The following is a 71,219-nucleotide window of genomic DNA, read 5'->3' on the forward strand; positions in this document are numbered from 1 at the left end:
AAAACAGTAGCTGTCAAAACGCACCGAATGATTCTTTATGTTAGTTAATGCTGTGAATAAACCGGAATCTTGAAAGGGTTAAATGCCTGCATGTTAAACACTTGCTTTATTTCTGCAGCCTACACAGAGACATGGGCAATGGAGGGGAACTAACATGTTTGCATCTTCAGCACAAAGCCTGAATTTTCCAAACAACTCAACCCCCACACTGAGGCCGGGGTTTTCCAGCACCCTTTGGAGGACCAAAATGGTCAGTTTTCCCTGAGTTTTCAAGAGCTGAGAGCTGAAAATGCAAGGACATGTGCCTTGGCAGTGGCTGCTGGGTCCTGAGTTCGTGGGGAGACCTTGCCCTGGGTCCCTGCCCAGGAGTGGAGCATAGTCCCTCTGTTCTTGATAAGACAGGAGCTGCCTTTGGGATACAGCAGGTCACTGACTCCCAGCCCGGGAGGTGAAACAGAGCTGCTGCAGCCTCAGTCCGTCCTCATGATCACACTCGTGAGATCACTTCTGGAGGCCAGAAATTAGGATACACACCATGAGGACGTTCATGATGATACATTGTGGAGGCTGGATGGGGCTTTCTGCATCCCGTGTTCCTTTTTGCCTGGGAATCAACCCACATTTCCAGAAGAGACATATGGATATCTCTGGGAGGTGACTTTGCTCCCCCTGGGCTCTGGCAAGGGGACAGCGTGACAGGAAGCTCTGCACAGCACGCTGGGGAAGAGGGGCTCCCATTCCCCCACCCACTCCGACACCACTGCAGATATGAAGGAGACTGGTCCCTTGCAAGATGTCACCATCATCTTCCATGAGTGTTCCTGGCAGTGTGCAGGCACAGGAAGAGGTCACACCTTCTCCAAGTCCCTCTGGATCTCCCATCATCCCAGTCTGCCCCACCGACGGCAGTGGTTTTGGCTGGTGTCCTCCAGCCCTGCAGCTATGCTAATCAACCACTCATCTCACCTGCATTTCCCTAGCCACAAGGAAGCCTTTTGCCCCGAGATCTCGGATGCCTTTGTGGCAGAAAAAGAGGTGAGCCAGGCAATCCCTGCCCCCTTGAAGGGCCAGCATCCATTTATCGCCCAAAACAGGGGTTTCTAAATCACATTAGCTGCACACGTCATTGCTCCCAGGCGGTGCCAAGTGACCCATTAGAGCAGGGGTAATAACAGCAGATTTCCAGAGCAAGGAGGTTTGACCCTACACCAAAGGTGATGTGCTTCCTCTTCAGTAATTAACCCGTCCTGCTCCCACCCCTCGCAAATGCTGTGTCATTATTTTGCAATCTGGATCCTTCAAACGAGTATCTCTGCTCTCAAAGGCATCATTTATCCCTGGAGGACAGCGCTGGAGTTCATTGTATTTGCATTCACAGCTTTCACAGAGAATGGCTTTCCCGGAGGAGCTGAGGGGGGCAGGCAGTCAGCCTGCTTCCCCCTGCCCCGGGGGGAGAGCTGGGCAGGAAAAGCCGTGCTGCCCCTGTGCTGGGACCTGCTGGGCTGATCTCAGCAGGGAATTACAGGCTTTCCCTGCTCCTCTGTCCGGAGGTGCTGGATGCTGGCTGCACATTCTGCCAGTGGTGATGAGGGACCGGAGGCCACCTACATTCTTGTCTGAAGCAGAAATGGGGCAAAGCCTTAGCTCTGGATGGAGCGATCCAAAGCTGCGGCTGGTGGAAGTGAGAAACATTTCCCTTGCCAGCCTCAGCCCAGCTCTCCGAGAGCCTCACATGAGAAAGAAGCCAAGGCCACTGAGCCCTCGTTGTCCTCCCATCACCGTCCTCGGCTCAGATCTGTTGCACATACCAAACCCCACTGCTGAGGTTGCACAACTATTTCCATTAGAAGCCATAATTAAGGTCAAAAACTATTTCTATTATAACCCTGCTTTACTCACTCAGAGCTTCTTGAAAAATTCTCCTTTTGCTCTAATTTTTTCCATGCCCTGAGCCCAGAGGCAAATTGGGAGTTAATGTTTAAATTAAGCCTATTGAGGAGCATCTGAGAGATGTGAGAAGCACACTGTCCTGCTCCGGAAACAGCCTGCATCCCCAAACCAGCTCCATACCTGGGTCTGGAGGGGAGGCTTTGCTAGATCTGAGTGGAGGAGAAAGCTGATTAATATTAAGCTTGATTAATATGGGTCCACTGTTTAGACATACCCCATGGAGCATTTATATTAATTCCACACTAGCACTGCGCTGTGACCCCGTGCACCGTGCCCATGCACCGTGTGAATATTTGTGTAACCTGAATATTAAAATCATTTCAAAATAAGGAAGTCTTGGCCACAGCCAAGATCAGAGTGGCTGTGGACAGCGGCCTGAGTCCCCTGCCCATGTGTCGAGCTGACACCTCTGCTCAGTCCCGGGTCCCATTCACAGACAAAAGATGAACCAGCACAGGAACAATTTAGCCTCAAAGCAGCCGTAAGTGTTTGGGTCTGGCAGATCACCTGCCGCGGGTCCTGCAGTGCTGTAGGGTGGGAGAAGGGCTGTTAGGAAGGTTACAGGCTTCAGGAGCAGATATTTGGGGAGATCCTATCGCTTCTGCTTGCTGCAGGCACATGGGGGTTGTTGCAATTAGTGTAATTTCCTCTAGGAATCTAAGAAAACACCAGTTCTCCAAATCTGCTGAAATTCCTACCCTTCCAGAAAGGCAGGTTAGCAGCAGCCAGCCGGCACCTCCAAACCACCTCTGCTCATAGACAGAATTTGTGACTCATTAAGGCAACAAATAAGAACAAGATCAATATCACCATCTTGAACAACTCCAGGTACGATTGGCATGAAAAAAAATCATCTGATCCGAGCTGTGGGAGAGAAGAAACACTCTGGGGCAAGACCCTGCAGGTATTCTGCTGGTGTCAGGCAGAGAGGTGGAGATGAGCTGGTGTAAAGGTGTAAAGGTGTTTTTTGGAGGCGGTCTCCATTTCAAGGATAGTTTCTCCTCCCAGAGAGGCTGCTCAGAGGTCTCGGCTTGTGTGCAGGGGCCGGGAGCCGGGCAGACTGTTCTTGTGTGCATTAATCCCCTCCGTCTGCTCGCCATACGGGCTGCTGCGGCCGGCCCCGGCGGGGAGAGGAATGCTTTTGTTAGCCCAGCGCACTTGGCAGCCGGGAGGGATCGCTGGAAAGCAAAGCGGGCACTTAACGAGCCGCGTCCTTCCATTATAATTAAAGTGAGACCCAGAAATCAAAGCTGTTATCTGCCTGCCTGCCTGCCTGCCAGGCGAGACGCTGCCCTCAGCTGCTGCCAAGCCGGGGTCCAAGCCGAACCCACAGGCTTTCTGCCCTAAGGAATGGCTGTGGACATGGGCCAGGGCTGCCAGCGAGCCCCTGGCACCAGCTGGTTTAATTTACAGGTAACCCGTCTCCAGCGCCGGGGAGCGGCCGCAGGGTGGAGAGACACCTCCGGCTTTCAGGGATCAACAGGGACAAGCTCCCCCTATGTTCCTCCCAAGATTTCAGATGCTGGGTCACCTTCAGAAGGGAGGAGAGCCATGGTTTTTGGCAGTGGTTCCCAGAATAGAGGCGCAAGCCTGACTGTTCACATGCTGTTTTGTCATTCCCCCTGGCAGGGTGGTGGGGTGAGCACGGGGGATGCAGCTGAGCTTTACTCTGCTCAGCTCTGTCAGGGGAAGCCTGAAAGCAAGTTTTCACCCCACCTGCCCTAGAAGTTATGTGCATAGGATGAGGAAAGGGGGGTTTTGGCAAGGAGGACCTTCCCTGCCTAGAATCCCAGGGCATCCCATGGGTGTCAGCACAGCATCCCACTCCCCACCAGGCCAGGATCACTCTTTGCGCTGGGCTGGCGTCTCTGTGGCCACTGCAGAGACCAGACTTGGCGGGACCCTTCTGGTTAGATCAACATCTAATGGCCACAGCTGGGGGGAACAGCCGAGCTGGGGACGGAGGGGTGAAAGGGCAACGACTGATTCTCAAACCACCCAGTCACCAGAACAAAATTCCCCTTCTAACAAGGCATGGAGCAAACAAATTATCTTTGTTGTTAGGAAATCTGTAAGCACTTATGGTTATAATTACCATCTGTGGTTTTGCCATTCAGGTAAAGTAGCAGCAGCAGCGCTGATACGGGTTAGGCTCAACCCCGCGAGCTGCTAATCAAAACCAACCCCTTTGCCTTCAGGTTGAAGATGATGTCAAACTTGATTGAACGTCCACCTTTGATGGCTTTACCTGAGACCTAACAACATCTGTGTCCTACTCACAGTAGCTCTGAAAGGTAATATTTGTGGAAGAGTGAAGCCGCCTGCCATCCAAGCAGTGAGCTCCGACTGAAACATCACAGCTTCAGGAATCAATAAAACACATTTCAAAAAAAAAAAAAAAAAAAAAAAAAAAAAAAAAAAAAAGGGTAAACAACAGAGACCAAAGCCCAGAGAACTGGTCAGAAGATTTATATGCAGCTTAGTTCAAATTTCTGTAATCTATTTAAATTAATAGCCACGTCCCATGCTAAATTGCTTCCAGAGGCCAACAGCTTCCAGGTTATTTCATTCTTTGCAAGGGAAGCGCAGAGGGGGACCTCACTGTGGGCTTAACGTGGTGCAGCTCATCCTTTGAGGGCCGAAGTCTGGATGTGGAAGGAGGTGAACATGGCAGTGAGGTGGAGAGGTCCTGCTTAGGTGCTGCCCAGCACCTCCCTGCAGAGAAAGGCAGTGGGAAGAAGGTTTGGAGTTGCTGTACCCTGGTATTTGCTGGTACCCTGGTATTGCTCATTTGGAGTGGGGACAGGAGCATCCTCCCACACTCAGAGCCCATCCGTGCTGAGCACAGCAGTCAGCAGCACAAGGGATCCAGTCCCCACTGAGGAGGTTCCCCTCACCGTGCTGCATGCTCCAAAACTATGCAGGCTTACCCAACATTTTTCCATTTTAAGACCTTCCCTCAATTCCTTATAACCGTGCCAGCATTTAGTTTTCAAAAATAAGAAAAGCCCGTGGAGCTGGGGGCATAACCCAGGCCAGGAAGATTTCAGCCAATGTGCCGAATGAGATTCTGAAAAACAAAGATGGCCAAATTGAGAAATTCTTTCAGCCGCTTCAAGGAGAAGCTTGAATTCCTCTGCATTTGTGGTGGAGCTCTGAATTTCCCTGGAGTGCTACAGCAGTTTTCCCAGTGATAATTCTTCCAAGTTGTGCAATATTTTAAGCTTCTGAAACTCCTGGGTCACCCGTGCCGAATGAAGAGCTTGCCTTTGCTGACTGACAACTCAGAGGATTTATTCAACCCCCAAACTGTGAATGCTGGGAAAGCAGAGCTCTCTCTGCTCTTGCACCTTGCAGAGGCTGAGCTAACTCCCATTTCATGGTGCAAACTCTCCACATCCCAGGCAGGGAGAGAAGGGAGAGAAAAACTGCACACCTGCTGAGGGAAAGGAAGGAATGTGCCTGAACCTGGTCGAGGAGGGCTGGGACTTGGCAAGGGCAAGAGGAGTGCCACAGAAGTGCCATGGAAATGCTCAGGCTGGATCACGGGATCCTCAGCCTCCTGCAGTAGGAAGGCAAGGCCATTTGTCAAATACCACCTCTTATTTGTGCTAGGAAGAAATATTTAATTCCCTGTGGGCAAAATTCCTGAAGTCAGGACAGACAATTTTCATGAAATGGAGTAGCATCAGGCCACCAAGACTGGAAGCTGCACCCAGCTTTCACCCAATATCTGTAAGCTCTTGAGAAGGGAGAAAAAGCAATTCAGAAAGGTCTCCTCCCTCTCTCCATCACGCACTTGGTATCTCAACACAAAACCCCACCTAATCAGAGTTTGATTTTAACTCATTCTCTCTACCACAACCCACCTCTGGCAGAAACTAAGCCCTGGGAATGAGAGCTCCAAAAACTGGAAGCAGGAAAATCTCCTGGAAACCATTACACAACCCAGCACTGTTGCGACACGTCTGAGGTACAATAAACAAGGTGCTTGACATACCAGCAATACCATTGCTCTGCCCTTCGTCACTGCCACCCACTTGCAGGAGACTTTTGTCTGTCCCCAAACCTCTTCCGAGCCTCAAGAGCCAGGCTGAGATCCTGCTCCAGTGTTATCCTGGTCACCCAGCCCCAAGCAGCCACCATCCTGGAGGGAGGTAACAGTCCTGGGAAAATGGTGTTGCATGGATTTGATGTTGGTGTTTTTCTGGGTGGGACTTCTGCTGAGGTTTCACTGATACCATTTCTATTTGTCAGCACAGTTACCACTCTTACTGTGAATGGTAAAGGACCCTTCCCTGCACCTTGCCTGCTTTGGGGTGTGGTATGATGACTGCAAACCCCTACATCCAACAGCAATCCCTCTCCCTACACCTGGATCCAGCACCATGTGTACAAAAACTTCTCACCAAGGATGGAGAGGTTACCCCTGCTCCCAGTGCAGCTGTTCTGTATAAACCACGTCCCACAGATTATCATCTGAGGGCAATATTTTAACCACAAACTATTATTGTTTATCTGTTATAGAGGCAGGCAGGTGCAGGAGGAACTTTACACTGAATCATGACCATGTAAGTTATGGCCAGGGGGATCAAGGCTCTCAGTGGCACCGAGAACTGCCATTACTCTTCAGTGTTACCTGGAGATCTCCTGCAGGCAACTCCCCCTGTTTGTCTGGATTCCTCCCAGCTTTTTAACAAGCCCTTTCCCTAGGCACAGCTTCTCCTCCTTTTTCTCACTGGCAGCGCCCTGGAAGGAGCCCTCCAGCCCCAGCCGTTCCCCCGATTCAGCGACAATCAGCGCGGTGCTGATCACAGGCATCCCCCAGGAAGGCTCAGCTCTCCATGTCCCCAAGGAACAGGCAGCTCACAGGCAGCAGCCTGGCAGCTTTGCAGTCCTCATTTAGGCACCACTGCTCCTGAGGATGGGGGATGCTGTAAATGCCCCAAATTGAACGTGCACTGAGGCAGGTGGCCACTGGCCTCCCGTGCCAGGCTGGAGGGGGAAAGCAAGGGCACACAGAGGCTTTGGCACCCTGGCTCACTGCTGTTACCAATTCACTGGGGGAAAGGAGGTTTTGGGGACCGACTGATGGATGGATAAAGAGCACAGTCTGGCAGCCAGCCTCATGCTGGTCATCAGGACATCCCCTCTTCCGCAGCCCCAGACACTGGCAAATTTCTTCCTGGAAATATTTGTAAAATGTAGTGTCTAGGTTTGAAAGACAGGTGTCTGCTAAGGAAGGCAGAAGCCTCCCTTGGAGTGGCAGATGTAACCCCTTTCCCTCTGAGTTATTATAATTTTGAAATCAAGGGTCTTTAGGCAAAGATGTGGGAAAATAGGAATAACAGTTCTTTACTATATATATATATATATAACTAGTCAAACAAAACAACAACAACTATGGCAGTAACAGCAAACACAAACCCAGTCCCAGCCTTCTCGGCTGTCAGGCTATTTCCCCTCGGGTGCAGTTCCGCTTGCAGCCGACAGGGATCGCTGGCGGCTCCCGGTGAGCAGGGCAGGTGCGATGGTTCCCCCGCGGCTGCAGGGGGCGCTCCGGAGCGAGCTCGGGGAACACGCGGCTGCTCTGGCGCCCTGGGATCCCGGGGAAGGATGGAACAAAGGAGCTTCAGAAACCGGTGGGCAGCTGGTCCCGGAGTCTCGGAAACAGCAGGCTGGACTGGTAGGCTGGAGCGGCAGGCACAAACACAAATCCCGGGTGGCAGACGAGATGTATCCAAAAGGGGAACCCCCCGGGGCTCCAGGCAGGCAGGGCAAGCACGGCTACAGCGTAGCGAAGGCTCGAAGCAGCAGCGGGGCGGGCGGCCACAGCCCAGCCTCCAGCAGGGCAGGGAAAAGCAGCTTTGGGATCCCCGGTGTTGTTCCCAGCAGAAAGGAAAGACGCCGAAAACGGGAACCAGCAGCTCTTCTCTCCGCGGCTTCTCTCTCCAGACGCTGAGAGCGAACTGAACTGCCCGCCAGGTGAAAACAAAAGCCTGGACGGGCCCTTTTGTCTTTTCTTAAGTATGGCTATCTCCTCTCAAGTATGGCCATTTATCTCCTAGCAACATGCTATGGGAAAAAATTCCTTTAACAGAAAAAAAACTAGGACTAAACTAAAACCCCAACATTATCCACCCCGAATTTTTTTTCATACTAACATGTTACATGAAACTTAACTTTTTAACCATATAAATACAAGCATCACCTAAGTTATATACATATGTACATGCTGATACTGATACAAGTACAGAGCCATGGGTAGTTCACCCTAAAACAAGGTCCCCTTGAGGTATGCATCGGGTCTCTCCATCCCTTTGCATCACCCACCAGGTACAACCTGGTCCCTGAGCAAAAACAACCCCACGGATGGGTTTGTCTTTGCTCAAGGCAGACTTTACCCAAACAGTTTTTCCAAGCATACCTCTCATGTGCACCACTGGAACCTTATCCCCATCTGTTGTTTGTAGGGGTTCGGATTGGGCAGGGCCGGCTCGGCTGGTGGAGCCTCGGGTGTTAACTAACCAGGTGGCTTTTGCTAAATGCACCTCCCAGTTTTTGAAACTCCCCCCACCCAGTGCCTTCAAGGTGGTTTTAAGCAGTCCATTACACCGCTCAACCTTCCCAGCTGCTGGTGCATGGTAAGGGATATGGTACACCCACTCAATGCCATGTTCTCTAGCCCAGGTGTTTATAAGGCTGTTCTTGAAGTGAGTCCCATTGTCAGATTCAATCCTCTCAGGGGTACCATGCCTCCAAAGGACTTGCTTTTCAAGGCCCAGGATGGTGTTCCGGGCAGTAGCGTGAGGCACAGGGTAGGTCTCCAGCCATCCTGTGGTGGCTTCTACCATTGTGAGCACATGGCGCTTGCCTTGGCGGGTTTGAGGCAGTGTGATGTAATCAACCTGCCAGGCCTCCCCATACTTGTATTTGGACCACCGCCCACCATACCACAGGGGCTTCACCCGCTTGGCCTGCTTGATCGCAGCGCATGTCTCACAGTCATGGATGACCTGGGAGATACTGTCCATGGTCAGATCCACCCCTCGGTCTCGTGCCCACTTATAGGTGGCATCTCTGCCCTGATGGCCTGAGGCATCATGGGCCCATCGAGCTAGGAACAGCTCTCCTTTATGTTGCCAATCCAGGTCTATCTGGGACACCTCTATTTTCGCAGCCTGATCTACCTGCTTGTTATTACGATGTTCTTCATTAGCCCGGCTCTTGGGAATGTGAGCATCTACATGACGGACCTTCACAGATAGCTTCTCTACTCGAGCGGCAATGTCTTTCCACTCCTCAGCAGCCCAGATTGGTTTTCCTCTGCGCTGCCAGTTTGCCTTATTCCACCTTTCCAGCCAACCCCACAGAGCATTGGCTACCATCCATGAATCAGTGTAAAGGTAGAGCTTTGGCCACTTCTCTCTTTCAGCAATGTCCAGAGCTAATTGAACGGCTTTGAGTTCAGCAAATTGGCTCGATCCACCTTCTCCTTCCGTAGCCTGTGCAACTTGTCGTGTGGGGCTCCATACAGCGGCTTTCCATTTCCGGCTAGCGCCTACAATTCGGCAGGAACCATCAGTGAAGAGGGCATATTGTTTTTCACTCTCTGGTAGCTCGTTATACGGTGGGGCTTCTTCGGCACGCGTCACCTGCTCCTCTTCTTCTTCAGAAGATAACCCAAAAGTCTCACCTTCTGGCCAGTTCGTAATTATTTCCAAGATCCCAGGGCGACTTGGGTTTCCAATTCGGGCGCGCTGCGTGATGAGGGCGATCCATTTGCTCCAAGTAGCATCGGTGGCGTGATGCGTGGAGGGAACCTTTCCTTTGAACATCCACCCCAGCACCGGTAGTCGGGGTGCCAGGAGGAGTTGTGCCTCAGTTCCAATTACCTCTGAGGCAGCTTGGACTCCTTCATAAGCTGCCAAGATTTCTTTCTCTGTGGGAGTGTAGTTGGCTTCGGACCCTCTGTAGCTTCGGCTCCAGAATCCCAACGGTCGGCCCCGAGTCTCACCAGGCACCTTCTGCCAGAGGCTCCAGGACAGACCATTGTTCCCGGCTGCAGAGTAGAGCACGTTCTTCACCTCTGGTCCTGTCCTGACTGGGCCAAGGGCTACGGCGTGAGCGATTTCCTGCTTGATCTGGGCAAAGGCTTGCTGTTGTTCTGGGCCCCAGTGGAAATCGTTCTTCTTGCGGGTGACCAGGTAGAGAGGGCTCACAATCTGGCTGTACTCAGGAATGTGCATCCTCCAGAAACCTATGGCGCCTAGGAAAGCTTGTGTTTCCTTCTTGTTGGTTGGTGGAGACATCGCAGTGATCTTATTGATGACCTCAGTGGGAATCTGACGCCGTCCATCTTGCCACTTCACTCCCAGGAACTGGATCTCTCGGGCAGGCCCCTTGACTTTGCTCTTCTTGATGGCGAAACCAGCTTTTAGGAGAATTTGGATTATTCTCTCTCCTTTCTCAAACACTTCTGTTGCGGTGTTCCCCCACACAATGATGTCATCAATGTACTGCAGATGTTCTGGGGCCTCACCCTTTTCCAGTGCAGCCTGGATCAGTCCATGGCAGATGGTGGGACTGTGCTTCCACCCCTGGGGCAGTCGGTTCCAGGTGTACTGCACACCCCTCCAGGTGAAAGCAAATTGGGGCCTGCACTCTGCTGCCAGAGGAATGGAGAAAAATGCATTGGCAATGTCAATAGTGGCATACCACTTTGCTGCTTTGGACTCCAGCTCATACTGGAGCTCCAACATGTCCGGCACAGCAGCGCTCAGTGGTGGAGTCACTTCATTCAAGCCACGATAGTCCACAGTCAATCTCCATTCCCCATCAGACTTGCGCACAGGCCAAATGGGGCTGTTGAAGGGTGAGTGGGTCTTGCTGACCACCCCTTGGCTCTCCAGCTCACGAATCATCTTGTGGATGGGAATCACAGCATCTCGATTTGTCCGATACTGCCGGCGGTGCACTGTTGAGGTGGCAATTGGCACTCGTTGCTCTTCCACTTTCAGGAGCCCAACTGCAGAAGGATTCTCAGACAGTCCGGACAGGGTGTTCAACTGCCTAATGCCCTCTGCCTCCACAGCAGCAATCCCAAACGCCCACCTGAGTCCCTTTGGGTCTTTGTAATAACCATTCCGGAGGAAGTCTATGCCCAGAATACATGGGGCCTCTGGACCGGTCACAATTGGATGCTTTTGCCACTCCTTCCCAGTCAGGCTCACCTCAGCTTCCAAAAGGGTCAACTGCTGTGATCCCCCAGTCACCCCAGCAATGGATACAGGTTCTGCCCCCACATGTCCCGATGGCATTAAAGTACACTGTGCCCCAGTATCAACCAATGCATCATATTTTTGTGGCTCTGATGTGCCAGGCCATCGGATCCACACCGTCCAGAAAACCCGGTTCTCCCGTGCCTCTTCCTGGCTAGAGGCAGGGCCCCTCTAGCCCTGGTTATCATTCTTTCCCTGGGCATACATACTAGAGGTACCTTCGAGGGGATCTGACATATCATCCTCCTGTCTGTAATACCTGGCAGCTCGGTCACGGGAGGCTGAGGCTACTTTCACCTTAGCGGAACCCCCTCGATTAGTGCCTCCCTCCTTGAGTTCACGCACCCGCGCTGCCAGGACAGAAGTGGGTTTCCCATCCCATCTTCTCATGTCTTCCCCATGCTCACACAGGAAAAACCAGAGCTCAGCTCGTGGGGTGTACCCTCTCTCTCTAGCAGGGGGACGACGGGCTCTGACCTGGGGGCCTGTGACTCGCACTGGTGCCACACTGACCTTCCTCATCTCCTCCCTTATCTCCTTTATCTCCTCTTTGAGGTCCTGGACCACAGCAGAGACATGAGTTTTCAGTGGACCATTGACCATGCTATCATAATTCCTGAGCTTGTTGGCAACAGAGCCCACTGTTTCTCGGTTATTGTCAGCATCAATGGTTGCAATGAAGGTGGTGTATTGCGATGGCCCTAGCCTTGCCAGGTTCCACATCATCTGTCCTGTGCACCTGACCTTATCGGGGTCATTACCGTGCTGTCCATCCCTCCCAAAGAGTACCTCTAATACTGCCACTTCTCTTAGCTGTTGGATCCCTTCCTCAAGTGTCTTCCACTGCATTCTATGATGGTACTCCTGCATTCTCTCTTTGTGAATGAACCTTTCTCTCACACTCATTAAGAGCCGGTCCCAGAGAGAAAGGGGTCCTGGCTCCCTCACAAATATCTGGTTCACACCTGGGTCCTGGGTCAACGATCCCAGATACCTTGCCTCACCACTATCCAGTTGCACACTTGTGCCCATGAGGTCCCAAACCCGAAGCAGCCAGGTGGTATAAGGCTCACGCCCCCTTCGCACAATGTCGTCTCGCATACCACGGAGACTGTCGTACGAGAGGGACTCAATGATGATTTCTGGCTCTGGCTCCCCTGCTGGTTGTGAGGGCCCTGGTTCCCCATCATCATTAACTGGTCGTACTGATTTGGTCTTACACTTCCTCCTTTGCACAGGGGCGACTGCTGCTGGCTGTACTTGTCCTTGGGGTTCAGCTGAAACCTGGGCGGTTGTAACATCCGTGGGTTCCACTGCTGCACCGTCGGACTCACCCTCTTTGGGGCAGGGAGAGGTTTTTTCACTAGCTGAGGAGGTGTATTCCCTTAGCAATTGGCATATCTCCTGGCGCACCTGGCCCATCTCCTGGCACATCTCCTTGCGCACCTGGCCCATCTCCTGGCACATCTCCTGCATCCCTTTCGCCAGTACCCCCACCCATTTCGGGTAGTCCATTTCTGAGGTGGGCTGTTGGGCGGTATCAGGTTGTGGGGCAGGGTCTCTAGTGTCTGGGGCTGTGTCAGGCTCTGGGGCTGAATCAGGCTCTGGGGTAGGATCTCTAGTGTCTGGGGCCGTGTCAGGTTCCGGGGCAGGATCAGGCTCTGGGGTAGGAACTCTACTCTCTGGGGCCATGTCAGGTTCTGGGGCAGGGTCAGGCTCTGGGGCAGGATCTCTAGTCTCTGGGGCTGGTGTCTGGGTAGTTATCCAAGCCAATCTCAACTTATCCTTGAATGCTAAATAGAGTAGGCCTACCAGCAGCAGGTGGTTAGTGTTCAGAAGGAATCTAAACCCTTCAAAAATTGATGGGGTGGGTCCAAATAACTGGTTGAGGGGTTGGGGGAAAACTTCCCCTGGTGTCATTTCCTCACAGAAGGTACCATTGTTAACATAACCCCAAAAACATGCGCTCAGTGTGTGATAGCCATTTATCCACGTGCCCACATTCCGGAGGAAGTTAAAAACCCATGAATTCCTCACCTTCTCGACCCACAGCACAAGCTGGATAACAGCAATGGTAGCCTTAGTGAGAGGACCCATATTCAAGTAGGGAGCTGCAAAGGGGAAGAATATAGCCACGGCCACATGCCACCCGAACCAGGGCAAAGCAGACCACATAGTGCTGCCTACCAAGGTTCCTATATCCAACACACCGAATTAAGTTATCCAGGAACTGTTATTCCTTTTTCACCTCTCTCTCTTAATGCCCTCAGGCCCCACGTTGGGCGCCAAGATCTGTCTAGGTTTGAAAGACAGGTGTCTGCTAAGGAAGGCAGAAGCCTCCCTTGGAGTGGCAGATGTAACCCCTTTCCCTCTGAGTTATTATAATTTTGAAATCAAGGGTCTTTAGGCAAAGATGTGGGAAAATAGGAATAACAGTTCTTTACTATATATATGTATATATATATATAACTAGTCAAACAAAACAACAACAACTATGGCAGTAACAGCAAACACAAACCCAGTCCCAGCCTTCTCGGCTGTCAGGCTATTTCCCCTCGGGTGCAGTTCCGCTTGCAGCCGACAGGGATCGCTGGCGGCTCCCGGTGAGCAGGGCAGGTGCGATGGTTCCCCCGCGGCTGCAGGGGGCGCTCCGGAGCGAGCTCGGGGAACACGCGGCTGCTCTGGCGCCCTGGGATCCCGGGGAAGGATGGAACAAAGGAGCTTCAGAAACCGGTGGGCAGCTGGTCCCGGAGTCTCGGAAACAGCAGGCTGGACTGGTAGGCTGGAGCGGCAGGCACAAACACAAATCCCGGGTGGCAGACGAGATGTATCCAAAAGGGGAACCCCCCGGGGCTCCAGGCAGGCAGGGCAAGCACGGCTACAGCGTAGCGAAGGCTCGAAGCAGCAGCGGGGTGGGCGGCCACAGCCCCAGCCTCCAGCAGGGCAGGGAAAGCAGCCCTGGGATCCCCGGTGTTGTTCCCAGCAGAAAGGAAAGACGCCGAAAACGGGAACCAGCAGCTCTTCTCTCCGCGGCTTCTCTCTCCAGACGCTGAGAGCGAACTGAACTGCCCGCCAGGTGAAAACAAAAGCCTGGACGGGCCCTTTTGTCTTTTCTTAAGTATGGCTATCTCCTCTCAAGTATGGCCATTTATCTCCTAGCAACATGCTATGGGAAAAAATTCCTTTAACAGAAAAAAAACTAGGACTAAACTAAAACCCCAACATGTAGGCAGCTCTTTTAATAACTGCCACATGACATGCTTTAAAAAAACCCCAAAACCAAAAACTCCAGTGGAGTGTCAATGTCTCCTTCAAGTTCATGTCATGCTAATGCTGAGCACAGTGAGTGGTGCAAGAAGGTGGATTTACAGCAGAGGCACAAGGTGAAGCACTGAACCCCCTGGGTTTTGGTCCAAGCTCTGCTGCAGCCCTGCCTGTGCTGGAGGAGATGCCTGTGCTCACATTCCTACCTCACTGTGCCTCAGTTTTCCCGATGAACACAGGAGGAATAGAGAGGCTGGGAAGCATGTCCATACACACCAAGATCTTGTGGAGAGATGAGTGAGGAAAATACATGTTACTGATGGACTCAGGGATGCCTGTTCCCCTTCTGGGAGCAAAGAGTCTGGGAGAGACAGGGACTGTGCTCCTTCAGGATCTGGTGCCTGGTGGTGGGGACGGTGGAGGTTGCAGAAAGCCATCTCGAGAGATCATTCCTAGTGTCTGCTCCTGGCCAAGGAATGAGTGAGAAGAGATGCTTCAGTCTCTGTTATCAGACTGGAGAAAGGCACAAGCAGCAGGGTCTCAGTCACAGCTTCCCCAGTCCCATTTCTGCTGCTTCAGCCCCAGGGGGATCAGCTCTGCCTGGCACTCACCCAAACCAAGCAGCATCCCTCCCTGCCCTGAAGGAGGGAGGTGAAGGGGCAGGATGTAACTCTGGCCAGGTTACCTCGAGGGGCTTGGACCATAGAATAGAATAGAATAGAATAGAATAGAATAGAATAGAATAGAATAGAATAGAATAGAATATCCTGAGTTGGAAAGGAACCACAAAGATCATTGGGTACAGCCTCTGGCCCTGCACAGGACAATCCCAAACTCTCTCCACTGAGCAACCCAAGGGAGAAGGTTCAATCCCAAACAAGCCCCTCCAGGGATCAACCAGAAAAAGGCTGATACACTCTGAAAGACCCTTTCCATGCCAGAGAATATCTCTCTGCTCTGCTCAACTTCCAACACCAGGTGTCAAAGATCCCACAGTGCAAACACCTCCGTCCCGTTTTCCCGAAAGCTTTTCACACCGCACGCCTCCCTCCACGTTATCACACCAGGATGAGCCTCTTCATCCCATGTTTGTTAAAAGCATCCAAATGGGAGGTTGGTGCAGCTGACAGCTCTGGGATGGAGCAAACCAGACTCACATCTTCCACACCACTGGTTTCCCCGTTTTCAAACGGTTGTGAGTCCCGGACGGCCAAGCCTCATCCTGCCACAATGGCATTCACTGGCACAGGGAGCATTTCCCGTGGGTAATGCAGTGGCTCTGCTGGGCTTCCAGACCCCAAGATTTGAATGTCTGACAATTCACATTGGGGAATGCTCTCATACATTGATATTTCCAATATTTGGGTACTGTAAAGCAAGCACAGCTGATGTGGAGTCATTAATATGTAATAAATGCAACTTCACCGTGGTGCTTTGACAGCCGCAGTTTTTCATAAGAGAATGACTCTTCTGAACACATTTTAAACCCAAACAAGCTTTTTCCTGGCAGCTGACAGAAACTGGGTTTTTAGGAGGTTTTACTGGTGCACAAGAATACAGGTGTGCCTTTTCTGAGGAGCCATTCACATCTAAATCTCTACAAAGGCACAAGCAAGTCCTGCAGGGCCCTGGGGGGCACAACCAGGGTAGTGGCAGCATGGTGGGGGATGCAGGTGGGTGAGCTGGGTTGGGGAGGGGTCACCCCACAGCCCCCAGGTGGGCTGGTGGTATTGCAAAATGGATCCTACAGCCCTAACCTGTATGGATGGCACTGCCTACTGGCCTGGGATCTGGTGGGATTGTGCTTGGGGTGCTGCTGCAAGGGTGGATTTTTATTCCTTGGTTGTTTTGTCTTTAATTCCAGAGCCCTGGTTTGAGTCTGTGGGCTGACACTGGATTTCAGCGCAGACATCAGGCAGCGCGGCTCTTCCCACATCAGCTCACACCTGCTTCACAAAGCTGCTCTCCATCCAACACAGCCTGTTTGCAAGCTCCGTGTATGTTTGCATAACCTCGGGTTTTTTTGGCCGGAAACCAGGCTTTTGGGAGGATTTCTCAGGCTTTCAGAACCCATCATGGTGCTGGGGCCGTGAGTACGTATGCTCTAACCACACAACGTGACAGGCAGGAGGAAGGAGCAGCGGCTGCGGGAGGGAAAGATGGGTCTGTCCAAGCTGTGAAAGCAGACTTTTTGGGATCACACCTTGCTTTTTTTTCCTCTCCTCAGAGGTATTTTCTTTCAAACATCATAAAAAGGTATTGGATATTCTTTCAAGGATGCCCAGGAGAGAGAGCAGAAGGAAAGCCAGCCTGCAGCGTGGCTCTGTGGATAACTGATTGCTTTGCTCATTTTGGTCTGACCCAGAACAAATATGTTTCATTTTTCCAATGAGCTGGTAAAAAAAATACAGTCCCCTTATTTCTAGTTTACTTAGAGCTGTTCTTTTTTTGCCTTTTTTTTTTTTTTTTTTTATTCTCTTCTTAATGCAGGGCAATTTCAGAACAAAAAGCCAAAATAGAGACTTGAAAAATCACTTTTCAGGGTTTTCTTATTCTGTCAATACGATTTGCCCCGCTCAGCCTGATTTCACAAACCATTTACAGTCACCTTGAAACACCTTTTTTTGGCCCTTTTGCTGCTCACCAGTCACCCTGCCCAGCTGTGGTCCCAGTGCCCCCCAGCCAGGATGCCAGGGCACCCCAGCACCAGCAGCTCCTGTGCAGGACGTGTCTGGCAGTGCTGTGCTCCCCTCCATGCCGGGATCGTGCCGGCGGCTCGGCTCGACACCGTTTCCCCAGCGAAAGACGCTTCAGACTAAAGCTGAGATGTGGTTTGCCAAAATATTTGACAACAGGAAACGCTGCTTGGCGGGGTGCCAGAAACCCCATTTGAAAAGTGAAATTCGGCATGCTCCAGCCCCAGGAGCCGTTCCCAGGCAGCCGGGGAGGACAACAGCAGCACCCGGGCATGGGCATGGAGCAGAGGGCCCATCGCCTCCCATTTTACCCTGCTGGCACACGAGCATCCCCACAGCTCCCGAGCTGTGGGAGGCAGTCTGCACCTCTCCTGCCCAGATGACAAGGTTGAGGCGATGCTAGGCACCCTCTGGCAGCGCAGAGGGAGTTTGCCCGAGATGGGGCATGGCCCTGGGGCAGCCTGGCCTCCTCCAGCACAGCTCCCAGCTGCAAAGCCACCCTGCCACAGCCTCTAGGTCCCACTGGCTCCAGCACAGCCTGCAGCTGAGGTGCCAGCCTGAGTGAATGAGCCCTTGCTGAATGCCAACATTTTCCCCCACTCACAGGTGGCTCAGGGGGACTGTGCCAGGCTGTCAAATGGTCCTGGCACAGCACCATTCCCTGGTCCCTGTTCGGGAGCTGTGTGCCATATGCCCTCCTTGCTGCAGCTTTCACGAGACTCCCACCTGCCAAAAGTGATGGCTTGGGCGAGGAGCAGAGCACAGTGGGCAGCAAGGCTGCCGTGGGGCAGAAAAACCTCCCTCATGTCACTAAAAAACTTAGAAGTGTCTCAAAGCCCCTGTGGCAGCAGGACAGGATGAAGGCCAGGGCACAGACATGCTGCTGCTTTCCTTTGTAACTCAGTCAGGATTTAACACCGGGTAAATCTGTCACATGGACCTCATCTTTTTCCCTGCACCGTAAAGTGCTGAGCACACATCAGGGTGCTGTAAAACTAACTCATAATAAGAAATAAGGTCTTCCAGGATGAAAAACTAATGCGTTATCCTCAGCGCAGGCAGAGGTGTGATAGAGGTAAGTGGTATATTTGGGAAGCATCCCTGTCTTATCTGCACTTTATCCTCCTAACCTTGCTGTGCCGGGTGCTGGGGCACCCACTTCTGCCCAGGCTGTTGCCCCTTCATCACAGCCCTCACAGGACGCCCAGAGCTGCAGTGGCTGCATGGAGAGATGCTGCCCATTGCCCTCCCATTCCCTGCCAGCCTCCCCTCGGAATGGCCAGGGCTGGTTTGTGTGCAAACAAAATGCTCCAGCCTTCATTTGCATCACTTCGCCTCTGTGCCAGAAAGAGAACAACAGTATTAAAGAGCAAAGCACGGCAGTAAATACAAATCTAAAAGCAGTGAGCAGCATCCCCAGCAGCAGTAACACATGTCCAAGAACTCCAAATCCCAGCATAGAAAGATGGCGCTTCTGGAAAGAGGTAGCAGAAAATAGGAAAGTCTTCCCTGAGATCCCTGAAGCATAAATCCCCGATTTGAGCTATGAAGTAGAGCATTAAGATGGAAAAAAAAAGCCCAACCCTTTGCCAGTATGGTGATGTTCATGAAAAGAATAAATATCTGGAAGGAGAGTGGCTGTTATTGCTGGAATAACACAATCACAAAGGAACACACCACGAAGAATTACACTGGAACTAAGAGGGATGGACGCTCGCTCTGTATGCAATTAGGCACAGCTCTGAGGCAGGGAAACACACATTTTTCTAGAAACACTGAGCTTCTCCATAGCACAGAAACCACCTCCTGGATGGCAGGATAAAGTATATATATATAAAAAGAATAAAGGGAACAGAAATCTGCAGTATCATAACAGAAATCACAGATCAATGTGTTTGCCCTAGGAAATGAACAGATACACATCAGGATTTGGCAGCTAAAGGAGTCTCCCAAGCAAAGGAGAAACAGCTCAAAAGGGAAGGAACAAAACTGAGAAGGAAAGAAAGGGAAGAGGGAGCGGGCTCTGGAGCAGACACCATCAATCTGCACATGTGGAGAAGGAGTCAGTGGCAGTACCTGCCTCCTGACCAGCAAAGGCTGTACATGCAAAGAGGGGGGACAAACATCCCTGAGAAAATACAGATGATTTGCTTCCAAGGATTCTTTCTTGCCAAAATTTACAGGCCTGCAGTTCTCAGTTAATAGATGGAGCTCCCCTTAGAGCTTCTAATGGAAGAGGCTGAAATGAAAACCACCCGCTCCCTGAGGGAGAGGGGGGTCAGATCCAACAGCCTGCGCGAATGTGTTCTGCATCATCTCTGCCGGGACAGACCCCTGGACACCTCATCACACGCCCTGAGATAACGAGCTATGTGGAAGTGGGAATGTGGATTTTTAAATTAAAAAAGAAGAATAAACCGCCAAGCACAAAGAGATCATCATCAGAAGGAAATCCCAGTCTCCCGGCGCGCCTCAGACGTGCGGGGTTTTGCCTCTTCCCTCCAGGACACCTCCTGCCTGACGGCTGGTGAATCCCATGGGATTTCTGTGCCTCATCTGCCTTCTGGGTGGAGAGGGTAAATCCATTAAAACCGTGCAGATTTTGCCTTCCAGCTTCGCTCCCCAGCAATGAACAGCTCATGTTTCACTTTGATTCCTGTTGATACAAAGTGGGGAGGGAAGGGCAGATCACTTCCCTCCAGGGCACATTCCCTGAGGTCATGCTGCAGCAGGTGGACAAGGGGACCTGGGGACAGTGGCCAGCGAGTGCTGTGCCTGGTGCAGCTGTTTGGAAGAGGCACCCACTGCCAGCACCCAGCCAGCGGCGACTCCAAACGTGCCGCAATCAATAACTCTGCCCAGACGCAGACGCGCTCGCCGACCTGCACAGGCTGGCAGGCAGCAAATGACACAATGGTAAAAAGAGGGACCCCAACAGCTATTAAACACAATAGGCAGCAAACGCCTCCATCGATATTCTGGACACACAGCCTAACTCTCGCCATAAATCACTCCCGATCACACTGAGAACACAACCTTTGCAGAACTGGCGAGGTGTCGTTCAGCTCCACGGGTAGCGTTAAATGCAAACTGTTTAGTTAACGGGATGACATATTTGCAGTTCTCCTGCATATGCCCTGAGTTGTCAGCCTGTTCCCAAACATACGAGGCAGTTGGAGTTCTGGCACCAAGCAGGGCACTGATGGATCCAAAGGGTTGTGGAAAAGCAAGGTGCCACAGAGGAGCAAGGAGCAGAGCAAAACCCAACTGGCCCATTATCCAGGCTGCAACACCAGCTTAAAAAGTCTGCAAAATGGGTGTGAAGGGATTATCCTGCCCCATGCATGTTCTGAATTTGCAAATTCAGACCCCTCTGTCCCCTACAACCCTCCTAACCCCTGTGGCCAGTTCGCTCCACACAAGCAACCCATGGGTAGCCGAGCAGGAGATGGGAAGGCGGCCAGGACAGAGCAACCCCTACACTCAGCTCCCAAGGAACGAGGTGGCCATAACAGTGAATTGTCAGGCCAAAGGCAGGTGAGTGAGCTCCCACCGAATTGGGACTGAACAGTGAGTTGCCATCAGGAAAGACTGAGCGTAACCCAGGAGCAAAGTCGGCACGTAGGACCCAAGGGCACGTCGTGCAGCAGAAAGGCACATGCAACCTTACATGTAGTATGGAACGTGCATATTTAATATATTTGCTTGGCAGATGGAATAACTTTGTTAACAGACTATTTAAATTCCTGAGGGGGTACCTGTAACTATTAGAAATTGATTTTATGAGCCTGTTATACAAACATTACACTTCAAGGTCTAAAGCATATTGAAATTCTTCCTGTTCTCTCTCAAACAGATGGTGCTAGGAATTTTTCTGAACCTACTCGTATCCATAAATACTACCCGCCAATCCCTCTTGCAAGACAGAAATGATCCTAATTAGAACGGTGAGCCCTCACCATCTTTTCCTCATCACACAGTTACTATAAAAATGCTCCAGAATAGGACAGTTTTGGCAAACCCCTCCCTGGGCAAGCGGCCGTGAATACTCCCCTATGTTTGTCTTGATTAGACAAAATAAAAAGGGTTTCAGTGCCTGGAAACAAGGCAGAGAGAGAGAGTGGGATGGTAACAGGAGTAGACAGTGTCTGTGGGTAACAGAGGCTTAGAGCTGATAAGGATGACGATGCAGTGCCAGCAGCATCACACCTCCAACCCCAGGCTCAGCAACACACTCAGGGCCTCAGAGTACACCAAGAAATTGTAGAGAAATTAATGTGGGGGTGATATTCCCCTACAACAGAAAAAGGGCTCGAGGGATTGGTTTCCAAGGAAAAATTAAAAGAGCTCAATTTGCCAAGCTTGACTAGGCATCAGCCAGGAGCAGGCACTGGGGTTGGGGGAGCCTGATGAGAAGCCACTGGTGCCCAGGGTATTACCATACCACCAGGAGCTGCCTTCCAGGGCATTACAAACAGGAGGGGGTGGGGATCAGAAGCAGGTTAGCACAGTAAATACAGCCCTGAGCTCCTCTGGGAGCCACCCACTTGTATATGTGGTTTCCTCGGTGGGTGTTCAACCAGAAATGAAATTTTGCTCACTGAGATATCTTTCAGGGCCGGCAACAGATTCATTTAATCAAGCAGCCAGATTTGTTGCAGGATGAAATTAATTTTGTTCTGGGTAGGAGTGGAGGTAGTTGAGGGAGACGAGAGCTCCTATTCAGGGGAGAGAAACAATACTTGGTGCGATAAGGTGCCCGACCTTGCAGTGTGAATAGCAAACTGCAGCTCAGACAGGCCACCGGATATTTTTTTTCACTATACTGCCATTCATGAAGAACCCTGAACTCAAATACTGCCATAAAGAGCATTCACTGAATGGAAAAAAATCATTAAAAATTGTGGTCTCTTCCTGGACAACTCAGCAACAGAAAGTGCCAGCTACATTTGTTGAATAAATTGCTTGCAGGGAATAGTTTTTACTAGGTCTAAATGGGATGAAATTAAGCGTAGGGGGATGAATGCCAAGTACCACAAAACTGTTCCTGGGTGTGAGAGGTACAAGGCAGGGAGCAGCTTCTCCAGGCAGACCTTGACAAAAAAGCCCTGTCCAGACCCCTGGTACACCCCTCCACCAGGCACCCTGTAGTTCTGGGGCTGCTTGGTCTGAATTTGGCATTTCTGTGTCCCATCAGAGCGCAGAGGCTGGCCACTGAGTCAGGGACTGGGGCCATCAGGTTGGGCAAGTGGGCATGAGACTCTGGGGGTCCCTGCGTGCCCTGCAACAGCCCAGCAGCAGATTTGTCCAGGTATCTCCCCACCAGTCCCAGCCCATTGTGGAGATTTCAGTGGACTCTTTGGATTTGGGAAGCTGAGAGGGCATCTCATGCACATGGGAGAGGGTCAGAGCTTGCAGGAATTAGTCCACCCTTCCCCTCCTCTGGTTCCCCTGCTCCTCAGCTGCAGCAGCCATCCCCAGGCTCCCATCCTCAGTCCATCCTAAGTGTTTCCAGCCCATTCCCTGCCCTGACTCCCAGGCTCACCCCAAGGAAGCACCATGACTCCAAGAACACAGGCAGGCCTGACACCAGCAACAGGTGAAGCTTTTCAACCAGTTATAGCTTCAGAGAAGGGAAGAGAAGAGGGTTTTATTAAAGAAGAGAAAAAAAAAATCCCCAAATTATTTGCTTATTCCATCTGCTGTTTTGTTTGGTCAACACAAAGCAGGGGCTATCACAGGCTGAGGGCTGGCTGAAGGGTATCTCACAACCTCCATCCTCCACAAAGGAGACAACATTTTCATCCCTTTAACAGCCATTAAGGAACCGAGCAGCCCAGGGCAGGATACTCACAGACCCCCCAGACCCCATGGGCAGGGTCCCCCACGCCCCAGCAGAGGCTCTCCAGCCTGGCCTTGTGCCATTCACACCGCAGCCCCACCAACACCTCCAGGACAGGCACAGGTTGAGTGAAGACCTGCAGGGTTTCCCTGGGCTGTGACCCGTGTGTGAAAGGCATCTGTGCGCTCGCAGCGGGAGCAGGAGCTCCTGCCGTGCCCCGGGGCGATGGCGCGTCGCAAATTGCCACCGACAGGGGACTGCAATGCGAGCCAGCAGCAGCAAAGCCAGCCAGCATCCTTCCGTCCGAACGCACAAACGCACTGAGCCATGGAGCAGGGAGGTGACAAACCCTTGCCAGGTGGAATGGAGAGACCATGGAGGTCCAGGCCTTCCCTGCAGGAAGGGAGGCTCAAGGCGGGATCAGGCTAATCAGCCTCAGGATCTCCTCAAGATGCACAGGGCAGGAGGAATGCAGCAGTGCTGTCCCAGTCCCACCCTGCTCTCCCCTGCCAGTTTACAAACACAGGCACTGGGAGTCCCTTAGAAAGCAGCTGGAGGAGAATGGGTGTGGATGAGGGTCAGAGAACCCTGGAAATTACAGCTCACCTTGAGCCGTGTGGAGCTTTTTGACCCAACACAGGTCCTGGCTGCCTCTTGGTGCCATGAAGTAGCCGAGGGGCCCCAGGGGACGGTGCACGCACAGCCCCACTGGCCAAGGCAGGAACTGGACGGGACAGAGCTTCAAAGAGCATCAAGGATGCCCTTGACCTAAGGACTGTAATGACTTCGCATCCAAGAAGTGCCACACTTTCCAAAAGCAATTCAGCACCAGCCACATCCTGCCCTGCCGCCACAACCAGATAAAAACTGAAACTGGTGTCTCGCTGCCTACCCCCAAATCTTGCTTCTTCCATGGATGGGATGAGATCCTGGAACAGAAGGTTCCTACTCACGTCCTCCTCCAGGTGCCTCCAAACCACTGCTGAGGGACACTGATGGGAGGTGCTGGGCAAACCTGGAGTAACAGCACGGCTCTGGGTCCAAAATATCTTCCCAGGAAGCAGAACCGGTGGCTGGGGATACGCCATGGTCACAGAGCTGAGAAGAGTATCCAGACACTTCCTTGCCAGCCCCATGAGCATTTCCATCACACTGGTACAGCAATTACAGAATCAGCCAAACGGTTAAAGAGGCTGGAGGGTTCGATTTAAATAAATAATAATAATTTAGCTTCCAAATTGCTCCCACATTGAGGTGCTTCAGGCTTTGTGCAATGCAATAAAAACCCTCTCTAAAAACAACAAAACACGCTAAAATGTTATCAGAAAAACACTACTCATTAAAATTAACAATTAAAACAAATTAGAAAGGCTCTACTGACATGGAGGGTGAAGGAGAGCATCCAAATGAGGAAAAATGCCTGGTAATTTTTAGTCACTGATAAGTAAAATAATGGTCTCATTTAGTACTGATTACCTAGAATTATTTAATTTTACTTCAAATTATTCAATTTTTGGTTCAAGTTACCTAGTAATTTTTAATTACCAATACATAATGCAATGACGAATGGCTCTTATTTACCTCTGTCTGCACAGGAGCGTGCAAGAAATCAATAGGCATTTCTGGCAAATTATTAAGCGACTTGATGAAACAACAGGAATGCTTTTCCCATTAGCAGGAGCTGCCGAGCCCCAGCAGAGGATGAGAGCCGGGGCTGGGCTCAGCTGAGGGAGGAGAAGCCAGAGCAGCTCCAAGGCAGGGAGGCCCGGAACACGGAGCAGCTTTCGGGAAGCGATGGGGTCAGAGCTGGGAAAAGGCAAACCCACCCCGCTGCACTCAGGAAAGAGGCATTTGGTCCATTTTTAGCAGAGAGCAGGCTCAGCCACAGGCTCTTGGCTGCCTCATTGATTTTTCCCTCTTAATGGAAACAACCTGCAGGACTGAAAATATTTGCAAACGGCTCAGGACAAAAAAAGGAGCAGCAATAACAACAAAGGCAGAGGGGAGGCTCTGCCAGGGCAGTGTCATGCTGTGCCCCTTTCCCAGCATCTCTAGGATGTTTGCCTCCCCCTGGGTATGCTGCCTCTTTTTTTTTTTAAATCTTCAAGCAAGAGCATTCCCATGGTATTTGCCACACATGGACCAGTCTTGTTAAAGATATGAGGGTGGAAAGGGTCGAAGGAAGAGGAACTGATTGTCCTTAACCATTGTGCATGGACAAAAATCACCTCTTGTCACCTGCTGGAGAACTCGTGCCGCCTGCCAGAGCTAGGAATGCTCAGGCAACTCATCTAGGCAGGATTAGAGCTCAGAACGATCTCCATAAATCAGAGACAGAGCCAGGAAAAACAGGAGGGTGTTCACCAAGACAAGTGCAAGGTTCAACTGAACAAATACAGGGCAGAGGGGAGGAAGCCTAAATAAATACAGGGAGAAGCTGGCAAGGCAGCTGCTCTGCAGAAAAGAGCTGGGGGATGTAATGGATTGCAGGCTGAACACAAGGCAGGAGCCTTGTACTGCGACAAAAAAAGATTAAAAAAGGAGTACTGTTGGGAGATACAAAAAGAACATCTCACCTCCAGCATCCTCCAGCCCTGCCAGAGTCACCCCTGTGAATATGACCTATTTTGGGTGCCACCCTGTAATGGAGTGGGAAATGAACAGTGAAAGCTGGCCAAGGTCAGCGAGGTCTGCAAAGCCTTGGAGTGGTTGCCTGGCTGGGGTCAGCCACCCCCTGGGGAAAGAGATGGGATCTTCTTCAGGTGGAGGGATCCTGCAGGGAGGAAGGGGCTCATCCATAGTGAGGGAGAAACAATGGGTTGAAACTTCAGGGAGGACAAGCTCCTTTTGGCTGTAATAACCATCAGGAGTGAGTATCACCTCCATCCCAGAGGGGCTGAGAAACCTCCCACAAACCCAGCAGGGGCTGAGCTGGTCCTGCCTTGGTGTTGGGCTGTAGCTCTGGCAGCTGCTGCTCCCCCCCCACCATCCCAGTCACATCCAGCCACATCTTGCCCTGCCCAGCGCCACCACAACTGTTTGGCTGCTGAAGTGCTTTCAGCAGTCACTCCTATTATTTTTTTTAAATTAAAGAAATAGCTGTGAAACACATGATAAAAATCTATAGCTCTTCTCGCCAGCTTGCAGATAGAGTCCCACAACTGTTCATATTGGAAATTCAATTCCAATCAGTGTATTGGCAGGAAAGGATTAGGGTCAGTGCCAAACACATTCATCCTGGCCAGCACTTGCATGAGCCTCCGTGTGCTCCACCAGCCACTCCGGTACCTGCAGAGAGCCCATCTCAGGAGCTGGCTGCTGGAATGACTCCCTATGGGGCTCTCATGCCAGCACCCCATGATGTACCCTGTGGAGGGTGTGGGCACATTCCTTGGTGATGCCTCCACATGCCCAGGCTGTGCCTGCTTCCCTTCTTCCCAGCAATGCTCCCATGCAGATCAGAGAGCCCTGAGGCAGCTGCTCTGGTCTCTGCTGCACAATGGTCCTTCCAACACGGTTCCCTCCACCTTCTGTAAGAACCAGCCCCTGTACTGGGATCCATATGGGCCATCTAACACACAGTAACCAGGATTTTGCACACAGTAGGGGCCTCCAGGACCCCCTTCCATCAGCTCTAGGGCTCTGTCCCATCAAGTCTCCCAGTCCAAGCTGCTCAAATAGATCACAACACACAGCTTGGTGTTCATTAGAGACCAGGACACTGAACTGCCTTTGAGCACATGAAGGCAGGGCCAGGGAGAGCTGTCCCAGGCTAGGGCAATACCACAGTGCATGTCACATTGGGTTCAGGTGCCTCACTGTAAAGGAGATATTGGAAATAGAGTCAGCAGTGGAGAATTTGAAGCCATTGGGGTTTTTTAAGAGTGTGGAGATAAATCTGAATAAAAATTACTAAGGTACAGGCATTACCCACAGGGTCTTATCTGATCTGGCATCCAAACCTGCTATTGCCTCCACTTCCCTATCTCGAGGAGCTTTTTAAATGTGCACAGCTACAAATCACACTCTTTCAGTTTAAGTGTCAAATTAAATCAAGACAAACGTTCCCCTGTTCCACATTTCCTTTGGTCCTTGGCTAAGCCCCGCAGCCCTTTCCCAAACCTCCACCTCCCACAAACTGGCACAACCCCAAGCCTTTGCACTGGGAGACATCTTCAGCCTGAACTTCCCATCCCTCTGGCATGCAGAGCTGCTCCAGTCCCAGCCCCTCTTTCCAGCAAAAAAGTTGCTGAAGACTTTTTGCAGGAGGCTCGCTGTCAAACTCTTCCAGTCACCAGCTTTAAGACTTTTACCAGAAAAAGTCAGGGAAAAACAGAGTTCATCTTGGCATCCAGCTCACTCTGCATTGAGTGTCCATCCCTCATGCAACAGTGAAAGCTCTGCTGGGACGCATGGTGAAATCCAAAGAGCGAAAGCTGAAAACTGATAAGAAACTCATTTTTACACCAGCACATGATTTATGTGTGGAACTCATCGCTGTAAGATACAACGAGGCAGAGAGTTTTGTAAGATTTTAAAGAAGATCTGACATTTACGCAGCTAATAGAAGATTCTGTAGCTCCATGAGTCAAGGTAGATAAAAGGAAGATGCCTGGAGGGAAGATAAGGCCATGTGCTTCGGAGCATAAGCTAATGACTAATAGCAAAAGACAAAGAAGAAAGCACCCCTGGGAGGCTGGGTTTTTCCTGTGTACCAGGTGTTTGCTTGTACCTTCTCTGAAGGTCCTGGCACATGTTATTGCAAGATCGGATATGTGACGAGCTGCATCCCAGGCTTGCCCCAGGACAGCAACTCCCCTGCTCCTAAAATGCTAAGTTTTGTTTTGGTTTTAAATTAGACCCAGATCTCAAAGCCCTGAGAAGCCTCTGTCATTAATCCTCCTGACACACAACCTGGCTGCATGCACTGGAAATCATCGCTCAGGGGTTGGCAGCGCTCCAGGCAGAGGGGACTGAGTGCTGACTCACAGGGGCCCCAGGGATGCTGACACCGAGGGCAGGCACCAAGGATGTCATCTTAGCTGTACCTGCACAGAAAGATCTTGTCTGAGCAAGAGCATGGTGCTGCCTGCACTCTGCCAGCAGCTGGAGGGACATGGGTGATGCTGGCAGGACAGATGGGTGCATTGCTGGCTGGGCCCCATCTCCACAGAGGGGACTGCAGACCCCTGTGCACTCAGGTGCTCTCACTGTGGCACTTGCTGCAAAGCGTGAGGCCAGTGTGCCACAGTTCAGGAGGCACAGTGGCAACTCACAAGCCTCTCCTCTGTAGTAGGCTTAGGAAAGATATCACATATCCTGGGCTGGAGCTGAACCACAGGAACAACTGCTCAAACATACTGATGTTGGGTGAGGTGGTGCCGGGGCTTTGTGTTCACTTGCAGCCATGTATTCCCACATCACATCTCCATGTTCTTCCACTGCAGCAACACTGCCACAAGCCCACCTCCCACCCCTGCCAGACGTGCTGCTTCACTGCCTTCTTCTTTGAAGCCCCTTGTGCCTGTGCACTGACATCCGGAGCTGTCACTGGCCGCCTGCCGGCGCGTGCTTCATGCCTTGGTCCAACATCTCTTACCTTCACAGTGTTTACATGATCTCAGCCTCCTCCTCCCCCAGCCTGTCTGCAGGCTCTGTCCTGCCTGTCGGCACACAGAGCTCTCTTTGTACAGCTACTGTCCTCCGAGACATGGATGTTTAGGTCCCAGGACCCATCCCCTTCCCCTACATCCCGGCATCCAACCCCCACTCCATCAGCCAGATCTAGGGCTGTTAACACCACCCAGGGTTCTTACCTTGAGATTTGTGGGCCCAAATGCTCCTTGTCTGCTGACCAGTGCTTCCACACAGACGTGGACCCCATCTCTGGGGCCAGTCTGCTGCTTTCTGCCTGGCCCAGCTCTGCAGGAGGCAGAGCTGCTCTGTCTGCCTGGTGCCTGGGTGTTTATGGCTGTGGGGAAGGTCCCTCAGCTGCAAGACAGAGATGAAGGTCAGAGCACTGGAGGATGATGATTTCAACCCTACTGCTCAGGCTCGCCATGTTCCTTGCCTTCATTGCCACCTTCCCACACCCACTTTTCCATTGGAGGGTTAAACCCCCCTATTCCCCTGCAACCCCATGGCTGAGGCTGGGTATTTTCCCCGTAGGCGCTGCCACTCTCCTCCTACCCAGCTTCATCAGCCCTGCCACTGTCCCCTCCCTTCCCCACTCTGCAGGGCTGCTGCTCCCCCTCACACATCCCCATCCCTGGCAGGGCTGGCCTCTCCTGAGCTTCCCCACTCTGGGCTGGAGACAAACTCAGCTGCAGCACTCCTAGTCTAAACAAAAACACGGGTGCAGCACCCTGACCTCCTCTTCCTCCCGGTGCTCTCCCTATATGCTTGTTTTTGCCTCTCCCAGCCATAGTCTGTCATTTACTGGCAGTGCTTCAGCCTCCCTAATTTGTGACTGGGAGAACTCTGGGGGAAGATTGCTTTTTCTTTTATTTACATATTTCCACAGCACCCAGCAGGCCCAGTCAGGGCACCAGAGCACACACAGCCCCACCAGGAACCAAATGGGTATTGGCTCCATCTCACATTTGCCTTCATACCGTCAGTGGAACAACCACAGACCAGTGATGAGCCTGCTGTCCAAGGGCTACAAGCACAAGGAAAGGAAGAAACCCTAAAATAATTCCCTCGGCCTGAAGCTAGGAGCAGCCAGAGCCATCGGGGAAACCCATCCCACCCTTCATTCCTCGTTAAAAAGGCTCAGCTGCCACTCAGCGGGCAGGACCCAGCTGTGAGGGGCTGATGAGCCTTTTAGCATCCCGGCAGATTGCAGCGAGCGGGTGTGATCTGCTCCATCCTGATGCAGCAGAAAGTTGCAGCTGCGGCAAGCGCTTTGGCATTTGTTACAAAACAGCTCCGCACCCTTTTTTTTTCTTTTCCGTTTTGTTGGTTTTTTTTTCCTTCATCCTCTTCAAAGCAAAAATATTTGCTTCAAACAGCATTTAGCGGAGCGCTGTGGTACCCGCTGGCTGTCCCCGCGTTGTCACAGCCCTGGCTGCGTGGTGCCCATGGCCCTGCTGCCATCTTCAGGGCATCTCCCACCAGCTCCCACTGGCCCGGGGTTGCGGCGGCTCTGCGGGAGGGCGTTCCTGGCCACAGCTCCTCCGAGACCAAAGGCTAGGGGAAAAAAGCCAACAGGCAACTTCTGGAGGACTTTCCACAGCACGATCCAAGAATTAAAAAAGCTAAACAGATTTTACATATTAAGACTACAACCCTTTAGTGCAACATTAAAGACTATTTACTTAAGAGGTTCTGGATGTTACGCTGGGAAGTTTTCCCTTCCACAGATGCTCCGACCAGTGATGGGAGCCGCCTGTAACCAGAAGTTCGTGGTGTTTTATGGCATCGCTGCTGCTGCAGCCAAAAATGCTCGTTATCCTCCCAAAGTGGAGGTTTGCCAGTGGTGTGGTGATGGGCAGCTGGTCCCTGGGTGATGGCTGTGGGTGCTTTTCTACTCCAAAATCACGTGTTGAGGGTACCTGTGGACTGTCACCAGCAAGTCACTGCCCTTATGGTTATTAACAGAGTTGGGGATCTGGAAAAGCATCCACAAATCTTACCCTGTGCCATTTTCCCACCATGGCATTGCCCAACCTTTCCCTCCTCCCCCACCTCCAGCTTCTCTCCTCTGAATGACCCTTGGGAAAGCTGGAGGAATTAGAGATTAACAGAGAAAAATATTTCACCTAATCAAAAAAAAGATAGAATCAGAAGAGCTCGTTGTGAGCCTAGAAACCTGATGGGCTTTAAAGCTTCAAGTTTTCCTCCCAACCACAGGGAGCTGTTCCCATTCCTCTGTTGGAGGTGAAAAGGAAGGTAACGCCTCCTGCTAAATCCAGATAACCCTGTTCATCTTCTGCGGCGGATCTTTAACGTTTTTACTGGAGAGGAGCCAAACACTGGGAAATCCAAGCCTCACCTCCAGCCCGCTCTTGGGCCACCTGTGCTCATGTTGGCACAGCTACAACGGCCCTGTGCCGCCTCCCAAGCCGTCCTGTGGTTTCCTCCCACCCCAGACGGTGCTCCTGGAGCTCTATCTCCAATTCATTATGCTAAATGGGAGGAACCAGAAAGCCAGACTTTGGGTCAGCAGATTTTTGCTGGGGGGAAAAAAAACTAAAAAAGAACAGGTTTGGCTCTTTGTAGACACACTTCCTGCTACAAGAAACTGTGGGAAACCCCAGTGGTGCTAAAGGAGATATTTTGCCCCAATTTTTTGATTGCTCTTCCCTGTCCAGGTCTGTACCTGCCACAGACCCAGTGATGTCTCCATGGTTTTCAAAGTTATGACCACCTGAAATTGTGTTTAGATGAGAAAAGCAGCTTTCATTAATGTCTAACATGTCCCCTGTGTGCCCAAAATGCTCAGAAAGCTGAAGAAAAATTAAAAGACATAATATATTTTTTTATTCTTATTGATTTTTAAGCCTATTTCATTTTGGGGAGCTGGCTTGTAATTTTGGAGCGCTTGTGGGATATTATAAGTACCCGAGGCCTCATGGTAGGATTGTACAGACTTTCACTCATGTTTTATTTTTCAGTAACCTTGATAGCTAAATACAGTCTTGTGGAGAAGAGTTTTTAATATTCAGGCTGCCAAAAATAATTGCTTCTCGGTATTATGTGCTAAACCACCTGATGGGGCCACGGCACAGGAATTCACACGGGCAAGCTGGCCAGGACAGACCTCTAGTGAAATGTGGGGACCAGCCACCCCATCCCAGGGCTTCCCTGCTTTTCCCTGGCTTTTATTGCACAACCCTGGACTTACCACCAGAAAACTGGAAGCCCCAGGATGTGGTGGCATCTCCTGGTGTTGATGGGGAGGCTCGGCTGGCTGTGCAGAGCACACTGCAAGCCCAGCAGCTCCACATGCACATCCTTGCTCAGGAAGCCGTGCTTTAATCAAGGTTCTGGGATCCTTCCTTTGCTCGCCTGGGGCGGGGGGATTTTAACTCTAAACACATTAGTGTGCAAGATTGAAAGGTAACGTGTCCTCCCGGGGCTGCCGAACAACGGGAAGGAGCCTGGATTTCGTTTGCACAGAGGGTGCAGTGGGAATTTCCCTAATCAAATAAAAAGAAAATGAAAAACTCACTCTCTCCAAAAGTTTAATTCTCTTAATTACATTAATTGGAGAATCATAGGAGCCTCCTTTTCAAGCCTTTCTTCTCTGCAGAGGAGAAGGGCTGCAGAAAGGGACATTCTTGCATGAGGGTGCAAGCTGGACCCACATCTGCTGGCATGATGGGATGGGGATGGAGGAGGCACAGCAGGGATGCTCTGTGGTCAACCTCGCCCCAAAAAGAGCCTGGATGACCCCTGCACCGTCAGATGACCCATTCATCCCTGGAAAACGTAAAGGGGATTTTTCTCCAGCCTTTGCCTGCTTCAGATTCCCGTCAGGCATCAGAAGGGACATGGGGAGAAGAGCGACTCGTCTCACCCCTGGCTTCTGCAAGGCATTTCAGCAGCCGGGAGGTGGCACGTAGCCCTGGACGGGGCTGTGCTGTGGGCTGAGGTCCTCTGTCAGCCGCAGCCATGGGCACCCCCTGCCAGGTGCTGCCCACCTGCACGGCCTGGCCCCACCGCCCCATTAGCCCACGGGCTCGTTTAACGCTTCCTTGGGGAGAGCAGGGAGGTGACATCATGGCGAGCAGCAGCAGAGAGGGGGGAGCGGCTTCCGCCCCGCTCTGCACAGCCATGGCCCCCCAACAGCCCCCTGGGATCCACCCTGTCGGCTTTAACCCCTCTGCTACCAGAAAGAAAGAAGGAACTTGCAAAACTGCCATGGCGTTGGATGTGTGCTGCCTGTCCCCACTGATGGCCATCCTGAGCCAAGTGGGGATGTTCACCGCATTCACCGGTGGGGACCATCCCCCAGATCCTCACAACAGAGAGATGACAAGGAGCAACAGCATAAATATGTCAGAAATACCTGCAACTGTGTATTTCCCAGCCCTGCTTGGAAATCAGTGCTTTTGGAAAATCTGGAAGGAAAAGGGGTTTTGAACTTGAACCCACAGAAGGCTCCTGCTGAAAGCAGCCTGGCCCCCTCCCGACCTGCCTCCAGCTTGCTGGAGGAAAACAAACACTAAAATAGGAACATGTATTGCTCTGCTCTTGGGCAAAATGCCTTCTTCAAGGGTCGTAATTCAGGTTTCCCGGGGCACCTGAAGGGCTCTAGGGAGGTTCAGTGTTTGGGTGAGCAGGGGAAAACTGAGCTGGGTTGGACGGCAGGATCCCCCTCCACACGCCAGCTCCCCGGCGGTCGGCCAGAGGCCTGCTCCCCACTGACACCGCGGCAGGAAAGGTGACTCTCTAACTATAATTTTAATATATAATGAGAAAAGTCTGTGTTTACTAAAAAAAAAAAAAAAATAAAAAAAGGACATGGCCAGACCATTTGGCTGAATGCTTTTCCTTGGTTTAAAAAAAAGAAAAAAGAAAAGGAAAGAGCCACCTTTGTAGGGGAGATCATGTCTGGAAAATTCCAGCCCAAATGACATAAGTTATGAGCAATTGAGAATTTGGATTAGAAAGGAACTGAGCACAAAACCTCAAGTATGAGCATCAGCATCCTGCCCCATCTCCTGAGCAGAGGTCAGCAGTGGGATGGCTCCCAGGGCACAGATGCTCCAGGCTGCTTTAGGGCCTGGGGAGGGGAGAAGGGGGGGACCCCTAAGTGATGTCAGGGTGGTGGTAGAGCGGGAAGGATAAGGAGGAGCCAGGTGTAAACCAGAGCCTCCCCCTTGGGCAGTGAGTATCAGCAAAGAGCTGCTCTAAGGCAGCATAAATTACCCACAGCAAAACCCTTCACCCCAAACACCTCCTGTTCTCTCCTGCCATCTCAGGGCAGCATTGAAGCTACAGCCCAAGTCTGGGCTGCACATAAGGCTGAACCTACTGAACTCCTGTTGTTTCACGCTGGTTTAGCTCAGCTGGGGCAGCTTTATGCCAGAAATCTCCTAACTGAATTTACTCCTGGCTTGCTGCAGGTTGGGCTATGCCAAGAAATGCACAGGTGCAAATTAAATCAATATACCTGGTGTGGGGGGGATGCTGGGGGTGTCTTTGTGGAAGGTTTGCATTGCTTTCACCAGATTGGCTTTAAAGCCAAGTGGAGCCGAAGCGCTGTGACTTCCATTTCAGAGCAGTCTTGTGTCTGCAGGGCTTCCCCAGGCCAGCACAGCTGTACTTGCCTCTAATGAGGGCTGGAGATGTGACACCAGCAGTAGCACCCTCAGTGTCCCTGCTCCTGGGGGATGGAGATTACCTGTCTCATTTGGCACAGCTACAGGAGCACTGGCAACTCCATTGCCCCAGGGTGGGACATCAGGAGGGTGTCCTGCCCTGGCTCTCTGGTTCTGCTGACGCCTGTTGCAATACGTGAGGCTGGATGCAGCAGGGACTCCATCTGGACAAGGCCCCTGTTGGGATCAGGGTTATCCAGTACAAAACAGATCCCATGGGGACAGCAAGCTACCCAAATACAGCAGTTCCCACCAAGGTGGATGTCTGTGCTGCCTTCGTGGCTCTGTTAGAGGGATTATCCTGCCTGTGACACCCTAAAGCAGGCAGATACCAACGGTGAGAGCCACCCAGTTCCCAGGCCCCAGCATAACGGGAACTGGAGATGTCCTTTGTCAAGTGAGGGTGCGGAGATCTCATGTGGGAGCTAGGCCTTGGGCCTGGAGTCAATGAACCCAGCCACAGGCTGTCCCCAATTTATTTTATTATCTGCGTTGTTTATGGGCACCCAGACTTGGCCCTGACAGCATGAGGGGCATTGCACCCCTCTGGCAGTGCTGTGCACACCCTGCATCAGCCCCAGAAGCCAGCACTGGACAGGATCCATGGACAGCATCACCCCACTTAGCGAGGGCTGGGAGAAAAGCAAGATCGGTGGTGTTATTTTACTTAATTTATGATTAAATGCCCCCAGAAGAGTTTAGCTCTTATTACTGAGATATAATGGCCTATTAAGGGAGCAGCATTCCCTGGAAAGCAGCCCAGTGTCAGTGACTCCTTATTGCGATAAGAACTTAATAATCACACGTGGGGCGAGGACAGGAGGAAGCCACAGCCTGCCCATGGCGCAGCCTGGGGGCTCCTGCCTGCGGGGGAAGGGCGGTGATGGGAAGCCCCTCTGGGGGCTCTGCTGATTGAGAAGGAAATCCCCACGCTTGTAAATCTGTAATTCCTCACTAAATGCTTTGTAACGACAACAAATGTAAAGTAGTGTCAGAAACCTCTCATTTTCTTTTACGGTAAAGTCATGTCCTGAAGCCAAAGAAAGGAACTAGAGAAAAACTAATTGCTCACTCACTGTTTAAAATGTGCTGGTCTTCAGCATCTTTGCAGCTTCTTTGACCTGTTTTCCATGTTGTCCTACGGGCAGGGTGGAGAGCTTGAGCCCTGAGTGTCTCCTACCCTTGTAATCAATTAATTTCAAATTTAGCTTTCAGGAGAAGGGACCCCCTCTTCCATGCCCATTTCTCAGCACATCACTCCTAAGTGTGATGGTCTTGCTTGCTTCTGGGTTTGTTATTGAACAGGGAACATTTTCTCAGCAAAATGCAAGGCTGGGCGATAAGGACTGGGCAGGAACTGATAGAGACTTTGCAGATCGAATATGATGTTGTTTATTTGACTATGATGTATATTTAAAGGTCTCAGTTACAATTGGCCCCAGGCACTCTCTAATGAGCTGCAGCTGCCTGGACTCTCATTAGCTTTAATGACATCTTCTCAGTACATTTTTCTTGGGGTAAGACCTTGTCCTCTCTATGGCTGTGCACACACTAAAACCAAGAGACATCTCACCCTAAAAGGGCAGCCAACTCAAAACAGTGGAGCAATGATAAATGATGCAAGTGCCCAGAAGAGACAAACCTTTCCTGGAAGAGTCATTGTTTATTTAAGGCAAACTAAATGTAATTTACTTTGGCACGCCTCAGAATTAGACCGGGAGGTATTTGCGCCGAGGCTCAAAAAGTGGGTAACAAAGTCACCGTGTGTGTTCAGCAAAGATCAATTTGCAGTTTCCCTGATTTTTGCCATTTGCCTTACTCAATGGGCAACCATCTGCCTTCCCAAGAGCCACTTTTGGAGGCAGAAAAGCGGCGAGAAAAAAGCCTGGATTAGGAAAGGAGGTGAGAGCAGCAAACACAAGCCCCAGTGTTAGGCAGCACCTCCCCGCTCCCGCTGCAAGCCAGCGAGCTGCTGGCGCTCCGGCAGGCTGCTGCCTATTGATCCTGCCCCTCCATGCGGAGCCCCGGCCTTTTTTTCACTCTGGGTATGTCTTCTGGTGCTCTGCCCCTACCGCCAGCGGAGGCCTTATCCGACTTCCATCTCTTCTTCAGAGAATTGAGGGAGCAGTCATTAATCATCCGAGCTGTCCCCTCCGTGGGAGCACAATGGCCTTCTTTATCCTGCACTTCAACAGCCCTGACATGTACAATAACAATCAGCCTTGACGTATCTATATTGCACCAAAGAGACTTACTCAAAAGGTTCTTTTGCAACATTTCGGGTTGTAGTTAAAATATATTGGTGTATTGTGAGGCGAGTGGTACAGATCATATCACAGATGTATAAGGGTTTCTAGGTAGCGGGGCAGCATCTCGCAAACATTTTTCTGGCCGCGTTGCTAACCCTGGCAGCGGAGCTGGAGATGGCTGGTGCAGGGAAGGTGATACATGCTTTCATGGGGTGGTTTTCCATCCTGGCTGTTTTCTTAGGGAATCGTTCTAATGGGGAAATTTGGCTGCTTCTGACTGAGACGTGCAGAGCTTAGAAAATTCCTGTCCTAAACTGAGGGCTGCTCTCATGACATGATGGATAGTAAAGCACCATCCCAGCAACCCTGGAAAAATCAGATGAAACTTGTGTCTCCCAGCTGATGTCTTCAGACCAGTCCCATATTCAGGGATTTCTTCTCTACAGTGCAATATCGTGAAATTTTGTCCCCAAAATCCCATCAGAGATACAGAAGTCTGCAGTGCTGCTCATAGGATTTGTCTGAGGGAATGTTTGGATCTCACTGCCACCACCACACGTGTGCACCAAATGTCCATGGACATGGGGCAGGAGAAGACAAGCTGGGTACCACAACTCCTGGGCATGAGGGGGACAAGAGAGAGGTCAGGAGAGGGGAAGGGAGACACGAAAGAGAAATGCTAATTGAAAAAGCAGCAAGCTGCCTTCACCCACATTTAGTCAGCTGAAAGTTGCGCTAGGAATTTCTAAGCCCTCCTTAAATTCCTGGGCTCCAAAATGCCACTGAACTAGCAGAGGTATTTCTGGACAAGTTGCAGGAGCTCCCAAACAACCAGGGAACACTAAGAAAATACAGAAAGATGGGGGTGGGGGAAATAAAAACAGGAAACAGGTGGGATTTACTTCTCCCTTTCCCCCCCTCGTTGTTTCACTGCTTTCTGAGGGGGCAAGCTGCACCTCTGAAGTTCAGATTAAATAGTTTGCTACAAAATAAAAATGCATCTGAGTTAACAAGCTCTGAGATTTAGGGAGATGCCACTCTGGGAGATACATGCATAGGTCACCGGGGCATTTCTCAGCTCTCCAGACCCCGTGGGTAACTGCTTTGCCCCTTCCATCCTCAGTGAAACCTAAGCCTGTCGTTTGCTCACAGCCAGGCAAGCTGCACTCGCTCAACTGTCCCAGCAGCCCGGCCTCCATTTGGCTTTACCCCTGCAGATCCAACACCCTGCTCTGCCTGAGAGCAGCTGGGGCTAAAAAGCAGCAGTAACAGAGCAAATATTGGGATTATTACAGTTCAACGGCATTTCGTGACATTACAAATTGCTTTTAGTCCTCTGTACTGGATAAATGGTGGGCAAAGCAGCGCTGGGGGAGTTGCAGGGGGGTGAAGCTGTCCTGGGACCCCTGTGCTCTCTCTGCAGAGCTGCTGATCTTCTCCAGTGCAGGCAGACATGGTGTCCCTGGCACCAAGCAAACCATGCCAAGCAGAGCTCCACATGCTGCCCTTTTGCTCTTATCCAGGAGCCTGTTTTTTTTAAACACATATTTTCTGCCGGCTGCCTCCATGGACTTTTTTTTTTTTTAAATATTTATTTATTTATTTCCTTCTTTCCTTCTTTCTGAAGAAATGCAGGAATGAAAAAGCACACGGCTCACAGCACACAATGACCTGGCCAGCGCTGCTGGATGCAGCACAGCCAGAGCCAGGCTGTGGGCGTGCTCGGAATGGTACCATCCCTTGGCAGCCCCAGCAGCAAAAGCAGCTTTTCCCTCTGACACAAACTACACCCAGATTCAACCTCTCATTCTCACTCCTCTGTTGTCTCCTGACCTCTCCATGAGCACCCATGGAGCTCTTGCTGCCGAGTGCCACAGGTGGATGTGGGTGATGCCACTGACTGAGCCGGAGGCCCAACAGATGCTTCCTATTTGGTCATGTTTTGGTGCAATGGTTTGACGTGTAATTAGAATTATAAATTTATCCCATCCTTCCTCCCACAGCCATGAATTACCCTGAGCTCCTCACTGGGCTTTCATCATTTGCAAATGTTTGCAGGGATGACGGAATATGGGGTTGGGAGGGCTGCTCGCCCCTGGCCACGTGCCCTATCACCCCACCCAGGGAAAGGCATTCCAAACTGGGAATGGCACACTGTGAGCAGCTCACAGAGGGGAGGGAGATGGTTTGGGCAAAGCAATCCAGGAGCACCAGGTGAGGTTGAAAGGACTAATGAGCTCTGTCCTCCTCCTGCTGCAAGCTGTGGACCCTAGCACAGACATTTCAGCTGGTGGAGACTTGCACATCAACGTGTCCATTCCTCCAGGTTTTCCTTTCCAGCCTTTCCCCAAATAAAGGCTCATACTGCTCTGCAGCAGGCTCAGGCCCCAGGCTTTTTATTATTTCCAAGGTCATTTGCTCTGCAGCAGGGCTGGAAAACAGAATTGCCTTTCTTGCGCTGTTTATGTCTACCAGATACACACTACTTGCTTTTTCATTTGGATTCATTTTCTGTGGTGTCCTGAGAGAAAGGAGCAAAGCAATTTTCTATTTACTGCAAAATTCCAACTGAGCAATTTTGTGGATCTGGAGATTGTCAGGAAGAGGTTACTGGACTGTGTACACAGAGGAGGAGGAGAGCAGAAGTGATAGGAGAAGTGCACAGAGCATGAGAGGCGATAGCTAAAGCTGTTTCAATCCCATCCCTGTCTCAAGAAACCTTTGCCTAAACACCCAAGACTGGTAACTATTACTGGATGTGTGAGTAATTCCTAGATAATTTTTTAAGTATTTGGAAAAAAACAATGCATAATGAAAACATTACGTTATTGTCGTGCTGCTGACACTGTTGGCCAGATTCTCAGCTGCTGTGAATCATGATCTCGCCTTTGGCTTGAGCAGCATTATACCTTATTTTTCCCAGCTGAGGATCAAATCCATTGGCCAGCACTCGTGCCACCTTTGCCTCGCAGGTTAGAGCGAAGTTCTGCTTAAAAAGATGGTAAAATTTGGTGATGCCTGCCCATGGCTGGGCTCTGAAATGCAGCCAAGGCTGCGAAGTTCCAGCTACAGCTGGCTGTGGTTGTGTCCAGCCCAAACCCGATGGGGTGAGTTCTGTGCAGATCTGGTACTGGTGAGGGCAGGCAGAGGCTCTGCTGGATCCCAAGAATGGGAGCCCAGTGAGGGCAGGGCCGCAGCCAGGGAGCTGGGAAGCACCCGGGTGGCAGGAGGGAAGGGTAAACAAGAACTGGTTAGCAGTTTGCACATATAGATTAATTCCTATATGTTTTCTAGAACTTAGAATAATTTACTGTAATTACTGTTGACTGAGTTGTGTTTGAAGGAGGCAGCGCTGTTTAAAAGGATTTTTTGAAAGGTATTGAATTGGGAGGCAATTATTTTTTTTTAAGATATGTTTAAGGATTATAGAAGTAATTACTGCCCTCAAGCCAGGATGTCTAATTATGTTAAACTGTGGCTTAAGACAGCACAACTTTCAGTCTCTTCCTTGGGTGGCTCATGCAGGAGCAGAGCACACATGGCATGGCCGGGACAGGGCGTGGCACCACAGCAGTGCTGCAGCCCTGCAGGGACACGGGACAGACACAGGGGATGAACGTGGGACCACAAGAAAGCAGGGGAAAACGGGTGGAAAAGGAAGAAAGGAAAAAATTGTGAGGGCAACGGAAATGAGGGACGGTGGGGACCAAGTTGGCACCGCCATCACCCCAGTCTTTGGGCAGAAGCCAGCCTGATGCCTGCGGGGAAGAGCTTGCCCTTGCTTTGGGGAATGGGCACACTGACCCCTCCGGGGCCCCTTCCTGCCCTGTTTTTCTCTGTTTTCCTCTGGGAGCCCTTCACGAGCAGCAAGAGAGAAGTATGCGTTTATTTTTCAAGCTTGCCTTTTGACTCCAACTCCCCTCTGTTCTTCTGCCAACGTGTGAGAAACAAGTTCAGGTTTAAAAGGCAACCTGAAATGTGCATGCACGCACAAAACAGTTTTATTTTTATAATGCCGTGATTTATGGGCCAGCTTGGGGCAGGAGGGGATTTCACTGGTGATTTCTGAGCATTTGAAGGCTGCCCACAGCCGGCGAGACAGCCAGCATCCTACGTGCCAGGGATGGGGCTGTCACAGGCAGGGGCAGAGGGCAGCAAGGGCAGCAGCGGGAATGGCACCGAGGGTCTCTGCGAGGGCACTGTAGCTGCACAGGGGCAGGGCTGGGTGGAATGTGGGGAGGCAGAAGGGGGAGTGAGAGGTGGAGCTGCAGGAGGGATAGGCAAAGCTATGCCTTAGGGATGTCTAAAGAGCTGCTGGGATTTGGGCTCAGCTCGGAGGTGGGGGACCCAGGGGAGGCGATCGCTCTCGCAGCCGAGCAGGATGGAAGGTGGCATGCCGAAGTCGGGAGCCCTCCCTCGCCATCGCTCCCAGCACTCGGCTTTGGAGGTGTGCTCACATGGCTGATCACACACATCAATTCTGAGTACGTATCACCCGGCTGATCCCTCTCACCCCACACCTCTTCTCCCCCAGGCAGCAGCCAGCCAGGAGGCCATGGGCTGGTGGGGACACACACACACTCCTCTTCCAGCGAGCTCAAAACAAATTCACCCCGTTTAACCCAAACTGTCAAGCGGCGTTGACCCAGAAAATGCTGTTCCCGGGGGGCAGCAGCACAGCAGGCTGGGGCAGGAGGGAGGGCTGTGTCCCACTCGGTGCTGCTGAGCGGGCTGGGTGCTCAGCCCCGGGCTCGGGTGCAGGAAGGGAGTGGTGACAGCATCCTTGGCCATGGCACCGCAGCCCCAGGCACTTCGTGGTGCAGAGCTGCTGTCTCACAGGCACTGGGGAGATACTGCAAGGAGGAGATGCAGCGAGAGGCGACGGATAATATCTGCTTTATGGGAAGAGCAAGCACTGTGCTGCTACGGGAAGCAGCAGCTAGAAAGCAAACCAGGAGCTGCCAGCGCTAGGAGAGGAACAGCAGAGCAGCTTCCAGCATCCCACGAATCTGTCAAGTGTCAGCGCTGGGTTTATCTCTGGCTTCACTGCGTGAGATAGACTGGGGAAAATGCAGTCCTGACATAAGGTTTTTTTCAAATACAGAAAATAGTTTTTTATTATTATTATCGTTGCTGTTGTTATTATTACTAGTGTTATTATTATTTCTCAGCCTGGGTCCCCAGTGTCTTTGGGTGATTTTCACCCTTGGAGCCTGCCAGCTGAAATAGTGTGTTTTTTTTCCCCAAAGCCACACGTGGAAGCAGTTTTTGGTGGTTTGGGTCCTTTGTATTCTGCAGATTATAAAAGGTCTCTCCTGTAAGTAGCCTGGAAAAGGAGAAGTACTAATTATTATTAACTCTGCCAAAGCCAATAATATCCTTGGGTAATTATCAGTTTACCCAATTTTCCTGTGAGCCTACTGTGTAAATACACCATTGTAAGAGGCTATTATTTCCTCCATGCTCCACCTCACCATAGCACTGATAGTTTCAGGCTAGTCATGAGCCTGTTGTGTTCAGGGCTGTTAATTTTGGTGGACAATCACCACCGATAATCAAATACAAGACAGAGAATGGCATGAGTTTATGCACTTCTGCCACCCTCCCAGTCCAGCCCCTTCTCTCCACTGCAGCCCCACCAAAAGCTGCTGAGCCCTCTTGCCCCACCTGGGGCCATTTGCCACCTTCATGCAAAATCCAGCAGGATGCTCCCCAGGGAGCATGGCCACCTCTCCAGCCCCTGGGCAAGTGGCATGGCATGGCAGGGACCATCCCATTGACCAGCTACCTCCATGCTCGATCCTTATCCCGAGCATGACTTTCCCTGCCACGCTGAGGTGAAGCCGGGCAGGGAGCCGGCGGGGAGGAAGCGTGTCTCACGGCAGGAGACCCAAGCCGCTTTCCCTTTCATCGCCACTCATTTATTTGGATTAGAGTCAGCTCTCTCCTGAATCCTTTGTTCGCTGTTTGTTATTCCACATGCGCCCAGTGCTGCGTGTTCATCTTTATTAGCTTTAATTGCTTCCCCGTTCTAATGGGATCTCGCTATTCGCATACAATTGAAAGGAAATGTATTCATTAAAATAATTCTCCTCCTAACTGTTGTTTAGAGCTGGTGCTGTCACTGGCGCTTACCGTGATTTTCTCCCTGCCCACCGTCCAGTGCTGGACAGGACCAGGACCAGGCAGAGCTTCACTGGTGATTTTCTGTTGACGTGTACCGCAGGCTGCAGGCTCAGGTCAGTTTGGGTGATGTTTGCCGACAGAGGAAAGGTCACATAAAGCCACCTGGCTGCTCTTCCTGTGAAGCCCGAGGCACATGTGAAGGGGCAAACACGTGTGTGCTCCCATCCCTGGGCACCCTTCCACTCCCCCAGCTGCACTGGGCCCCACTCGCTGTCCCAAGCACCAGAGCTCCTGGCCTTCACCTCCGAGGGGAAGGAATTAAATGAGAAAGTGGAAGAGAGACGAAAAAGCCAGGAATGCTTGAGGGCTGAAGACCGTGCTACAGAAAAGTCTCCAGCTGAAATTAGTGACAAGAGGCAGTTTCAGGCAGCAGACAAGCCATCTCCTGAACAGCTTGGCTTCCTCCCTGGCACTCAGACCAACTTTTCCTCCTTATTTATTTCCTCCAGCCAGCACTAGTTAGGGGTCTTTAGGGAACAGTTTAATGACCCTTCTTCCTCCTGGCTGTTTATGCTGGGCTCTCCCTCCCCTACCTGGGGCTGCTGAGGTACCACTGCCACTGTAGCTAAGCAACCTCCCCATTAGCACACTGGTGGCTCAGACCAAGGCATCTCCTCACCAGCTTTACACAATTAGCCCCTTGGTTTTTGGCAGCAGTACCCCTCTCCTCCCCTCCCAACACCTCTGAACAGTTTGTTTCTGCAGCACTGTCCATTCAAATGAGTAATCTCCCTTTCGATGAAAAAAACATCCCCTGTTTTATGACATTCCCAATCCTCTGTGAAAGCTGCCTTCCTTTGCCTGGCATATTTATGCCATAGTTTGTTAAGACCATCATGTAAGGGTAGGGATTGGAAACTGGCAGTTTCAGGGCTTGCAGAGCTGTTTCAGTGGAGATGGGCAACATGTTCTGCTTGTAAGTGATGCAGACGTGCAGGAGTTGTCCCTGCAAATGCAGCTGGCAGGGTCCTTCCCTGCTGGCCACCCCATGGGCTACATTCAATTCACTAATGGGCCGTGAGGGAGTATCAACTTAGACCAACATCACCATCCTTGAAAAGACCCTGGCAGAGATGAGCCCTGCCAGCATCTCCCATGCTCTTGTTCATGTCCTGTGTCATCTCTGTGGGGTGGCTTTGCAGTCAGCACAAAAGCTGAGCCCATGCAATGTTTGTTTTCATTGGCAGGGTATTCCTGGACACCCCAAGGCTCCTCTGGTGCAGACACAGTCTTGCAGGTTTCCTGGAGCTAATCCTGGACTGGAGCTGATCTGGGAGCTTTGTTTAAAATGTAAAAGACTCGGCGTTGCCTAACAGCAATGGCATTAATGGGATGCGAGTTTGTGCCCGCTAATAGCATCCTGCAGGACTTCTGAAGGGAGCGTCTGCTTTGTCTCTGCATTTGTCTGTCACAGACGAACATTGCCCAGGCCCCGGCTCCCAATCTATTAATATATTTGCTTAATTACACTGTACAGAGCGAGTGCCAGGCTGGCAGACAGACTGCAGAAGCTCTGCTATCACTGGAAGTGCTCTTCTGAAGAAGACAGCGGTGACATCACAGGCAGGTGACATCAGCCCCATGATACTCTTCTGCTTTTCCATCCGGCTTTGCAAACCCTTCTGACCTTGCCCTGCCAGCCTCAGGATGGATACAGATGGGGGCTATCAAGTTGGCCCCCCAATAACAGACACGTGCCATGCTCCCCAACAACCTGCCCTGCACATCCTGATGCTGGCATTCAGCTGCCAAGCACTGCCCCCTTCCCCCAGCAAGGGCTCGCTGTCTATCTGCATTTTAGAAGTGCCTATCAAGCCCCAAAAGACAGTGTTAGACAGACAGTAACCATCTGCCTGCAGGTCAAGTGGCTGTGACAGGCATCCTCTGGCCACTAAGACAGTGAGACAGTTTTGAGACCGTCTTCGCAGAGACTCTGGCTGACTGCAGAAATCACTACCTGTTCTGTCACTTTTTATTCATCCTTGGGATGCACTTGAGAGCTGTCAGCTCCCTGAGTCATGGGGAGGCTGACTGTCTTGCCAAAATGTGTGCTCAGGTAGCAAGAGCATGATGAACACTTAGAGCAGCACCAGGAGCCCTGCCCTGGGCTGGGGCATTGTCCCTGGCACAGGTCGCTCGCTCCCACACACAGCAAGGGAGGACCCCAGCCTGGATGGCCAGAAGCCCCCAGGCAGCACTGATTGCCATGGCCACCAGGCCCTTGCAGGTAATGCCAGAAATGCCCCTGCACAGCATCACTGTAAGTGGTGTGAGATGGTTGGTGAAGCATTGAGATGTGAACAGGGTGGGTGGCTGTTCTGCTGATGCTTTTTTGGAAGCCTTGCTGTTTGTCTGGCCAGGCAGTGGGACAGGACGTGTCCAGCCCAGGAGCTTTCATCTCTTACAGCCCTACCGAGCTGCAGCTGAGGCCCAGGTTTCCTTTGCTTCCCTCCCTGCCTTTTTCCTCCTAACTGAGGTCTTTTCCTCACGCCTTCTCTGCTTTGATGCTTCACTTTGGACCCCTATGTTCCTTGTCCTCCTTCATTCCTTCTTCAGCAGAACCAAACAGTAGCTGCCAGTATGCTTTTCCAGAGCCTGGGGTGTTATTCCTTGTAAACACTAGCAGTGACTTACTGGGACCAGTTCCTGAAACATTCTGGGGCATCTGCAGGTCCAAGGATGTGCCACGCTTACAGGGAATAACACCCCAGGCTCTGGAAAAGCATACTGGCAGCAAGAGGAGCTTTTTCTCTCTTCCCAGCCATGGGGAAGGAGGGGAGCCAAAGGGAGAGAGGACAATTCTTGCTCCAAATAGAGTAAAATGAGATTATTATTTTTTGCCTCGTTCTGCACATAAACCTAACACTTCCTTTGAGGCAGTCCTCCAGGACTTCCCAAACCCTGACTTCATCAAAAAGGAGAATATTTTAAAAAACTAAGCTGTTCCAGCAGAACTGGCCCCCTGAAGCTTTTAAACATGAGTGAGATTAGAGGGGCAGAAGAGATGGGGAGACATGTGGTGGGCAGAGAAAGCAAAGAGTGCTGCTGGGGGAAGATGGGGCAAACAGGGAAAAAGCTGAGAGAAGAGGGGCCATCTTTTGGGGAGGGAGACCTTGGCCCTGCAGGCAGCGGGGGCAGATCTCTGCAGGCATCATGCAAACCCCTCCCTGCTCCTGGTGCCTTTGAGATATCTCCTGAGGAAGGCACCAGGGCCACAGCAGGAGAGCCGGCAGCTGTGCCTCATCCTGTGCAGCACTGGAAACCTTGGCTACCCCAACGCCTGGGGGTTTTGGGGTTTTTGGCTCCTAATCGATCTTCCTTCTAAGCTTTACTCCGGTTACAAACCTGCGTGGGTTGTCGCTTTTGTTGCTTTACTATTTTTTTTATATTTGCCAGTTGTTTTTTTTCTCTGCCTTGTCTGACAGCCCTGTTCCCTCACTGGGGTGTCCCCACTCCCCAGCAGCACATGTGCTCCCCACCACTGGCACCAGCACTCACTGCTGCCTTGGACAGATGTCTCCCACCAACCCGATGCTTCTGTGGCATCTCCTGCATTCCTGAGCTGAAATAATCCCCCACACTTTGTCAGGTTTCTGCACCAGTGGCCCACTGCAGTTTAATTAAGGCAAAACCCCTCCTTGCTTTAGAGATTTTCGCTTACCAGTGGATTTCCCTAAGGCCTCATCAACCGGAACGCTCCTCTCTGCCTGCTCCTCCTCTACCAGCAGCACAGCAATCCTTGGCTGCCCAGGGGGAATGGGCAAAGCCTGGATTTAAGTTTCCTCTGAGGGTAGCTGTGTGGGATGTCCTGACACCCAGGGATGCACCTGGGTGCATATGCTCATTGAACTGAGACTGGTCTTGTCCCAGGAAATTATATTTTTGGTCTTAGCCCCGGCTTTGCTTTAGGCTCAGTGCATTGCAATTTAACTCCTGTATCTGCAAGTGGCTTTGTGGCCATTGCACAGGCTGGAGTTTGTGTTTATTCTCCAAAAATATGTGGAGCTGGTGATGGCTCTGCAGCTGGAACAGCAGACAGGATTACCCAATTACGAGGTTTTTTTCTCCACTGAGCTCGACAACAAGATTTGTGAAAAATTAAGAAAGGGCAATGCTCTTCCCTGCTTAGAGGAAGAATGAGAGCCTATCTGCCATAGGCTACCAGATGTCATTTTATGTTTTCTATAAAAATTTATAGGGAACCCAGCTGGCCCTAGAGACACAGTGTGAGGAGCAGACAGTGAATTGCCACTTGGCAGAGGTGACCATGCAGCACGTGCTGGCCATGCTGCTGCCTTTCCCAGCCGGGGGGGTCATGGCTAAAGCAATCCTGGTACCAGCCAAAGCCTCTGCCCTGTGCCAGGCCGATGGGACTTGGCCTGCCCTCGAGTGGGCAGTAGGAGGGCAATGTTTTGAGAGCAAGGTAAGCTCCTCCAGTGACGGGTGGATGAGGCCCCCAGGCTCCTGCCCTCCAGCTTTCCTCACTCCTCGCTGCTGCTGGACCCGGTATTCCTCTGGCAATCCCTAGCATGCAAAGTGCACTGGAGCAGAGAGGGGAGCAGGATTGGCCCCTTCTCTGACTTTGTTTCGCATTTTCAGGAACATGAATTGCCATGGTTACCAAAGCCTGGGCTCCTCATTAGCAACATTTGCTCTCGATGTCAGATTAACCAAGTTGTTCCCTCACAGCCCTGATGGGAGCTGCAGCTGTTCTGGTGCCGTTTGCCAGTGTGGGCCATCGCTTCACCTGCAGCCACCACCGGCTGTGGGACAGGAATGCAGCCTGGGAGCCTGGCACCAGGGTGGGAAGGGAACCCAGCCACAGGAACCTGGCACTGCTGTGGGAAGGCAGCAGCATGACCAGGGCACAGGCTGCTCCCTCTGCTGCGTTTCCCCGGATCCCAATTATTCCTCCTGTGTCATGTGGATGCCTTGCACCCCCTCATGAGCTGCAGGAACAGCTCGGCTTTCATTTTCCCTAATGCAGGCTGCCGGCAGAAGTGCCTTTGAAAGCACAAACCGCATCTGCTGCTCGTATCATTACTCGGCGATGGCTGCACAGTGCCGTGGCCATTGTGCCTTTCTGACCCGCTCTCTCTCTCCGAAGAGAAGCTATTTAAAGCATCGCCTTGAACCATATCATGTGTCCACAGAGGAACTTCGAGTGCTCCCACTTTTGTACAGCTCTTGCTGGTGCCAGCTTTGAAAACGCTGTTCGTGCACTCTCGTCAGCGAGGAGGGAGCGACTGCTGGGATCACACAGCCCCTGCCAGGGAGAGGAGAGGACCGATGGACAAAACAGAGTGCTGGGGATGTGCCGCTCAGCTGGGCATTCCCGGGATGTTAATGGGGGGAAGAATCGTCAGCTCGTGCCAGAAACTCTGGACCTGACCAAATGCCTTCAGTGACATCAGCATGTAGATCGTTACCCTGGCGGTGTCATGTTGTCAGGCTAATCCCCAGCGACGCGTAATCCCCTGTCACTAGGACAACACCGGCAGAAAGCAAACCTGGACCAATATCTCCTCATTTACCCAGACCTACCTAATCCCAGAGAAGCAAGTTAATAACATACATCAGCTCAGTATCTGCAGGTTTTTTATTAAACTCTTCGCATAAGTTTTATATTATTTTGATCCTTGCCAGCTCAAGCTGCCCAGCTTCAGAGCCAGCAAGGATGTGCTCACAAAGAGATGTTTCATGAGCAGAAAAAGGCTAAAACTTATTTCCTTCTCAGGCTAAAACTTATTTCCTCTCACTATCTGATGAACTCTTATTATTAATGAAAACATTTGTTTAAAAAATAAAAAAAGTAGGTCAGATCCCAAGCATTTTACAGGTGGAACAGGCTGAGAACAATTGACTGAATGATGTTATAACAGGTTGTCCGAGCAGCTCCTTTGGCGAGCATCTCCTCCTGGCATTCAGCAACTCCCTGGTGCTCACGGGGCCCTTCCCATCGGCGCCTGGCGCGGCGGCCACGTAAGTCCTTACCCACAGCTTTATCATCCCAGTGTGGATGAACAGGCTTTTCCTTACCCTACTGTGGCTTAATAAGCTTCTCCAGTGAGTGCAGATCTGTAAACAGCGGTATCAGTTATTCTGTCTGACCTGCAGCACAAAATTGTTTTCCTGCTTGTGAAGGAAATCTTCAGAGCAGAGCTGGGGATACACAAAGGCAGCTCCATGTAGACCATAAATAAATATATATCAGTGCACGTGCTCTTTTACTTTGCACGCCTGAAAGCTAGAAATAATGTCTGATGCTTAGAAGAAAGGAAATATTTAGTTAGGAGAAAAAGAGAGAGCTGTAAGAAAAAAAGAAAAACACTATATATTTATTTTTTATGGCGTAAGTGAAAAGCCTGCACTTTCAGCTTTGTTGAATTATTTTGCACTGTATCTCTGGCAGAAATCGAAAAAAGAGACCTGCTTGCATCCAGCCCCTCAATTATTGCACCTCGCTTTTCGGTGTGCCAAAATGACATCTGAAGAACTGGCAGAAGATTTGCCTCCGCGCTCTCCCTCGCACGCAGGAAGGCAGCTCCGTGGAGCTCAAAGGTGTTGGGAGATTTTGCAGCTTAGGTCAAAGGATGTTAATAAAGCACTTGAGCCTCCATATGGTATTTTGGCACTAAAATGTCAGCTGCTTTTCAGACACTGTACTTTAATAATTTCAGACAGGCCCCTTTTAAATGGTTTGTTTAGTTTGCTTAGAGAATAATATTTGTTATTTGGTTTTCAGAATGACTAATAAATGAACTGTCTTTGCTCGGGGAGAATAATGCCACTTAAGCAAAACCTGGTACTGCAGTTCAGAGCTATTTAATAAGAAATACCTGTCAATGTCAGAATATATTTAGTGTGCATTAGCTTTGAAGAATTGCAGAATAGGTTTTCCCCTCGCTAAGTTTACTTTATGTAAAATGTAACACATGAACTGTGAATATGTGGACAGCAAACAGACTGTATCAATGAATTCAGCCTCCCCCGGAAAATGCTGACAGTGGCAAGAGAAACACCTCCTCACAGACACAACTGACACCATCAAAAGCGGAACGTGTGACAGCTGCCAAGGAGCCGCAGCCTCCCGCCCCCCTCCCCTTGTTTAAAAAACAAAATCAAATCCAAAATAACACGCTGTAGTCTATTTATCCTCTTGTTTAATCCACTGGGAAAGCATCAGCATAATTAAATGCTTTAAACCTTTTGGTTTTAACTCGCGATCAGACAGCGGTGCAAAGAGAAGCCGGAAGGAGCAGGAGCTCGGTGCTGCCGGCACCGCAGCACCCCAGCCCCGCCACGGGGCATCCCCATCCTGAGTGCCACCAAAGCACCGCCCAGCTGTGCTGGACCTACACAGGAAGGGGCATTGTGACTTCCCAGCAGTTCTTCATCCCAGATCCAGGGCTGCAAACAGAGAATTTGCTGGACCGAGCCACAGCCACCTCGTGTCTATTATTCATGCGGCTCGGCACTTCCTTTCACAACCCAGGTACCGTCTCGGATGCTCCAGCCATCTGGGGCAGCTACTTGGGAGGCTGGCAGTAGGTTGCATGAAGAAGCAAGTTATTTACTTAGAAACTGTCTCTGTGGCATCTTGACCATCTGGAAAGAATATGGAAATGAGACTTTTAGCGCGATGGAGCTTCTCAGTTGATAAATTAACCAGGCATCTCCAGAAGTAGGTAGAGCCGATAAAAGTGAGCATTTCTGAGCACGTCCCAGCTCGCACGCACATTTATAGGTGTGAGCATTTGCAATTTCCCATCTCACCTACACATCTGGGGACCTAAGTCACTCTCCTGCAAACTGCCGGCGTTTCTGGGCAAACAAAGCCTGACTTCCAGATGTAAATTTTCGTGCAAAGAAAGGAGGGGCCAGGCAGGGCTGGGTTACACAGCTTTGCCACCGAAGCCCTGCTTGCATCACCAAACCTGCCCCAAGGGGACCAAGCCCAGTCCTGCAGGGCTGTGAGGGGTGGCTGGCTAGCAGGAGCTCCTCACCCCATGCCAGGGAAGGTGAGGTGCAAGTGTGCACCCCAACTTGGTCCTTACTCACTCCCCAAAGCTACAGCAGCGAGCAGGAGCCTGGTGCAGTGGGGAAATAACGCTCACAGCCTGTCACACACACAAGAACCTCTCAGCTCTTATGCCAGCCTCTTACTAATCAAAATATCATGCTAGGCTGGAGTGGATCTGGCTTCTTTGAACGTGAATCACATCATTTGCTGATTGCCCGGAGAGTTCCCAGGAACTGGGGGCAGCAGGACAGAAATTGCAGCCGTCCTCAGAGCACTGTAATTTGTGCTGGAGCTGGATGGCTCTCCCAACCACCCCGAGACAGGGCAATTAAGGCTGGCTTCGAGCCAGATGCAGGTCACTGGGATCAGAGCAGGGAGCCCCAAATTAAGCACTGTGAGAACGGAGCCAGGAGACTGTACAGAAGAAGTTAGTGAACTAGTGAAGTCCCTGGAACATCCATCCTGCCTTTCAAATGCAAATGCCATCTCAAGGAAAGTATTTTGTTCTGCAGCCTCAGAGTGCTAACTTCTAATCACTGAGCAGAGAAAATACACCCACGAATACCAACATTGAGAAAAGGCTCTGGGGGTGGCTTGGAGCAGGTCAGCGGTACAGGGAAACATATTACCACCAGCTGAGTCAATCCAAGGGCACACACAGGGTTCAGTAAAGCCCTGCTCTGTGCCCACCGAGGGTTGGAGTTCATCTGTGTGCCCCGTCATGCTGCATAAAATTACCTCCTGCTAATGCAGCCCTAACATTTCCCAAAATGCAGTCTAAACTTCCCCAGAGCAGTTGAGGTATCTGGTACCTGTTCTCCTTTCAATATCATGTACAAAAATGATGTGCAACAACAGGCAGCTCCTCCATTGTCTGCTTCCCAAGTGTCCCAACTGGACAAAGTTGGATGGATACCCGCAATCCAATTACAAACTGAAGGTAACAGATGTGAAACACCAACAGGGCTCTAGAAAAAGGAACAGCCCTGTGATAACCTCCACCAGGGCTGAGAGTGTTTCTAAATTTCCAAACAATTTTTTAGTTTCCCAAAGTCTCCCTTCATGTCATAGGATCAGCATCGGCCAGGGACCTTTCTGCCCTAGGATGGCACCTTTGTCCCATCACTGCAGGTTTTTGAATGGGAGCTGTGGGTATGGTGGAGTTGGAGGTTGTATCTGGCTGCACCTGAGCAAGCCTGTTCTACATCAGCAGCAGGCAGGGGGATGCCATCAGTCCCTGGAGCCTGAGGAGATGAGACCCACTACAAGTTCAGGAGCACCTGGAGGAGGCTGGAGCTGCCTTGGCACAGCACTGAGCAGGGAACAGTATTCTGGGGTGACACATACTTAGCTGTAGAGGACAGGGGACTCTTTTGGAGAAGCCCTGCTGATGGTCAGCAGACAAGCAAGTTCCTCATTTAAGGCTCAGTGTGGTCTGAAGGTCTCCTGCATACAGGTGCTGGTAACTCTGGTGTGATGAGGGACAGCGGCACAGCAGCAGCTGAGCATCCGTCCCCTGAGCCCCTGCCACAGCTACAGCCATCCACTGACATTTTTAACACTTTTCTCTAAAGAAATTTTTTTGCCTGTACACATAGGAATGCATCAAGCTTAGGTGTGCCCAGATGACTTAAGGAAACCCATGGGACCTCAGAGTGGGACTTACTGGCCATAATACTACGTAAACATGTATGTATTTTAAAACCTGTGATTCTACTTTGTTAATTGACTGAAAAAAGCAATGCATTAAAGCAGAACTAAGATCTGAGCAATGCCAGATGACCTTGGATACTCACAGTGCCAGCCGGGCTTGAAACTGGAGCTGGTGGAGGCTCAGCCCTCTGGCTACTGAGCCGAAGGCTCTCCAGGTGAACTCATCCTCAAACTGCCCACTGCAGCAGTTAAGCAACACGGGGGAACAAAAGCCTCTTCAGCCGGAAATATCCCAAGAGGCTCCATCCTGAGTCCTTTGCTGTGTGCTTTTATGAGCAGTGACTCGGGCAGTGTGAGATTTTGCCATTGCTGGGGTTTCCTAAAGTCATGAGGGCCTTGGCCAGTGATGGGCTCCAGCTCCCTCTATACCCACAAGTGCCCTGAGTTTTCAGGAGCAGAAAAGGCCTGAGAAGAGACCCTCTCCCCTTTCATCTCAGGATCACAGGCAGCAGTGCTCACCTTCTGAGGAACAAGGGTCCTTTATAAAGTACTCCTTAGGTTTAACTCCCACGACATTTGTAAACTCTTTAAAGGCAGGAATTAACCTGGGTTTCTAGAAAGAGTCTCTGACGCTTTTAAGCAGCATTTCAGAGGCAGAAATGATCTTCAAAATCTTCTGATTTCTAGTTTTGAGAGAAACACTTTTTTCTTTGAAATTAATCTAATTAAAAGATCACAAAATTAATTAAAATGCAAAATGAAATGCAACACTTTGCATCAGGTCAAATTAAATGTTTTCGCAAGTTTTAAAATGAAATCAGAGCTGTTTTTCACTTTGATTAAAGAAACCTCCATCTCCCTCCCCAAGTTCTGGAAAACATCGATCCAAAGAAAATCCTCCTCTCCCAAACCTGCCCATTCCAGCAGGCAGAGGAGTACAGCTCTCCCTGTCCTGAAATGTCAGGGACCGGAGATTCCACTTCACACTCAACCCTCAGCTCTCACCACAGGCACTTCGGCTGGATGATATTTTAAGTGCTCCTACTTGGTGGCAGCAGCTCGTTTAAAATTAGCAGCACCCCTAATTGGGAAGGGGGGAGCTCTGCCTGGCAGAAATGGCACCGCTGGCCCCTGGCACAGCGGGGGCAGCCCGGTGCCACTCTCAATAGCCATCACTGTCAGAGGCAGGTTCCTGGCCAGGGCTAAACTGTCCGCCTGTTTAAATATAGCAAATCCCAAAATGTCAGGAGTTTTGGAGGTGGCTGCAGAGTGGTGGCAGGGGGAGGCAGGGCTCAGTGGTGGGTGCTGGCTCAGAAGCAGCCCCTGCCATGGGCTGGGTCATCCTGACATGCTGGTGTAACACCTGAGCTTTAATTGCCTCTGCTGTGGCCCTGTCCTGCTCCCGGCGGAGCTGCTGACACAGCCCACTGTAGCTCTTGGCACCAGAAAATATATTCTCCTCTGAGACCAAAAATATCAGTTCACTCTAAACATCAAGAGAGTGTCTCGTGATTAAGCAGTTGGGGTTTTACAGCATCCTGAGGATGTAAAGTGCTATTTAAGAGATAGCTATTTTTACTGTTGTTATTTATTACGTGGGGCCGGTCAGTGCTGGGGTCCAGCCCCCTCTGCACGGCAGGTGTTCCCAGCACAAAATGGGCCAGCCTCAGGCAAGCACAACAGCAGGTGGCTGTGGTCCTTCTGCTCTTTCTCCAGGCTCCTGAAGGCAGGAATCACTGGGGAAAGACGTTTTGGCCTTAGGGAGGGTGGTTAAGCCCAGACCCTTAGAGATGTTCATGTTGCTAAACCCATGGGGGAAGCAAGTGGCTGCTTCCCCAGAGCAAAGCACTGTAACGTGGCTGCAAGGGATGCATCCCTTGGGTTTGGTTGGGCTTGATGAACTTGGAGGTCTTTTCCAGCCTGAATTCTATGAATCTATGGTTCTATCCCTACAGAGTGGGGTGAGGCACAAGCAGGCATTTCTTTTGAGAGAAATGCTCCATTTTTCTCCCCCCCACCCTGTGATCTGGCCAAGCGCAGCCAGTTCTTGTCCCACTGGGATGACAGCAGGACCACAATGCCCAGCTCACAGTGTCCATGCTGGGGCTCAGGCTCACAGCAGCTGCAGAAGGTTTGGGTTTTATAGCTCCCTGCTGGCTTCCCTGCTCAGCTACCAGACATGAGCTCCCTGAGCAGACTGGCAAGCACATCCCAGCAGGAGGGCAGCCAAAGGGATTCCACGTGGAGGGACCGAGGAGCCAGGGCATGCATCACTCTCCCTGCAGCCGTGGCACTCGTGAACCCTTTTTTGTGCCCAGAGTAACATTGCACAATATCATCCGAGCGTTGCTGCAGCTCTCAGGGCCATTAGGCCTGGAGGAGCCAAGACTCCACTCCAGCAGGCACAGTGCCACTGCCAATCCCATGCAGCCATGGATACTCCAGCAGCATGGCAGAACCCTGTCCCTCACCATAGCCATGCATCCTCCTCCCCAAATGGGATGCTGTGCTGCAAAGGCCCAAGGATGAGCTAAGCCAAAGCAAACCCCCAGGCAGCTTCCAAGGGGTTAAGCACACCCACTCTCCCCTCTGCCTTTCCAACCTCCTCCTGCAAAAGGCAAACAAAGAGGCTCTCCTAAGAGTACCTCGGCCTTCCATAATGGCATTAGGGGAAGGGCGGAAAGAGATCCTAACTCTCAGCTCACATTTAAGCATACAAAAACAAACAACCAAAAAAAGGGAGAAGTTAAAGCCATCTGAAAGTGCCTCCCTCTCTCCCAGAAGAGTGATAAAGGCTTTTTGGCAGAGCGAGGTGCTGTTTATTTTGGTTTGTGTTGTGTTGCTGCTCTGACCCCCTCAGCTGTTAGCCGGCAAACTTGACAGCCTGATTGTTTTTACTGGACCGTGCCGGAGTTTTTCGCTTTGCGAAAGTGATCTGGGAGCAGTTTGCACTGATTGCACAGAGGGCTCTGACCAGGGCCCATCGCCATGTCCTGCGCCATGCCCCGCATCCCAGCCGGGACTGCAGCCGGGGCCCGGCCCACAGCTGGTTTAAATCATCACTTTCTTCCCATTTCACTGCACAAGGCAGCGCTTGAAGATTTTCCTTTCTATTCTGCTGAAATGTGACTCTAATTAGATGATAACAAGGCTCTGACATTTTCTAATCGTAATCCTATCCGTGCGAGGGGACATTATTAAAACGATTAAAATTATTGATAAAGGGGAAGAGGGGTGCTCAGTCAGAGAATTTGGTATTTGGCCTGTGGCACAGGAGGGGGAGCACAGGTCTGGGTGTGTCCCCTGGGTTAAAGGCACCACTGTCCCCAAGGATATGCCACTCTCTGAACACTTGCTTAAGTAACACAACACTGCCCACCGAGCTGGAGCCTCCTATAATGACCAGGACTTAAAGGAAAGGTGGCTTTGGAAACAAAAGGTGGCTTTCATGTAGAGCTAAGGAAGCACAGCTTCACCAGACCTGACATTACCAAGGAAGTGTCTGGACCCAGTATTTCCCACATCCATACGTGCTCATGTAGAGGACCCAGTGCAAACATCAGCACTGCACATGTTGTGGCTTTTAGTCCCTCTTTTGGCAAGGTTTTCGCTCCATGGAATTAGCATGGGGGCTGAACAATTGTGCTCTCAGCAGAAATGAGAGGGCACCATGTCCACAAGGTGAGCAGTATTTTCTCCACAGGCAAGAGTCAGAATCAGAGATGGAAAAATCCTGAGGGCTGAAGTTTCCACAAAGTGATGGTGAACAGGGCAAGATTCTTCTTTTACTACTTTGAACCTCCCAAGGCAATGCAACAACCATCTCCTCTCTGACCCAGGGGACAGGCACGGGATATCCTACACCCCCTGTCCCCTATCAGCCATGGGCCCTACACACAGTGCCATGTGAGGGGCATGCCAGCTATCCCGAGGGAGCCTGCTGTGCCACACAAGGGATGTCCCAGACATCCAGCTTGAGCCTACTGAGCAGTCCACAAGCACAGGGCCAGACCCTCCAGCACCCATCTCAGGGGTCTCTGACTCTGCATTGCTCCTGCAGGATCCCATTGATTTGTCAATCAAACATCCTTCTCTGAGGGGCTCTGCGCCCAGCTCCACATCATCCCTGCCTGGCATGGAGGCAGGCAGTTCTGAGCCAATTTTCTGCTCTGGAAACCTCGGGAATCTCCCTCAGTGTTTCCCAGAATAGCCCCAAGGCTCCTCTAATTTCCTGCAGCTGCTGCGTGGCAGCGAGCCGGCGGCTCCACCCGGAGCATCCCCCTCGGTGGTGGCAGGAATGCCGGTGGCACAGCCCCAGGATCTCGGGGATTCCTCATCCCTGGGAAGTCCCTACACCTGCAGAGGACAAGGCTAATTTTTTTACCCCAAAACAAACAACAGCAACCCAAGGGGGACAGCGACACGCAGGCAGCTCAGCCTGGGCACTGACACTGCGGACGTTTCCGAGCTCCAGCACCAGCCCTCCTCACTCCCGAGGGCAGGGGAGACACAGCACCGCCCATCCCAACTGGCACATACCCTTGGAGCCCACATGTTCTCGAGGATAAAACAGAGCAGGAATTTTTGTGCAGCCCTGCTCAGCATGGGGATCTCCAGCTGAGGGGGGAAAGTCCCCAGAGAGCAGGAGCCAGAGGCAGAGTGATGGGTCAGCACAGCCAGAACGTGCCAAAGCTTGGGGTGTTTCAGACACCTCCCCCAGCACTGATTTGCACGCAGGGTCACACCCTCAATCCACAGAGGACAGAAGACCCCAGCATTTCTCAAAGAGAAAAGCCCTCTGCAGCCAGCAAAGCGTTTGCAGAGAACAATTTATTAATCCAATTTACATCTTATTTCTCTTCACAAGCAGATCATAGTCTTCATGAAATTGCCAATTGCTAGAAATTATGCAGCAAATATTTTAGGATATGAATCTCCAGCAAACTGCCTGCTGCCAGTGCTATTTCCCTATCCAGGGTTGGAAATCTGAGCTGTGTTGATAGGACATACAGCTCCCAGAGCAGGGTGCATTCCCCACAACAGAGGCATGGTGCTCTCCCAGCCGGGCACCAACAGGCAGCACTTCCCAGCTTATAAATGAAAAGCTACAACAGAATCAACCTCACAGTGCAAATATTCATGATTCTGAATTTGAAAATCACTTCCTATGAATAAGCCTGCATAGTTTGCATTAAAATATGCTGCTTCAGCACCATTCCTGACAGTGTACATGTTTGCTAGAACAGCCACATAGAGCAAACCTGAAAAGGTCAGGAAGGGAAAGGGAACAAATTTATTGAGGAATTGAAACATATGTTTGGTGCTGGTTTAAAAAAAAAAAAATCTGCTGCAAGTACATAGATGGTGTCTTTGTCAGGGAAAGTGCACTATGCAGAGCTTGCTACACAGGGACAGAGGTCTCAGCTAATTGAAAAACTGATTAATTTTTACACCTACAAACCTTGGTATTTGGAAGATTTTAATTTTCCTTTAAAACACTGAAGATTCCTTTGAAAAAGATTTAGAATTCATATTGGAAACCCACAAAGGAGTTTTTAAGACTCTACCTTCTTATTTTAATAAAACGTAGTTTAGATTTTTTTTCTTGGAAATATCTTCATTAAATAGAAGAAGAACTAAAGGGCATGGTAATATAATTCACAGGTGATACTAAATTAGGATACATTGTACACGGCAGTGCGGACTGAGAAATAATACAAAGGGCCCCAGAGAGATTGGAAACCTGGGTAGAAAATAAATGAGATTCAATTTGGAAAAACGCTGTTGATGCCTCTGGGGAAAATAATTTGAAACACGCGGAAACCTGGGAAGCAGGAATGGCTAGCATGGAGTTTAAAACAATAACAGAGAGAAAATTGTCTGCAAAGCATTACGGACCCCCTCGAACGCCCGCTGGTGTCAGCAAAGAGGTTCCTGCTCCCTGCCGTGATGCCCTGGGGACGGTCACTGCTGATGGCAGAGGCACAGGCAGGTACGGGAAGAGGCTCATCACCACAGCCCTGGGCAGTGCTGAGGTGACAAAACCGCACGGAGGTGACCGGGGAGAGGATCAGGGCAGGGTAATTCAGGTGTCTGGGGGGAGCGACCAGGGCTGGAGCTGGGACTGGCCCCTGACAGGCTGGCACGGAGGCACAGGAGGGTGAGGATGCTCTATGGGACCCTGATGAAGGTGAGGGGGAGTGGAACAAGAGACACACAAGCTCAATTTTGAACCACCACCTCAGAGCATCTCCCAGCAGTAAAGACCAAAGGCACAAAGAAGTTTTTGAGAGCACAAAACTCTGTAGACACATCTGTTCCTGCATGCAACCCCCTCCTGGAAGGACACGGGCTGGGACCCAGGTGGTGCCTTCCTACCTCAAGAGTTTCCTCTCCTCTCTCTTTTTCCTTCAAACTGATATGTGTTTATCAGAGCTGGAGAAAAGGAAGAAATGAGGAGCACAGAGAAAGAGTGATCATGGATCACATGGATCCATTGTGGGATGGATCACGACTTTGCTCAAATCCCCCTTTTCCCCCTGCCCTCCCACAAACATGTGCTTCCCCATCTCTTGGGACCACAAGAAAATGAAGTGGGGAGGATGAGGCTTCTCACCTGCTTTTGCCTCTGCTTCAAGGGCTGTGAGAAAGGGGTCTGGCCCTGCAATGTGTCCAAGACACAGGGACAGCTCCATCACACACCCAGGTACATCCTGTGGGCGCCAGGTCTGCACCCACAGCCCCAGCCCTCTCACACAGAATGGCACCAGGTCAGTCTTCTGCAGGATAACAACGGATTTTATTTATTATTTTTTTTAAATTTTCTTTTTAAAGGGTTGGGTACTATTTCTCCAGGGCATTCAGAGCTCTGCTCACCTGTCTTCTGTATTCAAGAAACCATCTAAGTCTATATATTCCAGATGATAAACTCCACCTAGCAATTTTCTCCTTTTCATTAAAATTATTTACACCAGAAGAACTTAAAACAAAAATCGATTTCAGGAGAAACAAGGAGGGACAGACCAAGGACTCTGGCCTTATGCTGCTATTTTTTAGCTTCTGAAAGGCTTCGCTTATGAACTTGAGCATCACATATATATTTTAAAAGGTAACAGTAGAAACACTTGTTACTGTATCCATCATTTTTTCTTGACCTTACAAAAAATAGAGCTCATCAGGTAACTGCATTTCTGACATTTTGAAGTTGTTTTCTTTCACCTTTGGGATAGAAATAAAACCTTTAAGCATTCTGTTGAATGAGCTTTCAGAAGTGTGGCTTTGCAGACATCTAACCAAAAATCAATGTTTTTGTTTAGATAAGGTTAAAAGTATCCAAAACTTCCTGTCAAGTCTAAAAAATTCTGATCTTAATTCTAATTCTAAAAAAAGTTATCATCTCCTAAGAGCATTTCAAATTAAATGCAATTGTTCTTTTCCTCCAGATGAAAACTCTGGCATGGGAGTGGGGCTGAGGATGGTTTTGATGATCCTCCCCAGAGACATCCACAGGCTCTTGGAGACTTCATCTCAAATCAGAGGGAAATTGTTTACTTTTTTCCAGGACTATTGATTTTTAAAGACATCTCTGAATCAGTTTGTATCTGGCTCTCATGAGAGGGGTACTTAGGAATGAAAGCTGTGGATATACAACTGGCTCTCGAATTCCCTGGGAAACAGCAGAGAGGAGGTTTGAAAAGGCATTTTCCTGCACACCAAGACTGCCACAACACATCCTCTTTCCAGTCAACACTGAGCTTGAGCCCGCAAATATTTAAACCTTTTGAGGGCAAGAGAGAAATGAGGAGGCCTCGGGACCCCAGCCACGTATAGCACAGCCTTGACTGTCTGCTCTTACATCACTGACAACCAGGTACTTTAGAAAGGCCAACTTCAGGTGATTTGGGCGAAACATTTACTTGTCATTTAAAAAAAAAAACCCGTTTGTAAAGGTGAGTGCCATAGCACGCACCGAGGCAAAAACTTCAGTGCAATCTATTATCCAAACAGAGACACGATGCCTTCACTCCTCAGGCCCATCAGTTTCATGGATGTAGGATTTTTAGCAGGTTACAAACTCAGAAAGCAGCATCCCTGCCTTCAGAAGACAGCTAACCCTCTGGTTACCCTTTGGTTACTTAAGTGCTTTGGCTCCCACACCAGAACACCACGTCAGTCTTTAGACTGGAACAATTTATTTACTACACTGTAAATATCTGCACATTTTGTCACACAGGAGGCTCATCTCCTCACGCCACCAGTTTCCAGTCCAGCTACCACATGTAGGGCAAGGTGATCTCCACCCAGCCCAGCTCAGACAGAACTGGGAAAACAGGGAATCTTCCCATCCTTGCTCACCCGGAAAATCTGAGCCCACAATGGAAGGGTGAGAGGTAGAAATTCTAGAATTTCAGAGGAAAAAAGCCACACAAACCATTTCAAAAAGCTGTAGGTACTAAACCAGTAAATGCAAGCCCTTGCTGTCTCGTAAATGGCTTCTGGAAATGCTTTCCATGGCTGCAGAGGCCCTGGATGATGAAAGGCATTGTCCTGTTGTGATCAGAATCTGTCACATTCATTATCTTGTACTCAATCACTGCAAATTGCAAAACATGGTTTGACAAGTTTAATTTCTGTATATAACCAGTTTTAAAACTATATTGTTTATTTTAATTGCATACCATCCTTCATCCAAGTGCAGTCCAACAAAATTCAAGCTAAAAAACATCTCAAGGTTATGTTCACTTTTTTAAAAATGAAAAAGCTGAGGTTTTGAATACAAAAATTGAACTATGTAATTGTTTAAATGAGCATTCCTTTACCATATCATCCTCCCTAGTAAGAAGTAGTGCCATTTTTAATGCAAGCAGCTATATTTGGTTACAAATCATGTTTTAGCAATTATACTACACAGCAAGAATGAACAACTCTGTAGTCTTTAATAAAATACACATGAGAAACAGGATCTTCAATTTACATTTATTTTTATCTTGCTTGTTCATTAAAAGTCTTGTTCAAAAACTACTTTGTCTTGTCCTTTCATGAGAGCAAAGCAAGGATGTGCTGGAGCCAAGCGTGGGACTCGCCTGTCCTGACCAGCTCTGGACGGAGCCACTTCCGCAGGTCTTAACTCAGATGTGGCACCTCCACGGTTTGCAAGGGGAAAGGGGCATCAATACTGCAGGCTGGGAAGCACTGTAGGAATTTAGGGCTGGGAAGTGGCAGGACTCCCCTCCCTTGAGGGGCAGCACCCTGCTCTCAGCTGCATCAGTCGCCTCCAGGGGGTTTGGTCATTCTCAGCCTCGCAGGTCCCTGTGATTTCACACACCTGGGATCTGACACCTATGGAGGTGAGAGCTGCACCTCACACAGACCTTGCCACCTACCTTCCTGATGTGTCCCACGGGCAAACCAAGTACTCTTGCTACTAAAATGAGCCTGTAAAAGCAAAATTCATTTCCTCATTTTAAAGCCTACAAAAGGCCGCAATTAATTCCCATTGGCAACAGACAGGATTTTTAAATCTACTGTGTTTCAGACCTTAATTAAGACTTGGGGTAAGGAAAGGAGGAAGACAAGGAAGGGCGTAAGAATGCAAAATAGCAGGGCTAGATGGAAAAGAGAAATCTCCCTCAAAACATCCAAGTGATGAGTAGCAGCTCATTACCCTCCAGAGCACCTTGCTCTCCTGCTGCCCCCATTATTGGTTGGATATCAGAAAGGATTCCTACATCAGTACACTTTACTCCCACTCTAGGACAGGCAAGGCTTCATCATCCCTGCTCCAGCAAGTCCATTCACATTTTTTATTAAAGATGATAATCCAGATCAATAACTTGAGGAGAATGATGACTTTAGTGGACTTGGCACCACAAAGCTGGCTACCAACAGCCAGGGCAGTACCTTCAGAGTGTTCCCAACAGGCTTGCTCAAGTTTTCCAAGCCAAAGCCTTCCCTGGACCCAGAACTTCAACAGCTGGGATGAGGATGCTGCAGGTCACTCAACCCAAGAAATCCCATCAGCAAAGTAGAATAAAAAGGACACAAGGGTGAAGCCATGGCAGTGCAGTTCACTTTCCATCCACCGCGGGGATTAGCATAATTAATGAAGTATTTAGAAGCTTTTAGACTGGGAAGCAATGCCACCTAGTGAACAGGATGGCGTGTGACAGACAGGGGACACCTCTCTGAAGGCTGCTCCCCGGGTGAGGTGTTGGTGCAGAAAGGTCCCACTGCTGCTGCGTGGTGAGCCGTGCACTGGATACGGCATCTGTGCAAGGACCATCAAGGAATCCCAACATCTGCCCCCGACTCACCAGCTACACAAACACAAGTTCAAAGACATTTTAACCAATGAATAATTTAAAGAAAAATGCATTTTCAGTAGGCCATGAATTTAAATTTTTCTTCAACAAGACCTTTTAATGCTGGAAAGTATACAGCTCAAAAATGACAGATGGCTTTAAAATTAGAGATCAGATTATATGGGAATTTATAAAGGTATTGCAGAGAAAAGTGAACACTGAATGTTACTAAATTTAGGATAAAGCCTGAGCAGACACCAGCAATTAAATAAAAATGCAAAAAAATCCATGGCCCAGAGGCTGTCACAGTGTTTGGCAGTGGCTGACAGCCACAGCACAGCCCCAACTCACTAACAGAGGGCAACCAGTTCCCGTTCCTGCTCTGAACCATTTTCCATTAAAAGACCCAAATTGTCAGCAATTCAGACTCTCCACACAAGATACTCGATGCAGCCGTTTTTTTGAGTTTTGGGTAGGTTTTTTCCCCCCCGTAAACGAATTCCTGGTTTTGTTTAGTTATTTGCAAAACCATGTCAAGTTATAAGCATATGACCACAAATCAGACAGAAGTTGCTACTGATGTGGTTTCTCCCCCCTCCCAGCATTTGCCACGGTAATACAGAGTTATAAAAATAACAGTCATGATCTATGGTAGGGCAGCAGTTTGATCAGACTAAAGTCTTCTGGTATGCAAGGCTTCTCTACCAAAAAAATGTTTCGGCCAATTTGTAAAATTGATGGGACTCTGGAGTAATCACACTGGAGCCAAACACTTACATGTTTGATACAGAGGGATTTTCAGTGGATTTGGTGGTGGGTGGAAGGTGGTGGGGGGGGGGTTGGTTTAGCACACACATTCTTTCTGCAAGTGCAGCGCAGACATTGCTGAGGAACGTGTGAGGAGACACCACCGACGTGGCAGTGACACGCAACCAGGAGACACCATGGCTTGGTCAACCCATCGGCTGGGGGCTGGAGCACAGCAGCACACGCTGTTCTGGTGGTCCTTGCGTGACATCTGGTGGCCAAAGAGTACCCTGGGAAGATCCATCTGACTCAAACTGCACCCAAGGAACCCCCACAGCCCCAGGAAAGGCCATGAGCCACAGCCCTGCTAAGAACCAGGACTTAAATGCTCTGTTTCTGATGTTCATTCTGGTAAAATGATCAAAGGGTGAATTTGGGAGCTGGACCTTAATGCTCCCTGTTTTCTAAATAGTACTGATCCCATCAAAATAAATCCCAGTCCGTTCTGAAGGCTAGGACATCCCATCTAGGGACAACCAATTGCTTACAAGAATTGTAAGTGGCCATTAATTCAAGGCATTGCATTTTATTACTTAAGAATATTTTAGCTACATTCATGTTCTAAAGGAAAAAAAACTTCTTCACCTGAAGAGTCATCTGCCAGAGAACAAAATCCAAAACTCTGCCAAAAATTCTGTCCTGAAGACTCTTTTCTGCCCATTAATAATGAAACAGAAGTATTTCAGTATGCAAAACTGAGAGCAGATCTCCTAAGCCAAGTTTCCTGACTGAAAAGTGAATATACTAATTCAAGAATTACCCTAAAACTCTCTGTACTTCAGACTTCTTTAAAAACAAGATGAAAAACACCAACCCCCCCAAACCTGAAACCCCCAAGAAGCCAGACCTGAGAGGTGAGCTGGAATCTACTGGATTTGTAAGCGCCTTCTCTTGGAGCAGCCTTGTGTTTGCTGTGGAGCAGCAAAGCCTGCCAGCTCTTCAATGGGCTGGAGCTGTCAGAGATGCTGAGGATAAATTGTCAAGCCCCAACTGCCCTAAACAAACGCGATTTTCAGCTGAACACTGCAGAGGGAGTTTCTTCCTTTGCTGCAGTTGCTACCTGCATTAAGTTGATGTAAAATGCACGGGCTTGAAGCAAGACAGAGTGTCCTTTTGTGCAGAGCAGTGATCCCTGCAGAAGGCATCTCTTCCCTGCATTTCTCTCCCACTCATCTCAAAGGTTTCCATAAACAAGATGGCTCCTTGTCTGCATCAAGCTCTGTATGTACTATAAACATGACCTGACCCACATTATCCAGTTAAATACATCTTTTTTAAAGCTCAGTTTCTCCCCTGCCCTTCCTCCCACTACACATTTATCACAAGGTGGTGCAAACAGATTCCCCAATGGATTTTTGATCCCTCCTCCTCCCAACCACTTCCCAAAGTTGCCTGTAAAGAGCCCCAGGTAACCTTAGTGTTTACATATGGTCTGGAACCTCAGAGTGCCATGTTAGGGGAGATGAGTTACCAGCAATGTTGAAATTAAACCCAAGAATTAAGAATTCATCAGAATTTCAGGCAGGAGCTGGAGTGGCTTTGCACATGTTCTGCCGACTTGTGTTGAGAGAAAACAAACCAGTGGATTTCTCAGGATATTTCACTCCGTTTACAACAGTTTTTAGCTCTATAGTTTGTAATATTACATGCTCTGAAATGAAATTCAATCCCCAAATCCTTCTAGCTGGTTACTCATAAAACCCATTAAGTTCAGGCATAAGCAAACCAGACTCATCTTTTTCCCTCCGAGTGCCTATTACATATAAATAGTAATTATTGTTCCTGGCAAGGCTCTAGTGTCTCTTCTGATTCTGTACTTTAATGATCTGATTTCTTAGTACTTTCCACTGAAGAATATATTTAACAAGCATCCATGTTTCCTCCTCCATGATAGGATTTTTAAATTATGAATGTAATAAAGACAATGATGTTGCCAGTCTCATGATTAATAGCTTAAAGAGACATTTGCTAAGCCTTCATTCTCACCATTATCACAAATTCACAAGCTGTACAGCTTTGTAAAATGTGGCAAAGACAAGATTTAACTCTATAGTTACAGCAAAATCCACAAGCAATACAAGAAGGGCATTAGTGTAGCTTGATCTAGAAAAGCAATTTAAGTCCTATGTGTTCTGTTGACAGATGTATGTTTTTTAAATGCCACCACAGAAGAAAGTGTCTAATGCAAGATTTCCACCCTTATTTATGCAATGGGTGACATCTCCAATCTTGTATGTTGTCAGAACTTAAACCACAGTAAGTTATATCACTGCGAGACAGAGAGCATCATTAGTGTTCAGCTCAGAGTTATTGAACTAATCAACTGGAGAAGGTTCTCCTAATAACACAATCCCAAAACAAGCTGCTACAAACATTCCCTCAAACATCACATTGGTTGCTTTTAAAATTAAAATGAAACCAAACCGCTGAAAGAAAACAGGGTTTATGGTAAAACTCAATTTTATTACTTCACAGGAACATGGGCTTCATTCAATGCAAGAGCACACCCACAGCGCAGCCGTTGCTCAGTGGAGTTAACTCTGCAGCACTTCCCAAGGTTTAAATTTTCATGTTGAACTGAGTAAATGCTACAGTAGATAACGCCAATCAAAACTCTGAAAAAGTAAAGGTAAGTTAAGCACTACGCTGGAGATTCAACACGAGCCAGCAGCTCTGTGCAAGCCTGTCTGGCTCGGTGATCAGTGCATGTGAAACATTCAAAATACCACCTTCACACTCAAAGAGAGCCAGGTAAGAACAGAACAACTGCATATTAGACAGCACAAAGGTCCAGCCTCCATTCTGCAAGTACCAGCAGCTCAGCAATAGGCATCTCTCTACTCACCTTGCAGAATCAAGGCCACGCTCTGCATTTATTGATTTGTATCGGGGCACAGTCATTTAAAACTATAGATTAAAGCAAACAAAATGGAAACTGATAATTCATTTTCAATTCTGTTTAAGGTTTATTACAACTCAGGTAGCTTAAATTTGTCACGCACGAGGCAGAGGCTTCACCAGTTCTGGGACTATTTGTATAAATCAGCACAGCAAGACAATCTCTTTGGAACAAGTCGTGAAATTTAAGCATCCGCCAAACCAGTTCAGAGTGATTTATGAAAATCTGAAGATCACATTAATGGAATTGCTAACAGCCATAACTATATCCACATAAATGTGCCTCTCATAATAAAAACACTGTACATAGTTCTGAATGTTTTAAGAACTAGTAAAATGACTACAGATTATGAAGTCCATCTCCTTTAAGGCATCAAAGACATTCTCAAGGAGGAGTTAATTAGTCCAGTTTCACAGGATACACCATTACAGAGCCTGAGATTCCAACTGCCTGTGATTAATTTCAACACTGCACCAACATACTTTGCTTACATTAGATCTGTTTTCAATTTCCCCTCCTTTTTTTTTTCAGAGGCCCCTCACTGGTGTGTTCACAGCTGGAAACTCAAGAGCAACTCCTCTGTGCTGCCCCATAACCAACTGGAACACTTGTCAGGAAACCTCTAGATGACAAGAAAGCACATACGAAGTACTTTCCAACATGCATGTTTCCCCACCCTGTTCCCCAGTTCACAAGGCAGCAGATTCAAATGCAAGCCCCCTCCCTTCAAACGATCTGGGACACACATGCACTTGCTTCAAAGCACCCACGTTCAACACACAATTCACAGAAACCCTGGGTTTTGGCTGATGCTGCTGATAAAGGGATCGTGATTAAAGACTCCTCAGGATCTCTCATATAGAGCAAGATGGATACCCACCAACCAGCAGTAGGCACCAATCCTTAGGAAACAACTGTCAGTAGTGCAATGTTCCAGCACATTCCCATGCAGTGAAAAATATCCATCAACAAGGCAGCTTGCACAAAAAAATAAGGGTCTTTCTTTGAGGCATTGAGCCTCCCAGGTTGGTAGTCTCACAGGACACCTTTCAAGCTTCCTTACCAAATTGCTCAAGTTCGGAAAATAAAAGCAATTTGCTCATGCAGTTCTGTGTTCCACTCCCTTTCTGCCAGGAGTCTTACTTGAGAATAAAGCCTCACTTGCATGCACCCAGAGTGGCACCACCTCCACATCTCTTCCTGGCCACCCAATTCATTCATTCTGGGATATACATTCTGTGTATTCATTCATACTGGGATATACATTCAGTGACAGGTTATACTGAGGTAAGAACTCCATCCTCTGGGTTAGCTGTAGACTGGATCAGTTGTCCCACCACGTGGCAGAATAAGCATTGGAACCGTTCATGTGACACCAGCGTAGAGAGATGAGAATGGCAGCACTGGCTTATATGTGCTACCCCACAGGAGAAACTACATCCCAAGTTTCAATTTTCATGGAAGTCAGCCTCCACTACTTGCAAGCAAGAAGGTGCTGCTGTCCTGTCAATAACACCTCAGGGAAACACAAATAAACCACGGGCTGTGGGGTGCTCTGCACCATACAATGGGCAAAGGTATCGTGCCTGTCTGGGTCTTAGGTTCTTTCTGATTCATTAAGTTCCTCGTTTAAATTATCTAACCAAGTGCTTAAGGCTTCCCTTATCTTGCTAAATTAAGCCAGTCCTTGCCAGCTGCCAACAAGGGGAAGTGGGAACATACAAGGATACTGCAGGAACTCCTTCTCCAGCACAGCACAGTGTGCACGTGCTTCCACTTCCTGGCCTGTGCCTGGCACTCCTTCCCTTCTCCCTCCCGTCATCTAGGAGGGATTTGCACCTGGCTCAGCTCAAGTCTGAATTAATTTGCAAGACAGGGAAGTCAAAGTGGTTTTCCTCCATCAGAAGCCAGGGCTATGGACGGACACAAAGTGAAGCTGTGCAGCACATGATGCTTAGCAATGAAAATACTTTTCCTCTGGGCTTATTCCTTTATCTGGCAGCAAAACACAGCAAAGACATTTGCTGGTGTAGCAGTGCCAGACAACAATCTCTTCAAACAGAAGTAGCTCTCTTCAGCGAGGAGCACATCATAGTTTACAGGCCAAGGTACAAACCCAACAGATCCACCTCCCTCACTCATCCTTTGCCCAGCACAACAATCCTGCAAAGTTCAGAGCCGGGCTCACAGGCTCCCACCCCTCAGGAGCAGGATGACTTCACCTCGCTGTGTTTGCACTGCACTCACAAGTACTGTTACTCCCAGCCAGACCCATGGGTGCTACTGAACGCAGACAAAACCAGGGATGTTGGAGACAATCAAACAGCGGATGCAGCAGAAATGAATTAATTTATATTTGAACAAAAGCAAAAGCCAACGGGAGGTTAAAGACAACAAGCTTTGAAGACAGAGCTGAAGGGAGAAATGGTACATTTTCACTGCATATCGTGGATCTGAGAAATGACTCAAAGCCATCTGAGATGTAAACAGTTACAGCCAAAGAGTTTATCTTACTATCTAAGCTGTGACTCTTCAGGGCCAGCTTTATAATTCTCCTTAATGCACACATTATGGAGACTTCTGCAGCATCTAGGAACTTACCATCCGACTGACTCAAGACTTCTGTACTTGCTATTACACAGACAAGTGCTGAAGCTTTATTTGTGCAAAGGCTGCTTTTTATCTATAGGGACAGGCTGATAATGACAGCCAGAGAAATGCTAACAGAACAAACTTTATTAGCAACTTGAACTATTTTAATAAGGGGTCTTCATAATTAAAACTGCAGATGAGTTTGGACACCCTAAAACGTGGTATTCAGTATTACACAGCCACAACAGGGACAATGGAACTATCAAATAAGTTCTAGCTGTTCTTTTTATGGCATTGATTTTTTTTTTTTTGATACATTCAAAGCATTATTGCATCAGAAAACATATCATGCATCTTTATGTTTCCAGACAAATTCACCTGTATTTGTCATTTCTAGCTACATCTCAAAGGTGCACCAAATCTACCATTTCATGGTTTTAGTTGCATGCTTTGCCTATACGCATGCTGAAATAATAAATATTAAATACAGGAAAGAACGTAAGAGAATCAAACTGACATTAGGAATATTCTACGGCAGCTCTGTTATGTTCTGCCAATTAAAGAACTCTGCAAAAAATTGAGGTAACAACAGTGGCCACACCACTCAGCTGAGAATCGCTCAAAATTCATGGAAGTTTTCAGAAATTCAAGTACACAAACACCAGCTGCAACTTGTCAGAAATGCCAGAGAAATTAAGTTGGCTGCATTTTATTAGTCTATTAGCTGGCGTTCACACAGCTCCTTGTAAATCCTTTTTCTCACTCGGGGCATATCTTCCTGGGAGAACTGAAAAGGCTGGTCTAAGGCGAGGCACTTGCAGTACTGGGGAAAAGGAAAAGGCTTAGTTGAAAAAAAGGACATTTACTACATGAACAATACAGGCCACTTATTTTTAAAAAGGAATACTCTTACCTGGAGCACAAAAACCCCACAGTCACTGTCATTTTTCTGTTGTGGAATGCACTGAAAAGAAAAGAAACAAGCAGAGACATGTCAGATCCTTATCCTTTTGTTCTCTAACTCCTGCCTAAAGTCCAAAAGGAGATTCAGCATAAGGATCAGTTGTCTCATGATCAGAGCTGGCTGTTCTGCAGCACCAGAAACTGGAGTTGTAATTGCTCTCATCCCAAAGTTTGCAAGGTTACACTCAACACATTGTTAGAATAACACCTAATTTTTAGAAAAATATATTGTGTAGGACAGAAAATAAATTACAAGTCTTTCTTTCAAGTTTATATTCTTTTAGTGACCTACACAGAACAGCTTCTCAATTAGTTTAAATAAATGTTTGTACAGCATTATCTACTTTACACAGGACAAAACTATATCAGCAAAGTCACACAGGCCTAGAGGAAGATTACTCTCAGCATCCATGCTACCAGCAGGGGCTTTCCTCCCCCAGCCACACCAAAAGGTTTCAGAAAACATGACAAATGGTTCATCACCAGGCAACAGGACTGAGCAAGGCAGTCTCAAATGATAACTTTCAACCATCATTATTTCCTCAAACATGCTCAATTTTGATATGCAGAGCTAAAAAGTCACAATCACTAGTGCTATTATGTCTCTGGCACTTGAAGAGGCAAAGTAATTGTTTTTTCTCAGCTCCCAGATCTTCTGCCTCACAGAACGCAGGAGGACAACTGACTGCACAGGTTGTGCATGAGTGCAGAGAGGAATAATTTCATCATTGTATCAGCATCTAAAAATAAACCTGTGCAAGGAGGGAGCTGTTGGAAGTATGTCTAATGTGCAATGACCTGTTTTATATCTTTGGAGCCATTACGGGATGGCTACACAAATTACATATTCCCTCATTTACACTACACACAAGTTATTCCCTTTTATTGTTGCCAGACTTTGTTTACTCATGATCAAATTCAATGTGCCACAAACAGCCCTGAAGACCAAAGCCCTCTATCCACAGCAAACATAAAAAACCAGCAGTAGCAACATCAGCCTGTTCCCTCCCTCACCAAAGCCCATCCATTTGGCATTCAGAACAGCCCTTTCAGGAGAAGAGGTGCAGCTGAGTCTCCAGCTCATTCAGTCCTTGACCTTGTGTCAATATGGGCACCAGCTGCAGGTTTTGCTGTGCATATATTTAATTGTCCAGAGAAAGGCTTGGATCCCCAAGTCATTTGC

General features: G+C 49.6%; 1 protein-coding gene and 2 long non-coding RNA genes across 4 annotated transcripts in view; 1 reads left to right on the plus strand and 2 right to left on the minus strand.

The window, feature by feature from the left end:
* Positions 1 to 15,925: 15,925 nt before the first annotated feature.
* LOC138114653 (uncharacterized) lies at positions 15,926 to 16,925 on the plus strand. The gene is made up of 2 exons (XR_011152710.1): positions 15,926 to 16,588; positions 16,723 to 16,925. It is a non-coding gene; the product is annotated as an uncharacterized lncRNA (long non-coding RNA).
* Positions 16,926 to 19,682: 2,757 nt separating this feature from the next.
* On the minus strand, positions 19,683 to 29,761 carry LOC138114651 (uncharacterized). 2 transcript variants are annotated; one of them, XR_011152709.1, is made up of 3 exons: positions 29,648 to 29,761; positions 28,850 to 29,024; positions 19,683 to 19,847 (listed from the first exon to the last, which is right to left on the minus strand). It is a non-coding gene; the product is annotated as an uncharacterized lncRNA (long non-coding RNA). The 2 variants fall into 2 exon arrangements; XR_011152708.1 differs by lacking the exon at positions 19,683 to 19,847 and adding an exon at positions 26,913 to 27,476.
* A 36,763-nt stretch (positions 29,762 to 66,524) lies between these two features.
* Positions 66,525 to 71,219, minus strand: part of SENP5 (SUMO specific peptidase 5) — a 17,242-nt gene continuing 12,547 nt past the window's right edge. Inside the window, exons 8-9 of the mRNA XM_069024954.1 lie at positions 69,987 to 70,037; positions 66,525 to 69,896 (exon numbers count right to left, since the gene is read on the minus strand). Of these exons, the coding sequence (XP_068881055.1) occupies positions 69,786 to 69,896; positions 69,987 to 70,037 (162 nt within the window). The 3' untranslated portion in view covers positions 66,525 to 69,785. The remainder of the gene's footprint in view (positions 69,897 to 69,986; positions 70,038 to 71,219) is intronic.

The sequence above is a fragment of the Aphelocoma coerulescens genome, chromosome 9 (genome assembly GCF_041296385.1).
Source record: "Aphelocoma coerulescens isolate FSJ_1873_10779 chromosome 9, UR_Acoe_1.0, whole genome shotgun sequence".
Lineage (NCBI taxonomy): Eukaryota > Metazoa > Chordata > Aves > Passeriformes > Corvidae > Aphelocoma > Aphelocoma coerulescens.